The sequence below is a fragment of the Apostichopus japonicus genome, chromosome 11 (genome assembly GCF_037975245.1).
Source record: "Apostichopus japonicus isolate 1M-3 chromosome 11, ASM3797524v1, whole genome shotgun sequence".
Taxonomy (NCBI): Eukaryota; Metazoa; Echinodermata; class Holothuroidea; order Aspidochirotida; family Stichopodidae; genus Apostichopus; species Apostichopus japonicus.
In genome coordinates, this window is record NC_092571.1 from 8,381,294 (window position 1) to 8,453,382 (window position 72,089).

A 72,089-nucleotide genomic window follows, 5' to 3' on the forward strand; every position below is an offset into this window, starting at 1 on the left:
GATCAATCGAATGTTCGGTACCGATCAATCGAATTTGCGGTACCGATCAATCGAATGTTCGTTACCGATCAATCGAATGTTCGGTACCGATCAATCGATTGTGCGGTACCGATCAATCGAATGTGCGGTACCGATCAATCGAATGTGCGGTACCGATCAATCGAATGTTCGGTACCGATCAATCGAATGTTCGGTACCGATCAATCGAATGTTCGGTACCGATCAATCGAATGATCGGTACCGATCAATCGAATGTTCGGTACCGATCAATCGAATGTTCGGTACCGATCAATCGAATGTGCGGTATTGATCAATCGAATGTTCGGTACCGATCAATCGAATGTGCGGTACCGATCAATCGAATGTGCGGTATTGATCAATCGAATGTTCGGTACCGATCAATCGAATGTGCGGTACCGATCAATCGAATGTGCGGTATTGATCAATCGAATGTTCGGTACCGATCCATCGAATGTGCGGTACCGATCAATCGATTGTTCGGTACCGATCAATCGAATGTGCGGTACCGATCAATCGAATGTTCGATACCGATCAATCGAATGTGCGGTACCGAACAATCGAATGTGCGGTACCGAACAATCGAATGTGCGGTACCGATCAATCGAATGTGCGGTATTGATCAATCGAATGTTCGGTACCGATCAATCGAATGTGCGGTACCGATCAATCGAATGTTCGTTACCGATCAATCGAATGTTCGGTACCGATCAATCGATTGTGCGGTACCGAACAATCGAATGTGCGGTACCGAACAATCGAATGTGCGGTACCGATCAATCGAATGTGCGGTACCGATCAATCGAATGTGCGGTACCGATCAATCATATGTGCGGTACCGATGAATCGAATGTGCGGTACCGATCAATCGAATGTTCGGTACCGATCAATCGAATGTGCGGTACCGATCAATCGAATGTTCGGTACCGATCAATCGAATGTGCGGTACTGATCAATCGAATGTTCGGTACCGATCAATCGAATGTTCGGTACCGATCAATCGAATGTTCGGTACCGATCAATCTAATGTTCGATACCGATCAATCGAATGTGCGGTACCGAACAATCGAATGTGCGGTACCGAACAATCGAATGTGCGGTACCGATCAATCGAATGTGCGGTACCGATCAATCGAATGTGCGGTACCGATCAATCGAATGTGCGGTACCGATCAATCGAATGTGCGGTACCGATAAAGTAATGTGCGATACCGAACAATCGAATGTTCGGTACCGTACCGATGAATCGAATGCTCGGTACCGATCAATTGAATGTGCGGTACCGATCAATCGAATGTTCGGTACCGATCAATCGAATGTGCTTTACCGATCAATCGAATGTGCGGTATTGATTAATCGAATGTGCGGTACCGATCAATCGAATGTGCGGTATTGATCAATCGAATGTTCGGTACCGATCAATCGAATGTGCGGTACCGATCAATCGAATGTTCGTTACCGATCAATCGAATGTTCGGTACCGATCAATCGATTGTGCGGTACCGATCAATCGAATGTTCGGTACCGATCAATCGAATGTGCGGTACCGATCAATCGAATGTTCGGTACCGATCAATCGAATGTGCGGTACCGATTAATCGAATGTGCGGTACCGAACAATCGAATGTGCGGTACCGATCAATCGAATGTTCGATACCGATCAATCGAATGTGCGGTACCGAACAATCGAATGTGCGGTACCGAACAATCGAATGTGCGGTTCCGATCAATCGAATGTGCGGTACCGATCAATCGAATGTGCGGTATTGATCAATCGAATGTTCGGTACCGATCAATCGAATGTGCGGTACCGATCAATCGAATGTGCGGTATTGATCAATCGAATGTTCGGTACCGATCAATCGAATGTGCGGTACCGATCAATCGAATGTTCGTTACCGATCAATCGAATGTTCGGTACCGATCAATCGATTGTGCGGTACCGATCAATCGAATGTTCGGTACCGATCAATCGAATGTGCGGTACCGATCAATCGAATGTTCGGTACCGATCAATCGAATGTGCGGTACCGATCAATCGAATGTGCGGTACCGATCAATCGAATGTTCGGTACCGATCAATCGAATGTTCGATACCGATCAATCGAATGTGCGGTACCGAACAATCGAATGTGCGGTACCGAACAATCGAATGTGCGGTACCGATCAATCGAATGTGCGGTACCGATCAATCGAATGTGCGGTACCGATCAATCGAATGTGCGGTACCGATCAATCGAATGTGCGGTACCGATCAATCGAATGTGCGGTATTGATCAATCGAATGTTCGGTACCGATCAATCGAATGGGCGGTACCGATTAATCGAATGTGCGGTACCGAACAATCGAATGTGCGGTACCGATCAATCGAATGTTCGATACCGATCAATCGAATGTGCGGTACCGAACAATCGAATGTTCGGTACCGAACAATCGAATGTGCGGTACCGATCAATCGAATGTGCGGTACCGATCAATCGAATGTGCGGTACCGATCAATCGAATGTGCGGTATTGATCAATCGAATGTTCGGTACCGATCAATCGAATGTGCGGTACCGATCAATCGAATGTTCGTTACCGATCAATCGAATGTTCGGTACCGATCAATCGATTGTGCGGTACCGATCAATCGAATGTGCGGTACCGATCAATCGAATGTGCGGTACCGATCAATCGAATGTTCGGTACCGATCAATCGAATGTTCGGTACCGATCAATCGAATGTTCGGTACCGATCAATCGAATGATCGGTACCGATCAATCGAATGTTCGGTACCGATCAATCGAATGTTCGGTACCGATCAATCGAATGTGCGGTATTGATCAATCGAATGTTCGGTACCGATCAATCGAATGTGCGGTACCGATCAATCGAATGTGCGGTATTGATCAATCGAATGTTCGGTACCGATCAATCGAATGTGCGGTACCGATCAATCGAATGTGCGGTATTGATCAATCGAATGTTCAGTACCGATCCATCGAATGTGCGGTACCGATCAATCGATTGTTCGGTACCGATCAATCGAATGTGCGGTACCGATCAATCGAATGTTCGATACCGATCAATCGAATGTGCGGTACCGAACAATCGAATGTGCGGTACCGAACAATCGAATGTGCGGTACCGATCAATCGAATGTGCGGTATTGATCAATCGAATGTTCGGTACCGATCAATCGAATGTGCGGTACCGATCAATCGAATGTTCGTTACCGATCAATCGAATGTTCGGTACCGATCAATCGATTGTGCGGTACCGAACAATCATATGTGCGGTACCGATTAATCGAATGTGCGGTACCGATCAATCGAATGTTCGGTACCGATCAATCGAATGTGCTATACCGATCAATCGAATGTTCGGTACCGATCAATCGAATGTGCGGTACTGATCAATCGAATGTTCGGTACCGATCAATCGAATGTTCGGTACCGATCAATCGAATGTTCGGTACCGATCAATCTAATGTTCGATACCGATCAATCGAATGTGCGGTACCGAACAATCGAATGTGCGGTACCGAACAATCGAATGTGCGGTACCGATCAATCGAATGTGCGGTACCGATCAATCGAATGTGCGGTACCGATCAATCGAATGTGCGGTACCGATCAATCGAATGTGCGGTACCGATAAAGTAATGTGCGATACCGAACAATCGAATGTTCGGTACCGTACCGATGAATCGAATGCTCGGTACCGATCAATCGAATGTGCGGTACCGATCAATCGAATGTTCGGTACCGATCAATCGAATGTGCGGTACCGATCAATCGAATGTGCGGTATTGATTAATCGAATGTGCGGTACCGATCAATCGAATGTGCGGTATTGATCAATCGAATGTTCGGTACCGATCAATCATATGTGCGGTACCGATTAATCGAATGTGCGGTACCGATCAATCGAATGTTCGGTACCGATCAATCGAATGTGCTATACCGATCAATCGAATGTTCGGTACCGATCAATCGAATGTGCGGTACTGATCAATCGAATGTTCGGTACCGATCAATCGAATGTTCGGTACCGATCAATCGAATGTTCGGTACCGATCAATCTAATGTTCGATACCGATCAATCGAATGTGCGGTACCGAACAATCGAATGTGCGGTACCGAACAATCGAATGTGCGGTACCGATCAATCGAATGTGCGGTACCGATCAATCGAATGTGCGGTACCGATCAATCGAATGTGCGGTACCGATCAATCGAATGTGCGGTACCGATAAAGTAATGTGCGATACCGAACAATCGAATGTTCGGTACCGTACCGATGAATCGAATGCTCGGTACCGATCAATCGAATGTGCGGTACCGATCAATCGAATGTTCGGTACCGATCAATCGAATGTGCGGTACCGATCAATCGAATGTGCGGTATTGATTAATCGAATGTGCGGTACCGATCAATCGAATGTGCGGTATTGATCAATCGAATGTTCGGTACCGATCAATCGAATGTGCGGTACCGATCAATCGAATGTTCGTTACCGATCAATCGAATGTTCGGTACCGATCAATCGATTGTGCGGTACCGATCAATCGAATGTTCGGTACCGATCAATCGAATGTGCGGTACCGATCAATCGAATGTTCGGTACCGATCAATCGAATGTGCGGTACCGATCAATCGAATGTGCGGTACCGAACAATCGAATGTGCGGTACCGATCAATCGAATGTTCGATACCGATCAATCGAATGTGCGGTACCGAACAATCGAATGTGCGGTACCGAACAATCGAATGTGCGGTTCCGATCAATCGAATGTGCGGTACCGATCAATCGAATGTGCGGTACCGATGAATCGAATGTGCGGTACCGATCAATCGAATGTGCGGTACCGATCAATCGAATGTGCGGTATTGATCAATCGAATGTTCGGTACCGATCAATCGAATGTGCGGTACCGATCAATCGAATGTTCGTTACCGATCAATCGAATGTTCGGTACCGATCAATCGATTGTGCTGTACCGATCAATCGAATGTTCGGTACCGATCAATCGAATGTGCGGTACCGATCAATCGAATGTTCGGTACCGATCAATCGAATGTGCGGTACCGATCAATCGAATGTGCGGTACCGAACAATCGAATGTGCGGTACCGATCAATCGAATGTTCGATACCGATCAATCGAATGTGCGGTACCGAACAATCGAATGTGCGGTACCGAACAATCGAATGTGCGGTACCGATCAATCGAATGTGCGGTACCGATAAATCGAATGTGCGGTACCGATGAATCGAATGTGCGGTACCGATCAATCGAATGTGCGGTACCGATCAATCGAATGTTCGGTACCGATCAATCGAATGTGCGGTACCGATCAATCGAATGTGCGGTATTGATCAATCGAATGTTTGGTACCGATCAATGGAATGTGCGGTATTGATCAATCGAATGTTCGGTACCGATCAATCGAATGTGCGGTACCGATTAATCGAATGTGCGGTACCGAACAATCGAATGTGCGGTACCGATCAATCGAATGTTCGATACCGATCAATCGAATGTGCGGTACCGAACAATCGAATGTGCGGTACCGAACAATCGAATGTGCGGTACCGATCAATCGAATGTACGGTACCGATCAATCGAATGTGCGGTACCGATCAATCGAATGTGCGGTACCGATCAATCGAATGTGCGGTACCGATCAATCGAATGTTCGGTACCGATCAATCGAATGTGCGGTACCGATCAATCGAATGTGCGGTATTGATCAATCGAATGTTCGGTACCGATCAATCGAATGTGCGGTACCGATTAATCGAATGTGCGGTACCGAACAATCGAATGTGCGGTACCGATCAATCGAATGTTCGATACCGATCAATCGAATGTGCGGTACCGAACAATCGAATGTGCGGTACCGAACAATCGAATGTGCGGTACCGATCAATCGAATGTGCGGTACCGATCAATCGAATGTGCGGTACCGATCAATCGAATGTGCGGTACCGATCAATCGAATGTGCGGTACCGATCAATCGAATGTTCGGTACCGATCAATCGAATGTGCGGTACCGATCAATCGAATGTGCGGTATTGATCAATCGAATGTTCGGTACCGATCAATCGAATGTGCGGTACCGATCAATCGAATGTTCGTTACCGATCAATCGAATGTGCGGTACCGATCAATCGAATGTGCGGTACCGATCAATCGAATGTGCGGTATTGATCAATCGAATGTTCGGTACCGATCAATCATATGTGCGGTACCGATTAATCGAATGTGCGGTACCGATCAATCGAATGTTCGGTACCGATCAATCGAATGTGCGGTACCGATCAATCGAATGTTCGGTACGGATCAATCGAATGTGCGGTACCGATCAATCGAATGTTCGGTACCGATCAATCGAATGTTCGGTACCGATCAATCGAATGTTCGGTACCGATCAATCGATTGTTCGATACCGATCAATCGAATGTGCGGTCCCGAACAATCGAATGTGCGGTACCGAACAATCGAATGTGCGGTACCGATCAATCGAATGTGCGGTACCGATCAATCGAATGTGCGGTACCGATCAATCGAATGTGCGGTACCGATAAAGTAATGTGCGGTACCGAACAATCGAATGTTCGGTACCGTACCGATGAATCGAATGCTCGGTACCGATCAATCGAATGTGCGGTACCGATCAATCGAATGTTCGGTACCGATCAATCGAATGTTCGGTACCGATCAATCGAATGTTCGGTACCGATCAATCGATTGTTCGATACCGATCAATCGAATGTGCGGTACCGAACAATCGAATGTGCGGTACCGAACAATCGAATGTGCGGTACCGATCAATCGAATGTGCGGTACCGATCAATCGAATGTGCGGTACCGATCAATCGAATGTGCGGTACCGATCAATCGAATGTGCGGTACCGATAAAGTAATGTTCGGTACCGATCAATCGAATGTGCGGTACCGAACAATCGAATGTGCGGTAACGAACAATCGAATGTGCGGTACCGATCAATCGAATGTGCGGTACCGATCAATCGAATGTGCGGTACCGATCAATCGAATGTGCGGTACCGATGAATCGAATGTGCGGTACCGATAAAGTAATGTGCGATACCGAACAATCGAATGTTCGGTACCGTACCGATGAATCGAATGCTCGGTACCGATGAATCGAATGTGCGGTACCGATCAATCGAATGTTCGGTACCGATCAATCGAATGTGCGGTACCGATCAATCGAATGTGCGGTATTGATTAATCGAATGTGCGGTATTGATCAATCGAATGTTCGGTACCGATCAATCGAATGTGCGGTACCGATCAATCGAATGTTCGTTACCGATCAATCGAATGTTCGGTACCGATCAATCGATTGTGCGGTACCGATCAATCGAATGTTCGGTACCGATCAATCGAATGTGCGGTACCGATCAATCGAATGTTCGGTACCGATCAATCGAATGTGCGGTATTGATCAATCGAATGTTCGGTACCGATCAATCGAATGTGCGGTACCGATTAATCGAATGTGCGGTACCGAACAATCGAATGTGCGGTACCGATCAATCGAATGTTCGGTACCGATCAATCGAATGTGCGGTACCGAACAATCGAATGTGCGGTACCGATCAATCGAATGTGCGGTACCGATCAATCGAATGTGCGGTACCGATCAATCGAATGTGCGGTACCGAACAATCGAATGTGCGGTACCGATCAATCGAATGTGCGGTACCGATCAATCGAATGTTCGGTACCGATCAATCGAATGTGCGGTACCGATCAATCGAATGTGCGGTATTGATCAATCGAATGTTCGGTACCGATCAATCGAATGTGCGGTACCGATCAATCGAATGTTCGGTACCGATCAATCGAATGTGCGGTACCGATCAATCGAATGTTCGTTACCGATCAATCGAATGTGCGGTACCGATCAATCGAATGTGCGGTACCGATCAATCGAATGTGCGGTACCGATCAATCGAATGTTCGATACCGATCAATCGAATGTGCGGTACCGATCAATCGAATGTTCGATACCGATCAATCGAATGTGCGGTACCGAACAATCGAATGTGCGGTACCGATCAATCGAATGTTCGTTACCGATCAATCGAATGTGCGGTATTGATCAATCGAATGTGCGGTACCGATCAATCGAATGTTCGGTACCGATCAATCGATTGTGCGGTACCGATCAATCGAATGTTCGGTACCGATCAATCGAATGTTCGGTACCGATCAATCGAATATGCGGTACCGATCAATCGAATGTGCGGTACCGATCAATCGAATGTTCGATACCGATCAATCGAATGTTCGGTACCGATCAATCGAATGTGCGGTACCGAACAATCGAATGTGCGGTACCGATCAATCGAATGTGCGGTATTGATCAATCGAATGTTCGGTACCGATCAATCGAATGTGCGGTACCGATCAATCGAATGTTCGTTACCGATCAATCGAATGTGCGGTACCGATCAATCGAATGTTCGTTTCCGATCAATCGAATGTGCGGTATTGATCAATCGAATGTTCGGTACCGATCAATCGAATGTTCGGTACCGATCAATCGAATGTGCGTTACCGATCAATCGAATGTTCGGTACCGATCAATCGAATATGCGGTACCGATCAATCGAATGTGTTGTACCGATCAATCGAATGTGCGGTACCGATCAATCATATGTGCGATACCGATTAATCGAATGTGCGATACCGATCAATCAAATGTGCGGTACCGATCAATCGAATGTTCGGTACCGATCAATCGAATGTGCGGTACCGAACAATCGAATGTGCGGTACCGAACAATCGAATGTGCGGTACCGATCAATCGAATGTGCGGTACCGAACAATCGAATGTGCGGTACCGAACAATCGAATGTGCGGTACCGATCAATCGAATGTGCGGTACCGATAAAGTAATGTTCGGTACCGATCAATCGAATGTGCGGTACCGAACAATCGAATGTGCGGTACCGAACAATCGAATGTGCGGTACCGATCAATCGAATGTGCGGTACCGATCAATCGAATGTGCGGTACCGATCAATCGAATGTGCGGTACCGATCAATCGAATGTGCGGTACCGATAAAGTAATGTGCGATACCGAACAATCGAATGTTCGGTACCGTACCGATGAATCGAATGCTCGGTACCGATGAATCGAATGTGCGGTACCGATCAATCGAATGTTCGGTACCGATCAATCGAATGTGCGGTACCGATCAATCGAATGTGCGGTATTGATTAATCGAATGTGCGGTATTGATCAATCGAATGTTCGGTACCGATCAATCGAATGTGCGGTACCAATCAATCGAATGTTCGTTACCGATCAATCGAATGTTCGGTACCGATCAATCGATTGTGCGGTACCGATCAATCGAATGTTCGGTACCGATCAATCGAATGTGCGAAACCGATCAATCGAATGTTCGGTACCGATCAATCGAATGTGCGGTATTGATCAATCGAATGTTCGGTACCGATCAATCGAATGTGCGGTACCGATTAATCGAATGTGCGGTACCGAACAATCGAATGTGCGGTACCGATCAATCGAATGTTCGGTACCGATCAATCGAATGTGCGGTACCGAACAATCGAATGTGCGGTACCGATCAATCGAATGTGCGGTACCGATCAATCGAATGTGCGGTACCGATCAATCGAATGTGCGGTACCGAACAATCGAATGTGCGGTACCGATCAATCGAATGTGCGGTACCGATCAATCGAATGTTCGGTACCGATCAATCGAATGTGCGGTACCGATCAATCGAATGTGCGGTATTGATCAATCGAATGTTCGGTACCGATCAATCGAATGTGCGGTACCGATCAATCGAATGTTCGGTACCGATCAATCGAATGTGCGGTACCGATCAATCGAATGTTCGTTACCGATCAATCGAATGTGCGGTACCGATCAATCGAATGTTCGGTACCGATCAATCGAATGTGCGGTACCGATCAATCGAATGTGCGGTACCGATCAATCGAATGTGCGGTACCGATCAATCGAATGTTCGATACCGATCAATCGAATGTGCGGTACCGATCAATCGAATGTTCGATACCGATCAATCGAATGTGCGGTACCGAACAATCGAATGTGCGGTACCGATCAATCGAATGTTCGTTACCGATCAATCGAATGTGCGGTATTGATCAATCGAATGTGCGGTACCGATCAATCGAATGTTCGGTACCGATCAATCGATTGTGCGGTACCGATCAATCGAATGTTCGGTACCGATCAATCGAATGTTCGGTACCGATCAATCGAATGTGCGGTACCGATCAATCGAATGTGCGGTACCGATCAATCGAATGTTCGATACCGATCAATCGAATGTTCGGTACCGATCAATCGAATGTGCGGTACCGAACAATCGAATGTGCGGTACCGATCAATCGAATGTGCGGTATTGATCAATCGAATGTTCGGTACCGATCAATCGAATGTGCGGTACCGATCAATCGAATGTTCGTTACCGATCAATCGAATGTGCGGTACCGATCAATCGAATGTTCGTTTCCGATCAATCGAATGTGCGGTATTGATCAATCGAATGTTCGGTACCGATCAATCGAATGTTCGGTACCGATCAATCGAATGTGCGTTACCGATCAATCGAATGTTCGGTACCGATCAATCGAATATGCGGTACCGATCAATCGAATGTGTTGTACCGATCAATCGAATGTGCGGTACCGATCAATCATATGTGCGATACCGATTAATCGAATGTGCGATACCGATCAATCAAATGTGCGGTACCGATCAATCGAATGTTCGGTACCGATCAATCGAATGTGCGGTACCGATCAATCAAATGTGCGGTACCGATCAATCGAATGTTCGATACCGATCAATCGAATGTGCGGTACCGATCAATCGAATGTGCGGTACCGATCAATCGAATGTTCGATACCGATCAATCGAATGTGCGGTACCGAACAATCGATTGTGCGGTACCGAACAATCGAATGTGCGGTACCGATCAATCGAATGTGCGGTACCGATCAATCGAATGTGCGGTACCGATCAATCGAATGTGCGGTACCGATCAATCGAATGTGCGGTACCGATCAACTAATGTGCGATACCGAACAATCGAATGTTCGGTACCGTACCGATGAATCGAATGTTCGGTACCGATCAATCGAATGTGCGGTACCGATCAATCGAATGTTCGGTACCGATCAATCGAATGTGCGATACCGATCAATCGAATGTGCGGTACCGATCAATCGAATGTGCGGTACCGATCAATCGAATGTGCGGTACCGAACAATCGAATGTGCGGTACCGATCAATCGAATGTGCGGTACCGATCAATCGAATGTGCGGTACCGATCAATCGAATGTGTTGTACCGATCAATCGAATGTGCGGTACCGATCAATCATATGTGCGATACCGATTAATCGAATGTGCGATACCGATCAATCAAATGTGCGGTACCGATCAATCGAATGTTCGGTACCGATCAATCGAATGTGCGGTACCGAACAATCGAATGTGCGGTACCGAACAATCGAATGTGCGGTACCGATCAATCGAATGTGCGGTACCGAACAATCGAATGTGCGGTACCGAACAATCGAATGTGCGGTACCGATCAATCGAATGTGCGGTACCGATAAAGTAATGTTCGGTACCGATCAATCGAATGTGCGGTACCGAACAATCGAATGTGCGGTACCGAACAATCGAATGTGCGGTACCGATCAATCGAATGTGCGGTACCGATCAATCGAATGTGCGGTACCGATCAATCGAATGTGCGGTACCGATCAATCGAATGTGCGGTACCGATAAAGTAATGTGCGATACCGAACAATCGAATGTTCGGTACCGTACCGATGAATCGAATGCTCGGTACCGATGAATCGAATGTGCGGTACCGATCAATCGAATGTTCGGTACCGATCAATCGAATGTGCGGTACCGATCAATCGAATGTGCGGTATTGATTAATCGAATGTGCGGTATTGATCAATCGAATGTTCGGTACCGATCAATCGAATGTGCGGTACCAATCAATCGAATGTTCGTTACCGATCAATCGAATGTTCGGTACCGATCAATCGATTGTGCGGTACCGATCAATCGAATGTTCGGTACCGATCAATCGAATGTGCGAAACCGATCAATCGAATGTTCGGTACCGATCAATCGAATGTGCGGTATTGATCAATCGAATGTTCGGTACCGATCAATCGAATGTGCGGTACCGATTAATCGAATGTGCGGTACCGAACAATCGAATGTGCGGTACCGATCAATCGAATGTTCGGTACCGATCAATCGAATGTGCGGTACCGAACAATCGAATGTGCGGTACCGATCAATCGAATGTGCGGTACCGATCAATCGAATGTGCGGTACCGATCAATCGAATGTGCGGTACCGAACAATCGAATGTGCGGTACCGATCAATCGAATGTGCGGTACCGATCAATCGAATGTTCGGTACCGATCAATCGAATGTGCGGTACCGATCAATCGAATGTGCGGTATTGATCAATCGAATGTTCGGTACCGATCAATCGAATGTGCGGTACCGATCAATCGAATGTTCGGTACCGATCAATCGAATGTGCGGTACCGATCAATCGAATGTTCGTTACCGATCAATCGAATGTGCGGTACCGATCAATCGAATGTTCGGTACCGATCAATCGAATGTGCGGTACCGATCAATCGAATGTGCGGTACCGATCAATCGAATGTGCGGTACCGATCAATCGAATGTTCGATACCGATCAATCGAATGTGCGGTACCGATCAATCGAATGTTCGATACCGATCAATCGAATGTGCGGTACCGAACAATCGAATGTGCGGTACCGATCAATCGAATGTTCGTTACCGATCAATCGAATGTGCGGTATTGATCAATCGAATGTGCGGTACCGATCAATCGAATGTTCGGTACCGATCAATCGATTGTGCGGTACCGATCAATCGAATGTTCGGTACCGATCAATCGAATGTTCGGTACCGATCAATCGAATGTGCGGTACCGATCAATCGAATGTGCGGTACCGATCAATCGAATGTTCGATACCGATCAATCGAATGTTCGGTACCGATCAATCGAATGTGCGGTACCGAACAATCGAATGTGCGGTACCGATCAATCGAATGTGCGGTATTGATCAATCGAATGTTCGGTACCGATCAATCGAATGTGCGGTACCGATCAATCGAATGTTCGTTACCGATCAATCGAATGTGCGGTACCGATCAATCGAATGTTCGTTTCCGATCAATCGAATGTGCGGTATTGATCAATCGAATGTTCGGTACCGATCAATCGAATGTTCGGTACCGATCAATCGAATGTGCGTTACCGATCAATCGAATGTTCGGTACCGATCAATCGAATATGCGGTACCGATCAATCGAATGTGTTGTACCGATCAATCGAATGTGCGGTACCGATCAATCATATGTGCGATACCGATTAATCGAATGTGCGATACCGATCAATCAAATGTGCGGTACCGATCAATCGAATGTTCGGTACCGATCAATCGAATGTGCGGTACCGATCAATCGAATGTGCGGTACCGATCAATCGAATGTTCGATACCGATCAATCGAATGTGCGGTACCGAACAATCGATTGTGCGGTACCGAACAATCGAATGTGCGGTACCGATCAATCGAATGTGCGGTACCGATCAATCGAATGTGCGGTACCGATCAATCGAATGTGCGGTACCGATCAATCGAATGTGCGGTACCGATCAACTAATGTGCGATACCGAACAATCGAATGTTCGGTACCGTACCGATGAATCGAATGTTCGGTACCGATCAATCGAATGTGCGGTACCGATCAATCGAATGTTCGGTACCGATCAATCGAATGTGCGATACCGATCAATCGAATGTGCGGTACCGATCAATCGAATGTGCGGTACCGATCAATCGAATGTGCGGTACCGATCAATCGAATGTGCGGTACCGATCAATCGAATGTGCGGTACCGATCAATCGAATGTGCGGTACCGATAAAGTAATGTTCGGTACCGATCAATCGAATGTGCGGTACCGAACAATCGAATGTGCGGTAACGAACAATCGAATGTGCGGTACCGATCAATCGAATGTGCGGTACCGATCAATCGAATGTGCGGTACCGATCAATCGAATGTGCGGTACCGATGAATCGAATGTGCGGTACCGATAAAGTAATGTGCGATACCGAACAATCGAATGTTCGGTACCGTACCGATGAATCGAATGCTCGGTACCGATGAATCGAATGTGCGGTACCGATCAATCGAATGTTCGGTACCGATCAATCGAATGTGCGGTACCGATCAATCGAATGTGCGGTATTGATTAATCGAATGTGCGGTATTGATCAATCGAATGTTCGGTACCGATCAATCGAATGTGCGGTACCGATCAATCGAATGTTCGTTACCGATCAATCGAATGTTCGGTACCGATCAATCGATTGTGCGGTACCGATCAATCGAATGTTCGGTACCGATCAATCGAATGTGCGGTACCGATCAATCGAATGTTCGGTACCGATCAATCGAATGTGCGGTATTGATCAATCGAATGTTCGGTACCGATCAATCGAATGTGCGGTACCGATTAATCGAATGTGCGGTACCGAACAATCGAATGTGCGGTACCGATCAATCGAATGTTCGGTACCGATCAATCGAATGTGCGGTACCGAACAATCGAATGTGCGGTACCGATCAATCGAATGTGCGGTACCGATCAATCGAATGTGCGGTACCGATCAATCGAATGTGCGGTACCGATCAATCGAATGTGCGGTACCGATCAATCGAATGTGCGGTACCGATCAATCGAATGTTCGGTACCGATCAATCGAATGTGCGGTACCGATCAATCGAATGTGCGGTATTGATCAATCGAATGTTCGGTACCGATCAATCGAATGTGCGGTACCGATCAATCGAATGTTCGGTACCGATCAATCGAATGTGCGGTACCGATCAATCGAATGTTCGTTACCGATCAATCGAATGTGCGGTACCGATCAATCGAATGTGCGGTACCGATCAATCGAATGTGCGGTACCGATCAATCGAATGTTCGATACCGATCAATCGAATGTGCGGTACCGATCAATCGAATGTTCGATACCGATCAATCGAATGTGCGGTACCGAACAATCGAATGTGCGGTACCGATCAATCGAATGTTCGTTACCGATCAATCGAATGTGCGGTATTGATCAATCGAATGTGCGGTACCGATCAATCGAATGTTCGGTACCGATCAATCGATTGTGCGGTACCGATCAATCGAATGTTCGGTACCGATCAATCGAATGTTCGGTACCGATCAATCGAATGTGCGGTACCGATCAATCGAATGTGCGGTACCGATCAATCGAATGTTCGATACCGATCAATCGAATGTTCGGTACCGATCAATCGAATGTGCGGTACCGAACAATCGAATGTGCGGTATTGATCAATCGAATGTTCGGTACCGATCAATCGAATGTGCGGTACCGATCAATCGAATGTTCGTTACCGATCAATCGAATGTGCGGTACCGATCAATCGAATGTTCGTTTCCGATCAATCGAATGTGCGGTATTGATCAATCGAATGTTCGGTACCGATCAATCGAATGTTCGGTACCGATCAATCGAATGTGCGTTACCGATCAATCGAATGTTCGGTACCGATCAATCGAATATGCGGTACCGATCAATCGAATGTGTTGTACCGATCAATCGAATGTGCGGTACCGATCAATCATATGTGCGATACCGATTAATCGAATGTGCGATACCGATCAATCAAATGTGCGGTACCGATCAATCGAATGTTCGGTACCGATCAATCGAATGTGCGGTACCGAACAATCGAATGTGCGGTACCGAACAATCGAATGTGCGGTACCGATCAATCGAATGTGCGGTACCGAACAATCGAATGTGCGGTACCGAACAATCGAATGTGCGGTACCGATCAATCGAATGTGCGGTACCGATAAAGTAATGTTCGGTACCGATCAATCGAATGTGCGGTACCGAACAATCGAATGTGCGGTACCGAACAATCGAATGTGCGGTACCGATCAATCGAATGTGCGGTACCGATCAATCGAATGTGCGGTACCGATCAATCGAATGTGCGGTACCGATCAATCGAATGTGCGGTACCGATAAAGTAATGTGCGATACCGAACAATCGAATGTTCGGTACCGTACCGATGAATCGAATGCTCGGTACCGATGAATCGAATGTGCGGTACCGATCAATCGAATGTTCGGTACCGATCAATCGAATGTGCGGTACCGATCAATCGAATGTGCGGTATTGATTAATCGAATGTGCGGTATTGATCAATCGAATGTTCGGTACCGATCAATCGAATGTGCGGTACCAATCAATCGAATGTTCGTTACCGATCAATCGAATGTTCGGTACCGATCAATCGATTGTGCGGTACCGATCAATCGAATGTTCGGTACCGATCAATCGAATGTGCGGTACCGATCAATCGAATGTTCGGTACCGATCAATCGAATGTGCGGTATTGATCAATCGAATGTTCGGTACCGATCAATCGAATGTGCGGTACCGATTAATCGAATGTGCGGTACCGAACAATCGAATGTGCGGTACCGATCAATCGAATGTTCGGTACCGATCAATCGAATGTGCGGTACCGAACAATCGAATGTGCGGTACCGATCAATCGAATGTGCGGTACCGATCAATCGAATGTGCGGTACCGATCAATCGAATGTGCGGTACCGAACAATCGAATGTGCGGTACCGATCAATCGAATGTGCGGTACCGATCAATCGAATGTTCGGTACCGATCAATCGAATGTGCGGTACCGATCAATCGAATGTGCGGTATTGATCAATCGAATGTTCGGTACCGATCAATCGAATGTGCGGTACCGATCAATCGAATGTTCGGTACCGATCAATCGAATGTGCGGTACCGATCAATCGAATGTTCGTTACCGATCAATCGAATGTGCGGTACCGATCAATCGAATGTTCGGTACCGATCAATCGAATGTGCGGTACCGATCAATCGAATGTGCGGTACCGATCAATCGAATGTGCGGTACCGATCAATCGAATGTTCGATACCGATCAATCGAATGTGCGGTACCGATCAATCGAATGTTCGATACCGATCAATCGAATGTGCGGTACCGAACAATCGAATGTGCGGTACCGATCAATCGAATGTTCGTTACCGATCAATCGAATGTGCGGTATTGATCAATCGAATGTGCGGTACCGATCAATCGAATGTTCGGTACCGATCAATCGATTGTGCGGTACCGATCAATCGAATGTTCGGTACCGATCAATCGAATGTTCGGTACCGATCAATCGAATGTGCGGTACCGATCAATCGAATGTGCGGTACCGATCAATCGAATGTTCGATACCGATCAATCGAATGTTCGGTACCGATCAATCGAATGTGCGGTACCGAACAATCGAATGTGCGGTACCGATCAATCGAATGTGCGGTACCGATCAACTAATGTGCGATACCGATGTACCGATGTACCGTACCGATGAATCGAATGTTCGGTACCGATCAATCGAATGTGCGGTACCGATCAATCGAATGTTCGGTACCGATCAATCGAATGTGCGATACCGATCAATCGAATGTGCGGTACCGATCAATCGAATGTGCGGTACCGATCAATCGAATGTGCGGTACCGATCAATCGAATGTGCGGTACCGATCAACTAATGTGCGATACCGAACAATCGAATGTTCGGTACCGTACCGATGAATCGAATGCTCGGTACCGATCAATCGAATGTTCGGTACCGATCAATCTAATGATCGGTATTGATCAATCGAATGTGCGGTACCGATCAATCGAATGTTCGGTACGGATCAATCGAATGTGCGGTACCGATCAATCGAATGTTCGGTACCGATCAATCGAATGTTCGGTACCGATCAATCGAATGTGCGGTACCGATCAATCGAATGTTCGATACCGATCAATCGAATGTGCGGTACCGAACAATCGAATGTGCGGTACCGAACAATCGAATGTGCGGTACCGATCAATCGAATGTGCGGTACCGATCAATCGAATGTTCGTTACCGATCAATCGAATGTGCGGTATTGATCAATCGAATGTGCGGTACCGATCAATCGAATGTTCGGTACCGATCAATCGATTGTGCGGTACCGATCAATCGAATGTTCGGTACCGATCAATCGAATGTTCGGTACCGATCAATCGAATGTGCGGTACCGATCAATCGAATGTGCGGTACCGATCAATCGAATGTTCGATACCGATCAATCGAATGTTCGGTACCGATCAATCGAATGTGCGGTACCGAACAATCGAATGTGCGGTACCGATCAATCGAATGTGCGGTATTGATCAATCGAATGTTCGGTACCGATCAATCGAATGTGCGGTACCGATCAATCGAATGTTCGTTACCGATCAATCGAATGTGCGGTACCGATCAATCGAATGTTCGTTTCCGATCAATCGAATGTGCGGTATTGATCAATCGAATGTTCGGTACCGATCAATCGAATGTTCGGTACCGATCAATCGAATGTGCGTTACCGATCAATCGAATGTGCGGTACCGATCAATCGAATATGCGGTACCGATCAATCGAATGTGTTGTACCGATCAATCGAATGTGCGGTACCGATCAATCATATGTGCGATACCGATTAATCGAATGTGCGATACCGATCAATCGAATGTGCGGTACCGATCAATCGAATGTTCGGTACCGATCAATCGAATGTGCGGTACCGAACAATCGAATGTGCGGTACCGAACAATCGAATGTGCGGTACCGATCAATCGAATGTGCGGTACCGATCAATCGAATGTGCGGTACCGATCAATCGAATGTGCGGTACCGATCAATCGAATGTGCGGTACCGATAAAGTAATGTTCGGTACCGATCAATCGAATGTGCGGTACCGAACAATCGAATGTGCGGTACCGAACAATCGAATGTGCGGTACCGATCAATCGAATGTGCGGTACCGATCAATCGAATGTGCGGTACCGATCAATCGAATGTGCGGTACCGATGAATCGAATGTGCGGTACCGATAAAGTAATGTGCGATACCGAACAATCGAATGTTCGGTACCGTACCGATGAATCGAATGCTCGGTACCGATGAATCGAATGTGCGGTACCGATCAATCGAATGTTCGGTACCGATCAATCGAATGTGCGGTACCGATCAATCGAATGTGCGGTATTGATTAATCGAATGTGCGGTATTGATCAATCGAATGTTCGGTACCGATCAATCGAATGTGCGGTACCGATCAATCGAATGTTCGTTACCGATCAATCGAATGTTCGGTACCGATCAATCGATTGTGCGGTACCGATCAATCGAATGTTCGGTACCGATCAATCGAATGTGCGGTACCGATCAATCGAATGTTCGGTACCGATCAATCGAATGTGCGGTATTGATCAATCGAATGTTCGGTACCGATCAATCGAATGTGCGGTACCGATTAATCGAATGTGCGGTACCGAACAATCGAATGTGCGGTACCGATCAATCGAATGTTCGGTACCGATCAATCGAATCTGCGGTACCGAACAATCGAATGTGCGGTACCGATCAATCGAATGTGCGGTACCGATCAATCGAATGTGCGGTACCGATCAATCGAATGTGCGGTACCGAACAATCGAATGTGCGGTACCGATCAATCGAATGTGCGGTACCGATCAATCGAATGTTCGGTACCGATCAATCGAATGTGCGGTACCGATCAATCGAATGTGCGGTATTGATCAATCGAATGTTCGGTACCGATCAATCGAATGTGCGGTACCGATCAATCGAATGTTCGGTACCGATCAATCGAATGTGCGGTACCGATCAATCGAATGTTCGTTACCGATCAATCGAATGTGCGGTACCGATCAATCGAATGTGCGGTACCGATCAATCGAGTGTGCGGTACCGATCAATCGAATGTTCGATACCGATCAATCGAATGTGCGGTACCGATCAATCGAATGTTCGATACCGATCAATCGAATGTGCGGTACCGAACAATCGAATATGCGGTACCGATCAATCGAATGTTCGTTACCGATCAATCGAATGTTCGTTACCGATCAATCGAATGTGCGGTACCGATCAATCGAATGTTCGTTACCGATCAATCGAATGTGCGGTATTGATCAATCGAATGTGCGGTACCGATCAATCGAATGTGCGGTACCGATCAATCGATTGTGCGGTACCGATTAATCGAATGTTCGGTACCGATCAATCGAATGTGCGGTACCGATCAATCGAATGTTCGGTACCGATCAATCGAATGTTCGGTACCGATCAATCGAATGTTCGGTACCGATCAATCGAATGTTCGGTACCGAACAATCGAATGTGCGGTACCGAACAATCGAATGTGCGGTACCGATCAATCGAATGTGCGGTACCGATCAATCGAATGTGCGGTACCGATCAATCGAATGTTCGGTACCGATCAATCGAATGTGCGGTACCGATCAATCGAATGTGCGTTACCGATCAATCGAATGTTCGGTACCGATCAATCGAATGTGCGGTACCGATCAATCGAATGTGCGTTACCGATCAATCGAATGTTCGGTACCGATCAATCGAATGTGCGGTGCCGATCAATCGAATGTGTTGTACCGATCAATCGAATGTGCGGTACCGATCAATCATATGTGCGGTACCGATTAATCGAATGTGCGATACCGATCAATCGAATCTGCGGTACCGATCAATCGAATGTGCGGTACCGATCAATCGAATGTTCGATACCGATCAATCGAATGTGCGGTACCGAACAATCGAATGTGCGGTACCGAACAATCGAGTGTGCGGTACCGATCAATCGAAAGTGCGGTACCGATCAATCGAATGTGCGGTACCGATCAATCGAATGTGCGGTACACATCAATCGAATGTGCGGTACCGATCAACTAATGTGCGATACCGAACAATCGAATGTTCGGTACCGTACCGATGAATCGAATGCTCGGTACCGATCAATCGAATGTGCGGTACCGATCAATCGAATGTTCGTTACCGATCAATCGAATGTTCGTTACCGATCAATCGAATGTGCGGTACCGATCAATCGAATGTTCGTTACCGATCAATCGAATGTGCGGTATTGATCAATCGAATGTGCGGTACCGATCAATCGAATGTGCGGTACCGATCAATCGATTGTGCGGTACCGATTAATCGAATGTTCGGTACCGATCAATCGAATGTGCGGTACCGATCAATCGAATGTTCGGTACCGATCAATCGAATGTTCGGTACCGATCAATCGATTGTTCGGTACCGATCAATCGAATGTTCGGTACCGATCAATCGAATGTTCGGTACCGATCAATCGAATGTTCGGTACCGATCAATCGAATGTGCGGTACCGATCAATCGAATGTGCGTTACCGATCAATCGAATGTTCGGTACCGATCAATCGAATGTTCGGTACCGATCAATCGAATGTGCGGTACCGATCAATCGAATGTTCGGTACCGATCAATCGAATGTTCGGTACCGATCAATCGAATGTGTTGTACCGATCAATCGAATGTGCGGTACCTATCAATCGAATGTGTTGTACCGATCAATCGAATGTGCGGTACCGATCAATCGAATGTGCGGTACCGATTAATCGAATGTGCGATACCGATCAATCGAATGTGCGGTACCGATCAATCGAATGTTCGGTACCGATCAATCGAATGTGCGGTACCGATCAATCGAATGTGCGGTACCGATCAATCGAATGTTCGATACCGATCAATCGAATGTGCGGTACCGAACAATCGAATGTGCGGTACCGATCAATCGAATGTGCGGTACCGATCAATCGAATGTGCGGTACCGATCAACTAATGTGCGATACCGAACAATCGAATGTTCGGTAGCGTACCGATGAATCGAATGCTCGGTACCGATGAATCGAATGTGCGGTACCGATCAATCGAATGTTCGTTACCGATCAATCGAATGTGCGGTACCGATCAATCGAATGTACGGTATTGATCAATCGAATGTTCGGTACCGATCAATCGAATGTGCGGTACCGATCAATCGAATGTGCGGTACCGATCAATCGAATGTGCGGTACCGATCAATCGAATGTTCGATACCGATCAATCGAATGTTCGTTACCGATCAATCGAATGTGCGGTACCGATCAATCGAATGTTCGTTACCGATCAATCGAATGTGCGGTATTGATCAATCGAATGTGCGGTACCGATCAATCGAATGTGCGGTACCGATCAATCGATTGTGCGGTACCGATTAATCGAATGTTCGGTACCGATCAATCGAATGTGCGGTACCGATCAATCGAATGTTCGGTACCGATCAATCGAATGTTCGGTACCGATCAATCGAATGTTCGGTACCGATCAATCGAATGTTCGGTACCGATCAATCGAATGTTCGGTACCGATCAATCGAATGTGCGGTACCGATCAATCGAATGTGCGGTACCGATCAATCGAATGTGCGTTACCGATCAATCGAATGTTCGGTACCGATCAATCGAATGTTCGGTATTGATCAATCGAATGTGCGGTACCGATCAATCGAATGTTCGGTACCGATCAATCGAATGTGCGGTACCGATCAATCGAATGTGCGGTACCGATCAATCGAATGTTCGGTACCGATCAATCGAATGTGCGGTACCGATCAATCGAATGTGTTGTACCGATCAATCGAATGTGCGGTACCGATCAATCGAATGTGCGGTACCGATTAATCGAATGTGCGATACCGATCAATCGAATGTGCGGTACCGATCAATCGAATGTTCGGTACCGATCAATCGAATATGCGGTACCGATCAATCGAATGTGCGGTACCGATCAATCGAATGTTCGATACCGATCAATCGAATGTGCGGGTACCGAACAATCGAATGTGCGGTACCGATCAATCGAATGTGCGGTACCGATCAATCGAATGTGCGGTACCGATCAACTAATGTGCGATACCTAACAATCGAATGTTCGGTACCGTACCGATGAATCGAATGCTCGGTACCGATCAATCGAATGTGCGGTACCGATCAATCGAATGTTCGTTACCGATCAATCGAATGTTCGGTACCGATCAATCGAATGTGCGGTACCGATTAATCGAATGTGCGGTATAGATCAATCGAATGTGCGGTACCGATCAATCGAATGTTCGATACCGATCAATCCAATGTGCGGTATAGAACAATCGAATGTGCGGTACCGATCAATCGAATGTGCGGTATTGATCAATCGAATGATCGGTACCGATCAATCGAATGTTCGGTACCGATCAATCGAATGTTCGGTACCGATCAATCGAATGTGCGGTACCGATCAATCGAATGTGCGTTACCGATCAATCGAATGTTCGGTACCGATCAATCGAATGTTCGGTACCGATCAATCGAATGTGCGTTACCGATCAATCGAATGTTCGGTACCGATCAATCGAATGTGCGGTACCGATCAATCGAATGTGCGTTACCGATCAATCGAATGTTCGGTACCGATCAATCGAATGTGCGGTACCGATGAATCGAATGTGTTGTACCGATCAATCGAATGTGCGGTACCGATCAATCATATGTGCGGTACCGATTAATCGAATGTGCGATACCGATCAATCGAATGTTCGGTACCGATCAATCGAATGTGCGGTACCGATCAATCGAATGTTCGATACCGATCAATCGAATGTGCGGTACCGAACAATCGAATGTGCGGTACCGAACAATCGAGTGTGCGGTACCGATCAATCGAAAGTGCGGTACCGATCAATCGAATGTGCGGTACCAATCAATCGAATGTGCGGTACCGATCAATCGAATGTTCGGTACCGATCAATCGAATGTGCGGTACCGATCAATCGAATGTGCGTTACCGATCAATCGAATGTTCGGTACCGATCAATCGAATGTTCGTTACCGATCAATCGAATGTGCGGTACCGATCAATCGAATGTTCGGTACCGATCAATCGAATGTTCGGTACCGATCAATCGAATGTGTTGTACCGATCAATCGAATGTGCAGTACCTATCAATCGAATGTGTTGTACCGATCAATCGAATGTGCGGTACCGATCAATCGAATGTGCGGTACCGATTAATCGAATGTGCGATACCGATCAATCGAATGTGCGGTACCGATCAATCGAATGTTCGGTACCGATCAATCGAATGTGCGGTACCGATCAATCGAATGTGCGGTACCGATCAATCGAATGTTCGATACCGATCAATCGAATGTGCGGTACCGAACAATCGAATGTGCGGTACCGATCAATCGAATGTGCGGTACCGATCAATCGAATGTGCGGTACCGAACAATCGAATGTGCGGTACCGATCAATCGAATGTGCGGTACCGATTAATCGAATGTGCGGTACCGATCAACTAATGTGCGATACCGAACAATCGAATGTTCGCTACCGTACCGATGAATCGAATGCTCGGTACCGATGAATCGAATGTGCGGTACCGATCAATCGAATGTTCGTTACCGATCAATCGAATGTGCGGTACCGATCAATCGAATGTACGGTATTGATCAATCGAATGTTCGGTACCGATCAATCTAATGTGCGGTACCGATCAATCGAATGTGCGGTACCGATCAATCGAATGTGCGGTACCGATCAATCGAATGTTCGATACCGATCAATCGAATGTTCGTTACCGATCAATCGAATGTGCGGTACCGATCAATCGAATGTTCGTTACCGATCAATCGAATGTGCGGTATTGATCAATCGAATGTGCGGTACCGATCAATCGAATGTGCGGTACCGATCAATCGATTGTGCGGTACCGATGAATCGAATGTTCGGTACCGATCAATCGAATGTGCGGTACCGATCAATCGAATGTTCGGTACCGATCAATCGAATGTTCGGTACCGATCAATCGAATGTTCGGTACCGATCAATCGAATGTTCGGTACCGATCAATCGAATGTTCGGTACCGATCAATCGAATGTGCGGTACCGATCAATCGAATGTGCGGTACCGATCAATCGAATGTGCGTTACCGATCAATCGAATGTTCGGTACCGATCAATCGAATGTTCGGTACCGATCAATCGAATGTGCGGTACCGATCAATCGAATGTTCGGTACCGATCAATCGAATGTGCGGTACCGATCAATCGAATGTGCGGTACCGATCAATCGAATGTTCGGTACCGATCAATCGAATGTGCGGTACCGATCAATCGAATGTGTTGTACCGATCAATCGAATGTGCGGTACCGATCAATCGAATGTGCGGTACCGATCAATCGAATGTTCGGTACCGATCAATCGAATGTGCGGTACCGATCAATCGAATGTGCGGTACCGATCAATCGAATGTTCGATACCGATCAATCGAATGTGCGGGTACCGAACAATCGAATGTGCGGTACCGAACAATCGAATGTGCGGTACCGATCAATCGAATGTGCGGTACCGATCAATCGAATGTGCGGTACCGATCAATCGAATGTGCGGTACCGATCAACTAATGTGCGATACCTAACAATCGAATGTTCGGTACCGTACCGATGAATCGAATGCTCGGTACCGATCAATCGAATGTGCGGTACCGATCAATCGAATGTTCGTTACCGATCAATCGAATGTTCGGTACCGATCAATCGAATGTGCGGTACCGATTAATCGAATGTGCGGAACCGATCAATCGAATGTGCGGTACCGATCAATCGAATGTTCGATACCGATCAATCGAATGTGCGGTACCGAACAATCGAATGTGCGGTACCGATCAATCGAATGTGCGGTACCGATCAATCGAATGTGCGGTATTGATCAATCGAATGTTCGCTACCGATCAATCGAATGTGCGGTACCGATCAATCGAATGTTCGTTACCGATCAATCGAATGTGCGGTACCGATCAATCGAATATTCGTTACCGATCAATCGAATGTGCGGTACCGTACCGATGAATCGAATGCTCGGTACCGATCAATCGAATGTGCGGTACCGATCAATCGAATGTTCGGTACCGATCAATCGAATGTGCGGTACCGATGAATCGAATGTGCGGTATTGATCAATCGAATGTTCGGTACCGATCAATCGAATGTGCGGTACCGATTAATCGAATGTGCGGTACCGATCAATCGAATGTGCGGTACCGATCAATCGAATGTTCGATACCGATCAATCGAATGTGCGGTACCGAACAATCGAATGTGCGGTACCGAACAATCGAATATGCGGTACCGATCAATCGAATGTGCGGTACCGATCAATCGAATGTGCGGTACCGATCAATCGAATGTGCGGTATTGATCAATCGAATGTTCGGTACCGATCAATCGAATGTGCCGTACCGATCAATCGAATGTTCGTTACCGATCAATCGAATGTGCGGTACCGATCAATCGAATGTTCGTTACCGATCAATCGAATGTGCGGTATTGATCAATCGAATGTTCGGTACCGATCAATCGAATGTTCGGTATTGATCAATCGAATGTTCGGTACCGATCAATCGAATGATCGGTACCGATCAATCGAATGTTCAGTACCGATCAATCGAATGTTCGGTACCGATCAATCGAATGTGCGGTACCGATCAATCGAATGTGCGGTACCGATTAATCGAATGTGCGGTACCGATCAATCGAATGTGCGGTACCGTTCAACTAATGTGCGATACCGAACAATCGAATGTTCGGTACCGTACCGATGAATCGAATGTGCGGTACCGATCAATCAAATGTGCGGTACCGATCAATCGAATGTGCGGTACCGATCAATCGAATGTGCGGTATCGATCAATCGAATGTTCGGTACCGATCAATCGAATGTGCGGTAAAGATCAATCGAATGTGCGGTACCGAACAATCGAATGTGCGGTACCGAACAATCGAATGTGCGGTACCGAACAATCGAATATGCGGTACCGATCAATCGAATGTGCGGTACCGATCAATCGAATGTGCGGTACCGATCAATCGAATGTGCGGTATTGATCAATCGAATGTTCGGTACCGATCAATCGAATGTGCGGTACCGATCAATCGAATGTGCGGTACCGATCAATCGAATGTGCGGTATTGATCAATCGAATGTTCGGTACCGATCAATCGAATGTGCGGTACCGATCAATCGAATGTTCGTTACCGATCAATCGAATGTGCGGTACCGATCAATCGAATGTTCGTTACCGATCAATCGAATGTGCGGTATTGATCAATCGAATGTTCGGTACCGATCAATCGAATGTTCGGTATTGATCAATCGAATGTTCGGTACCGATCAATCGAATGATCGGTACCGATCAATCGAATGTTCGGTACCGATCAATCGAATGTTCGGTACCGATCAATCGAATGTGCGGTACCGATCAATCGAATGTGCGTTACCGATAAATCGAATGTGCGGTATTGATCAATCGAATGTTTGGTACCGATCAATCGAATGTGCGTTACCGATCAATCGAATGTTCGGTACCGATCAATCGAATGTGCGGTACCGATCAATCGAATGTTCGTTACCGACCAATCGAATGTGCGGTATTGATCAATCGAATGTGCGGTACCGATCAATCGAATGTGCGGTACCGTTCAACTAATGTGCGATACCGAACAATCGAATGTTCGGTACCGTACCGATGAATCGAATGTGCGGTACCGATCAATCAAATGTGCGGTACCGATCAATCGAATGTGCGGTACCGATCAATCGAATGTGCGGTATTGATCAATCGAATGTTCGGTACCGATCAATCGAATGTGCGGTACCGATCAATCGAATGTTCGTTACCGATCAATCGAATGTGCGGTACCGATCAATCGAATGTTCGTTACCGATCAATCGAATGTGCGGTATTGATCAATCGAATGTTCGGTACCGATCAATCGAATGTGCGGTACCGATCAATCGAATGTGCGGTACCGTTCAACTAATGTTCGGTACCGATCAATCGAATGTTCGGTACCGATCAATCGAATGTGCGTTACCGATCAATCGAATGTTCGGTACCGATCAATCGAATATGCGGTACCGATCAATCGAATGTGCGTTACCGATCAATCGAATGTTCGGTACCGATCAATCGAATGTGCGGTACCGATCAATCGAATGTGTTGTACCGATCAATCGAATGTGCGGTACCGATCAATCATATGTGCGGTACCGATCAATCGAATGTGCGATAAAGATCAATCAAATGTGCGGTACCGATCAATCGAATGTTCGGTACCGATCAATCGAATGTGCGGTACCGATCAATCGAATGTGCGGTACCGATCAATCGAATGTTCGATACCGATCAATCGAATGTGCGTTACCGAACAATCGAATGTGCGGTACCAAACAATCGAATGTGCGGTACCGTTCAACTAATGTGCGATACCGAACAATCGAATGTTCGATACCGATCAATCGAATGTGCGGTACCGTTCAACTAATGTGCGATACCGAACATTCGAATGTTCGGTACCGTACCGATGAATCGAATGTGCGGTACCGATCAATCAAATGTGCGGTACCGATCAATCGAATGTGCGGTACCGATCAATCGAATGTGCGGTATTGATCAATCGAATGTTCGGTACCGATCAATCGCATGTGCGGTACCGATCAATCGAATGTTCGTTACCGATCAATCGAATGTGCGGTACCGATCAATCGAATGTTCGTTACCGATCAATCGAATGTGCGGTATTGATCAATCGAATGTTCGGTACCGATCAATCTAATGTTCGGTATTGATCAATCGAATGTTCGGTACCGATCAATCGAATGTGCGGTACCGATCAATCGAATGTTCGTTACCGATCAATCGAATGTGCGGTATTGATCAATCGAATGTTCGGTACCGATCAATCATATGTGCGGTACCGATCAATCGAATGTGCGATACCGATCAATCAAATGTGCGGTACCGATCAATCGAATGTTCGGTACCGATCAATCGAATGTGCGGTACCGATCAATCGAATGTGCGGTACCGAACAATCGAATGTGCGGTACCGAACAATCGAATGTGCGGTACCGTTCAACTAATGTGCGATACCGAACAATCGAATGTTCGATACCGATCAATCGAATGTGCGGTAGTGTTCAACTAATGTGCGATACCGAACAATCGAATGTTCGGTACCGTACCGATGAATCGAATGTGCGGTACCGATCAATCAAATGTGCGGTACCGATCAATCGAATGTGCGGTACCGATCAATCGAATGTGCGGTATTGATCAATCGAATGTTCGGTACCGATCAATCGAATGTGCGGTACCGATCAATCGAATGTTCGTTACCGATCAATCGAATGTGCGGTACCGATCAATCGAATGTTCGTTACCGATCAATCGAATGTGCGGTATTGATCAATCGAATGTTCGGTACCGATCAATCTAATGTTCGGTATTGATCAATCGAATGTTCGATACCGATCAATCGAATGTTCGGTACCGATCAATCGAATGTGCGGTACCGATCAAACGAATGTGCGGTACCGATCAATCGAATGTTCGTTACCGATCAATCGAATGTGCGGTACCGATCAATCGAATGTTCGTTACCGATCAATCGAATGTGCGGTACCGATCAATCGAATGTTCGGTACCGATCAATCGAATGTTCGGTATTGATCAATCGAATGTTCGGTACCGATCAATCGAATGATCGGTACCGATCAATCGAATGTTCGGTACCGATCAATCGAATGTTCGGTACCGATCAATCGAATGTGGGGTACCGATCAATCGAATGTGCGTTACCGATAAATCGAATGTGCGGTATTGATCAATCGAATGTTCGGTACCGATCAATCGAATGTGCGTTACCGAACAATCGAATGTTCGGTACCGATCAATCGAATGTGCGGTACCGATCAATCGAATGTTCGTTACCGATCAATCGAATGTGCGGTATTGATCAATCGAATTTTCGGTACCGATCAATCGAATGTGCGGTACCGATTAATCGAATGTGCGGTACCGATCAATCGAATGTGCGGTACCGTTCAACTAATGTGCGATACCGAACAATCGAATGTTCGGTACCGTACCGATGAATCGAATGTGCGGTACCGATCAATCAAATGTGCGGTACCGATCAATCGAATATGCGGTACCGATCAATCGAATGTGCGGTATTGATCAATCGAATGTTCGGTACCGATCAATCGAATGTGCGGTACCGATCAATCGAATGTTCGTTACCGATCAATCGAATGTGCGGTACCGATCAATCGAATGTTCGTTACCGATCAATCGAATGTTCGGTATTGATCAATCGAATGTTCGGTATCGATCAATCGAATGTTCGGTACCGATCAATCGAATGTTCGGTACCGATCAATCGAATGTTCGGTACCGATCAATCGAATGTGCGGTACCGATCAATCGAATGTGCGTTACCGATAAATCGAATGTGCGGTATTGATCAATCGAATGTTCGGTACCGATCAATCGAATGTGCGTTACCGATCAGTCGAATGTTCGGTACCGATCAATCGAATGTGCGGTACCGATCAATCGAATGTTCGTTACCGATTAATCGAATGTGCGGTATTGATCAATCGAATGTTCGGTACCGATCAATCGAATGTGTGGTACCGATTAATCGAATGTGCGGTACCGATCAATCGAATGTGCGGTACCGTTCAACTAATGTGCGATACCGATCAATCGAATGATCGGTACCGATCAATCGAATGTTCGGTACCGATCAATCGAATGTTCGGTACCGATCAATCGAATGTGCGGTACCGATCAATCGAATGTGCGTTACCGATCAATCGAATGTTCGGTACCGATCAATCGAATGTTCGGTACCGATCAATCGAATGTGCGTTACCGATCAATCGAATGTTCGGTACCGATCAATCGAATGTGCGGTACCGATCAATCGAATGTGCGTTACCGATCAATCGAATGTTCGGTACCGATCAATCGAATGTGCGGTACCGATCAATCGAATGTGTTGTACCGATCAATCGAATGTGCGGTACCGATCAATCATATGTGCGGTACCGATCAATCGAATGTGCGGTACCGATCAATCAAATGTGCGGTACCGATCAATCGAATGTTCGGTACCGATCAATCGAATGTGCGGTACCGATCAATCGAATGTGCGGTACCGATCAATCGAATGTTCAATACCGATCAATCGAATGTGCGGTACCGAACAATCGAATGTGCGGTACCGAACAATCGAATGTGCGGTACCGTTCAACTAATGTGCGATACCGAACAATCGAATGTTCGATACCGATCAATCGAATGTGCGATACCGTTCAACTAATGTGCGATACCGAACAATCGAATGTTCGGTACCGTACCGATGAATCGAATGTTCGGTACCGATCAATCAAATGTGCGGTACCGATGAATCGAATGTTCGGTACCGATCAATCGAATGTGCGGTATTGATCAATCGAATGTTCGGTACCGATCAATATAATGTGCGGTACCGATCAATCGAATGTTCGTTACCGATCAATCGAATGTGCGGTACCGATCAATCGAATGTTCGTTACCGATCAATCGAATGTGCGGTATTGATCAATCGAATGTACGGTACCGATCAATCTAATGTTCGGTATTGATCAATCGAATGTTCGGTACCGATCAATCGAATGTTCGGTACCGATCAATCGAATGTGCGGTACCGATCAAACGAATGTGCGGTACCGATCAATCGAATGTGCGTTACCGATCAATCGAAGTACGGTATTGATCAATCGAATGTTCGGTACCGATCAATCGAATGTGCGTTACCGATCAATCGAATGTTCGTTACCGATCAATCGAATGTGCGGTACCGATCAATCGAATGTTCGTTACCGATCAATCGAATGTGCGGTATTGATCAATCGAATGTTCGGTAGCGATCAATCGAATGTTCGGTACCGATCAATCGATTGTGCGGTACCGATCAATCGAATGTGCGGTACCGATCAATCGAATGTTCGGTACCGATCAATCGAATGTTCGGTACCGATCAATCGAATGTGCGTTACCGATCAATCGAATGTTCGGTACCGATCAATCGAATGTGCGGTACCGATCAATCAAATGTGTTCTACCGATCAATCGAATGTGCGGTACCGATCAATCATATGTGCGGTACCGATTAATCGAATGTGCGATACCGATCAATCGAATATGCGGTACCGATCAATCGAATGTGCGGTACCGATCAATCGAATGTTCGATACCGATCAATCGAATGTGCGGTACAGAACAATCGAATGTGCGGTACCGAACAATCGAGTGTGCGGTACCGATCAATCGAAAGTGCGGTACCGATCAATCGAATGTGCGGTACCGATCAATCGAATGTGCGGTACACATCAATCGAATGTGCGGTACCGATCAACTAATGTGCGATACCGAACAATCGAATGTTCGGTACCGTACCGATGAATCGAATGCTCGGTACCGATCAATCGAATGTGCGGTACCGATCAATCGAATGTTCGTTACCGATCAATCGAATGTTCGTTACCGATCAATCGAATGTGCGGTACCAATCAATCGAATGTTCGTTACCGATCAATCGATTTTGCGGTATTGATCAATCGAATGTGCGGTACCGATCAATCGAACGTGCGGTACCGATCAATCGATTGTGCGGTACCGATTAATCGAATGTTCGGTACCGATCAATCGAATGTTCGGTACCGATCAATCGAATGTGCGGTACCGATCAATCGAATGTTCGGTACCGATCAATCGAATGTTCGGTACCGATCAATCGAATGTTCGGTACCGATCAATCGAATGTTCGGTACCGATCAATCGAATGTTCGGTACCGATCAATCGAATGTTCGGTACCGATCAATCGAATGTGCGGTACCGATCAATCGAATGTGCGTTACCGATCAATCGAATGTTCGGTACCGATCAATCGAATGTTCGGTACCGATCAATCGAATGTGCGGTACCGATCAATCGAATGTTCGGTACCGATCAATCGAATGTGCGGTACCGATCAATCGAATGTGCGGTACCGATAAATCGAATGTGTTGTACCGATCAATCGAATGTGCGGTACCGATCAATCGAATGTGCGGTATTGATCAATCGAATGTGCGGTACCGATCAATCGAATGTGCGGTACCGATTAATCGAATGTGCGATACCGATCAATCAAATGTGCGGTACCGATCAATCGAATGTTCGGTACCGATCAATCGAATGTGCGGTACCGATCAATCGAATATGCGGTACCGATCAATCGAATGTTCGATACCGATCAATCGAATGTGCGGTACCGAACAATCGAATGTGCGGTACCGATCAATCGAATGTGCGGTACCGATCAATCGAATGTGCGGTACCGATCAACTAATTTGCGATACCGAACAATCAAATGTTCGGTACCGTACCGATTAATCGAATGTGCGGTATTGATCAATCGAATGTTCGGTACCAATCAATCGAATGTGCGGTACCGATTAATCGAATGTGCGGTACCGATCAATCGAATGTGCGGTACCGATCAATCGAATGTTCGATACCGATCAATCGAATGTGCGGTACCGAACAATCGAATGTGCGGTACCGATCAATCGAATGTGCGGTACCGATCAATCGAATGTGCGGTATTGATCAATCGAATGTTCGGTACCGATCAATCGAATGTGCGGTACCGATTAATCGAATGTTCGTTACCGATCAATCGAATGTGCGGTACCGATCAATCGAATGTTCGTTACCGATCAATCGAATGTGCGGTACCGATCAATCGAATGTTCGGTACCGATCAATCGAATGTGCGGTACCGATGAATCGAATGTGCGGTATTGATCAATCGAATGTTCGGTACCGATCAATCGAATGTGCGGTACCGATTAATCGAATGTGCGGTACCGATCAATCGAATGTGCGGTACCGATCAATCGAATGTTCGATACCGATCAATCGAATGTGCGGTACCGAACAATCGAATGTGCGGTACCGAACAATCGAATGTGCGGTACCGATCAATCGAATGTGCGGTACCGATCAATCGAATGTGCGGTACCGAACAATCGAATGTTCGGTACTGATCAATCGAATGTTCGGTACCGATCAATCGAATGTTCGGTACCGATCAATCGAATGTGCGGTACCGATCAATCGAATGTGCGTTACCGATCAATCGAATGTTCGGTACCGATCAATCGAATGTTCGGTACCGATCAATCGAATGTGCGTTACCGATCAATCGAATGTTCGTTACCGATTAATCGAATGTGCGGTACCGATCAATCGAATGTTCGTTACCGATCAATCGAATGTGCAATATTGATCAATCGAATGTTCGGTACCGATCAATCGAATGTTCGTTACCGATCAATCGAATGTGCGGTACCGATGAATCGAATGTGCGGTACCGATCATTCGAATGTGCGGTACCGATCAATCGAATGTGCGGTACCGATCAATCGAATGTGCGGTATTGATCAATCGAATGTTCGGTACCGATCAATCGAATGTGCGGTACCGATCAATCGAATGTTCGTTACCGATCAATCGAATGTGCCTTACCGATCAATCGAATGTTCGGTACCGATCAATCGAATGTGCGGTACCGATCAATCGAATGTTCGTTACCGATCAATCGAATGTGCGGTATTGATCAATCGAATTTTCGGTACCGATCAATCGAATGTGCGGTACCGATCAATCGAATGTGCGGTACCGTTCAACTAATGTGCGATACCGAACAATCGAATGTTCGGCACCGTACCGATGAATCGAATGTGCGGTACCGATCAATCAAATGTGCGGTACCGATCAATCGAATGTGCGGTACCGATCAATCGAATGTGCGGTATTGATCAATCGAATGTTCGGTACCGATCAATCGAATGTGCGGTACCGATCAATCGAATGTTCGTTACCGATAAATCGAATGTGCGGTACCGATCAATCGAATGTTCGTTACCGATCAATCGAATGTGCGGTATTGATCAATCGAATGTTCGGTACCGATCAATCTAATATTCGGTATTGATCAATCGAATGTTCGGTACCGATCAATCGAATGTTCGGTACCGATCAATCCAATGTTCGGTACCGATCAATCGAATGTTCGGTACCGATCAATCGAATGATCGATACCGATCAATCGAATGTTCGGTACCGATCAATCGAATGTTCGGTACCGATCAATCGAATGTGCGGTACCGATCAATCGAATGTGCGTTACCGATAAATCGAATGTGCGGTATTGATCAATCGAATGTTCGGTACCGATCAATCGAATGTGCGTTACCGATCAATCGAATGTTCGGTACCGATCAATCGAATGTGCGGTACCGATCAATCGAATGTTCGTTACCGATCAATCGAATGTGCGGTATTGATCAATCGAATGTTCGGTACCGATCAATCGAATGTGCGGTACCGATTAATCGAATGTGCGGTACCGATCAATCGAATGTGCGGTACCGTTCAACTAATGTTCCATACCGATCAATCGAATGTACGGTACCGATCAATCGAATGTGCGTTACCGATCAATCGAATGTTCGGTACCGATCAATCGAATGTGCGGTACCGATCAATCGAATGTGCGTTACCGATCAATCGAATGTTCGGTACCGATCAATCGAATGTGCGGTACCGATCAATCGAATGTGTTGTACCGATCAATCGAATGTGCGGTACCGATCAATCATATGTGCGGTACCGATCAATCGAATGTGCGATACCGATCAATCAAATGTGCGGTACCGATCAATCGAATGTTCGTTACCGATCAATCGAATGTGCGGTACCGATCAATCGAATGTGCGGTACCGATCAATCGAATGTTCGATACCGATCAATCGAATGTGCGGTACCGAACAATCGAATGTGCGGTACCGAACAATCGAATGTGCGGTACCGTTCAACTAATGTGCGATACCGAACAATCGAATGTTCGATACCGATCAATCGAATGTGCGGTAGTGTTCAACTAATGTGCGATACCGAACAATCGAATGTTCGGTACCGTACCGATGAATCGAATGTGCGGTACCGATCAATCAAATGTGCGGTACCGATCAATCGAATGTGCGGTACCGATCAATCGAATGTGCGGTATTGATCAATCGAATGTTCGGTACCGATCAATCGAATGTGCGGTACCGATCAATCGAATGTTCGTTACCGATCAATCGAATGTGCGGTACCGATCAATCGAATGTTCGTTACCGATCAATCGAATGTGCGGTATTGATCAATCGAATGTTCGGTACCGATCAATCTAATGTTCGGTATTGATCAATCGAATGTTCGGTACCGATCAATCGAATGTTCGGTACCGATCAATCGAATGTGCGGTACCGATCAAACGAATGTGCGGTACCGATCAATCGAATGTTCGTTACCGATCAATCGAATGTGCGGTACCGATCAATCGAATGTTCGTTACCGATCAATCGAATGTGCGGTATTGATCAATCGAATGTTCGGTACCGATCAATCGAATGTTCGGTATTGATCAATCGAATGTTCGGTACCGATCAATCGAATGATCGGTACCGATCAATCGAATGTTCGGTACCGATCAATCGAATGTTCGGTACCGATCAATCGAATGTGGGGTACCGATCAATCGAATGTGCGTTACCGATAAATCGAATGTGCGGTATTGATCAATCGAATGTTCGGTACCGATCAATCGAATGTGCGTTACCGAACAATCGAATGTTCGGTACCGATCAATCGAATGTGCGGTACCGATCAATCGAATGTTCGTTACCGATCAATCGAATGTGCGGTATTGATCAATCGAATTTTCGGTACCGATCAATCGAATGTGCGGTACCGATTAATCGAATGTGCGGTACCGATCAATCGAATGTGCGGTACCGTTCAACTAATGTGCGATACCGAACAATCGAATGTTCGGTACCGTACCGATGAATCGAATGTGCGGTACCGATCAATCAAATGTGCGGTACCGATCAATCGAATATGCGGTACCGATCAATCGAATGTGCGGTATTGATCAATCGAATGTTCGGTACCGATCAATCGAATGTGCGGTACCGATCAATGGAATGTTCGTTACCGATCAATCGAATGTGCGGTACCGATCAATCGAATGTTCGTTACCGATCAATCGAATGTTCGGTATTGATCAATCGAATGTTCGGTACCGATCAATCGAATGTTCGGTACCGATCAATCCAATGTTCGGTACCGATCAATCGAATGTTCGGTACCGATCAATCGAATGATCGGTACCGATCAATCGAATGTTCGGTACCGATCAATCGAATGTTCGGTACCGATCAATCGAATGTGCGGTACCGATCAATCGAATGTGCGTTACCGATAAATCGAATGTGCGGTATTGATCAATCGAATGTTCGGTACCGATCAATCGAATGTGCGTTACCGATCAGTCGAATGTTCGGTACCGATCAATCGAATGTGCGGTACCGAACAATCGAATGTTCGTTACCGATTAATCGAATGTGCGGTATTGATCAATCGAATGTTCGGTACCGATCAATCGAATGTGCGGTACCGATTAATCGAATGTGCGTTACCGATCAATCGAATGTGCGGTACCGTTCAACTAATGTGCGATACCGATCAATCGAATGATCGGTACCGATCAATCGAATGTTCGGTACCGATCAATCGAATATTCGGTACCGATCAATCGAATGTGCGGTACCGATCAATCGAATGTGCGTTACCGATCAATCGAATGTTCGGTACCGATCAATCGAATGTTCGGTACCGATCAATCGAATGTGCGTTACCGATCAATCGAATGTTCGGTACCGATCAATCGAATGTGCGGTACCGATCAATCGAATGTGCGTTACCGATCAATCGAATGTTCGGTACCGATCAATCGAATGTGCGGTACCGATCAATCGAATGTGTTGTACCGATCAATCGAATGTGCGGTACCGATCAATCATATGTGCGGTACCGATCAATCGAATGTGCGGTACCGATCAATCAAATGTGCGGTACCGAACAATCGAATGTGCGATACCGATCAATCGAATGTGCGGTACCGATCAATCGAATGTGCGGTACCGATCAATCGAATGTTCAATACCGATCAATCGAATGTGCGGTACCGTTCAACTAATGTGCGATACCGAACAATCGAATGTTCGATACCGATCAATCGAATGTGCGGTACCGTTCAACTAATGTGCGATACCGAACAATCGAATGTTCGGTACCGTACCGATCAATCGAATGTGCGGTACCGATCAATCGAATGTGCGGTACCGATCAATCGAATGTGCGGTATTGATCAATCGAATGTTCGGTACCGATCAATATAATGTGCGGTACCGATCAATCGAATGTTCGTTACCGATCAATCGAATGTGCGGTACCGATCAATCGAATGTTCGTTACCGATCAATCGAATGTGCGGTATTGATCAATCGAATGTACGGTACCGATCAATCTAATGTTCGGTATTGATCAATCGAATGTTCGGTACCGATCAATCGAATGTTCGGTACCGATCAATCGAATGTGCGGTACCGATCAATCGAATGTTCGATACCGATCAATCGAATGTGCGTTACCGATCAATCGAATGTACGGTATTGATCAATCGAATGTTCGGTACCGATCAATCGAATGTGCGTTACCGATCAATCGAATGTTCATTACCGATCAATCGTATGTGCGGTACCGATCAACTAATGTGCGATACCGAACAATCGAATGTTCGGTACTGATCAATCGAATGTTCGGTAGCGATCAATCGAATGTTCGGTACCGAACAATCGATTGTGCGGTACCGATCAATCGAATGTGCGGTACCGATCAATCGAATGTTCGGTACCGATCAATCGAATGTTCGGTACCGATCAATCGAATGTTCGGTACCGATCAATCGAATGTTCGGTACCGATCAATCGAATGTGCGGTACCGATCAATCGAATGTTCGTTACCGATCAATCGAATGTGCGGTATTGATCAATCGAATGTTCGGTACCGATCAATCGAATGTGCGGTACCGATCAATCGAATGTTCGGTACCGATCAATCGAATGTGCGATACCGATCAATCGAATGTGCGTTACCGATCAATCGAATGTTCGGTACCGATCAATCGAATGTTCGATACCGATCAATCGAATGTGCGGTACCGAACAATCGAATGTTCGTTACCGATCAATCGAATGTGCGGTACCGATCAATCGAATGTGCGGTACCGATCAACTAATGTGCGATACCGAACAATCGAATGTTCGGTACCGATCAATCGAATGTTCGTTACCGATCAATCGAATGTGCGTTACCGATCAATCGAATGTTCGGTACACATCAATCGAATGTTCGGTACCGATCAATCGAATGTGCGGTACCGATGAATCGAATGTGCGGTATTGATCAATCGAATGTTCGGTACCGATCAATCGAATGTGCGGTACCGATTAATCGAATGTGCGGTACCGATCAATCGAATGTGCGGTACCGATCAATCGAATGTTCGATACCGACCAATCGAATGTGCGGTACCGAACAATCGAATGTGCGGTACCGAACAATCGAATGTGCGGTACCGATCAATCGAATGTGCGGTACCGATCAACTAATGTGCGATACCGAACAATCGAATGTTCGGTACTGATCAATCGAATGTTCGGTACCGATCAATCGAATGTTCGGTACCGATCAATCGAATGTGCGGTACCGATCAATCGAATGTGCGTTACCGATCAATCGAATGTGCGGTATTGATCAATCGAATGTGCGGTACCGATCAATCGAATGTGCGGTACCGATCAATCGAATGTTCGTTACCGATCAATCGAATGTGCGGTACCGATCAATCGAATGTTCGTTACCGATCAATCGAATGTGCGGTATTGATCAATCGAATGTTCGGTACCGATCAATCGAATGTGCGGTACCGATCAATCGAATGTTCGGTACCGGTCAACCGAATGTGCGGTACCGATCAATCGAATGTGCGGTACCGATCAATCGAATGTGCGTTACCGATCAATCGAATGTGCGGTACCGATCAATCGAATGTGCGGTACCGATCAATCGAATGTGTTGTACCGATCAATCGAATGTGCGGTACCGATCAATCATATGTGCGGTACCGATCAATCGAATGTGCGGTACCGATCAATCGAATGTGCGGTACCGATCAATCGAATGTTCGGTACCGATCAATCGAATGTGCGGTACCGATCAATCGAATGTGCGGTACCGATCAATCGAATGTTCAATACCGATCAATCGAATGTGCGGTACCGTTCAACTAATGTGGGATACCGAACAATCGAATGTTCGATACCGATCAATCGAATATGCGGTACCGTTCAACTAATGTGCGATACCGAACAATCGAATGTTCGGTACCGTACCGATGAATCGAATGTGCGGTACCGATCAATCGAATGTGCGGTACCGATCAATCGAATGTGCGGTATTGATCAATCGAATGTTCGGTACCGATCAATATAATGTGCGGTACCGATCAATCGAATGTTCGTTACCGATCAATCGAATGTGCGGTACCGATCAATCGATTGATCGGTACCGATCAATCGAATGTGCGGTACCGATCAATCGAATGTTCGGTACCGATCAATCGAATGTGCGATACCGATCAATCGAATGTGCGGTACCGATCAATCGAATGTTCGGTACCGATCAATCGAATGTGCGGTACCGATCAATCGAATGTGCGTTACCGATCAATCGAATGTTGGGTACCGAACAATCGAATGTGCGGTACCGAACAATCGAATGTGCGGTACCGAAAAATCGAATGTCCGGTACCGATCAATCGAATGTGCGGTACCGATCAACTAATGTGCGATACCGAACAATCGAATGTTCGGTATTGATCAATCGAATGTGCGGTACCGATCAATCGAATGTTCGTTACCGATCAATCGAATGTGCGGTACCGATCAATCGAATGTTCGTTACCGATCAATCGAATATGCGGTATTGATCAATCGAATGTTCGGTACCGATCAATCGAATGTGCGGTACCGATCAATCGAATGTTCGGTACCGGTCAATCGAATGTGCGGTACCGATCAATCGAATGTGCGGTACCGATCAATCGAATGTTCGATACCAATCAATCGAATGTGCGGTACCGAACAATCGAATGTGCGGTACCGAACAATCGAATGTGCGGTACCGATCAATCGAATGTGCGGTACCGAACAATCGAATGTGCGGTACGGATCAATCGAATGTGCGGTACCGATCAACTAATGTGCGATACCGAACAATCGAATGTTCGGTACTGATCAATCGAATGTTCGGTACCGATCAATCGAATGTTCGGTACCGATCAATCGAATGTGCGGTACCGATCAATCGAATGTGCGTTACCGATCAATCGAATGTGCGGTATTGATCAATCGAATGTTCGGTACCAATCAATCGAATGTTCGTTACCGATCAATCGAATGTTCGGTATTGATCAATCGAATGTTCGGTACCGATCAATCGAATGTTCGGTACCGATCAATCCAATGTTCGGTACCGATCAATCGAATGTTCGGTACCGATCAATCGAATGATCGGTACCGATCAATCGAATGTTCGGTACCGATCAATCGAATGTTCGGTACCGATCAATCGAATGTGCGGTACCGATCAATCGAATGTGCGGTACCGATCAATCGAATGTGCGGTATTGATCAATCGAATGTTCGGTACCGATCAATATAATGTGCGGTACCGATCAATCGAATGTTCGTTACCGATCAATCGAATGTGCGGTACCGATCAATCGAATGTTCGTTACCGATCAATCGAATGTGCGGTATTGATCAATCGAATGTACGGTACCGATCAATCTAATGTTCGGTATTGATCAATCGAATGTTCGGTACCGATCAATCGAATGTTCGGTACCGATCAATCGAATGTGCGGTACCGATCAATCGAATGTTCGATACCGATCAATCGAATGTGCGTTACCGATCAATCGAATGTACGGTATTGATCAATCGAATGTTCGGTACCGATCAATCGAATGTGCGTTACCGATCAATCGAATGTTCATTACCGATCAATCGTATGTGCGGTACCGATCAACTAATGTGCGATACCGAACAATCGAATGTTCGGTACTGATCAATCGAATGTTCGGTAGCGATCAATCGAATGTTCGGTACCGAACAATCGATTGTGCGGTACCGATCAATCGAATGTGCGGTACCGATCAATCGAATGTTCGGTACCGATCAATCGAATGTTCGGTACCGATCAATCGAATGTTCGGTACCGATCAATCGAATGTGCGGTACCGATCAATCGAATGTTCGTTACCGATCAATCGAATGTGCGGTATTGATCAATCGAATGTTCGGTACCGATCAATCGAATGTGCGGTACCGATCAATCGAATGTTCGGTACCGATCAATCGAATGTGCGATACCGATCAATCGAATGTGCGTTACCGATCAATAGAATGTTCGGTACCGATCAATCGAATGTTCGATACCGATCAATCGAATGTGCGGTACCGAACAATCGAATGTTCGTTACCGATCAATCGAATGTGCGGTACCGATCAATCGAATGTGCGGTACCGATCAACTAATGTGCGATACCGAACAATCGAATGTTCGGTACCGATCAATCGAATGTTCGTTACCGATCAATCGAATGTGCGTTACCGATCAATCGAATGTTCGGTACACATCAATCGAATGTTCGGTACCGATCAATCGAATGTGCGGTACCGATGAATCGAATGTGCGGTATTGATCAATCGAATGTTCGGTACCGATCAATCGAATGTGCGGTACCGATTAATCGAATGTGCGGTACCGATCAATCGAATGTTCGATACCGATCAATCGAATGTGCGGTACCGAACAATCGAATGTGCGGTACCGAACAATCGAATGTGCGGTACCGATCAATCGAATGTGCGGTACCGATCAACTAATGTGCGATACCGAACAATCGAATGTTCGGTACTGATCAATCGAATGTTCGGTACCGATCAATCGAATGTTCGGTACCGATCAATCGAATGTGCGGTACCGATCAATCGAATGTGCGTTACCGATCAATCGAATGTGCGGTATTGATCAATCGAATGTGCGGTACCGATCAATCGAATGTGCGGTACCGATCAATCGAATGTTCGTTACCGATCAATCGAATGTGCGGTACCGATCAATCGAATGTTCGTTACCGATCAATCGAATGTGCGGTATTGATCAATCGAATGTTCGGTACCGATCAATCGAATGTGCGGTACCGATCAATCGAATGTTCGGTACCGGTCAATCGAATGTGCGGTACCGATCAATCGAATGTGCGGTACCGATCAATCGAATGTGCGTTACCGATCAATCGAATGTTCGGTACCGATCAATCCAATGTGCGGTACCGATCAATCGAATGTGTTGTACCGATCAATCGAATGTGCGGTACCGATCAATCATATGTGCGGTACCGATCAATCGAATGTGCGGTACCGATCAATCAAATGTGCGGTACCGATCAATCGAATGTTCGGTACCGATCAATCGAATGTGCGGTACCGATCAATCGAATGTGCGGTACCGATCAATCGAATGTTCAATACCGATCAATCGAATGTGCGGTACCGTTCAACTAATGTGCGATACCGAACAATCGAATGTTCGATACCGATCAATCGAATATGCGGTACCGTTCAACTAATGTGCGATACCGAACAATCGAATGTTCGGTACCGTACCGATGAATCGAATGCTCGGTACCGATCAATCGAATGTTCGGTACCGATCAATCGAATGTTCGGTACCGATCAATCGAATGTGCGGTACCGATGAATCGAATGTGCGGTATTGATCAATCGAATGTTCGGTACCGATCAATCGAATGTGCGGTACCGATTAATCGAATGTGCGGTACCGATCAATCGAATGTGCGGTATTGATCAATCGAATGTTGGGTACCGAACAATCGAATGTGCGGTACCGAACAATCAAAAGTGCGGTACCGAAAAATCGAATGTGCGGTACCGATCAATCGAATGTGCGGTACCGATCAACTAATGTGCGATACCGAACAATCGAATGTTCGGTACTGATCAATCGAATGTTCGGTACCGATCAATCGAATGTTCGGTACCGATCAATCGAATGTGCGGTACCGATCAATCGAATGTGCGTTACCGATCAATCGAATGTGCGGTATTGATCAATCGAATGTTCGGTACCGATCAATCGAATGTGCGGTACCGATCAATCGAATGTTCGTTACCGATCAATCGAATGTGCGGTACCGATCAATCGAATGTTCGTTACCGATCAATCGAATATGCGGTATTGATCAATCGAATGTTCGGTACCGATCAATCGAATGTTCGGTACCGATCAATCGAATGTTCGGTACCGGTCAATCGAATGTGCGGTACCGATCAATCGAATGTGCGGTACCGATCAATCGAATGTTCGATACCAATCAATCGAATGTGCGGTACCGAACAATCGAATGTGCGGTACCGAACAATCGAATGTGCGGTACCGATCAATCGAATGTGCGGTACCGAACAATCGAATGTGCGGTACGGATCAATCGAATGTGCGGTACCGATCAACTAATGTGCGATACCGAACAATCGAATGTTCGGTACTGATCAATCGAATGTTCGGTACCGATCAATCGAATGTTCGGTACCTATCAATCGAATGTGCGGTACCGATCAATCGAATGTGCGTTACCGATCAATCGAATGTGCGGTATTGATCAATCGAATGTTCGGTACCAATCAATCGAATGTGCGTTACCGATCAATCGAATGTTCGTTACCGATCAATCGAATGTGCGGTACCGATCAATCGAATGTTCGTTACCGATCAATCGAATGTGCGGTATTGATCAATCGAATGTTCGGTACCGATCAATCGAATGTGCGGTACCGATCAATCATATGTGCGGTACCGATTAATCGAATGTGCGATACCGATCAATCGAATGTGCGGTACCGATCAATCGAATGTTCGGTACCGATCAATCGAATGTGCGGTACCGATTAATCGAATGTGCGGTACCGATCAATCGAATGTGCGGTACCGATCAATCGAATGTTCGATACCGATCAATCGAATGTGCGGTACCGAACAATCGAATGTGCGGTACCGAACAATCGAATGTGCGGTACCGATCAATCGAATGTGCGGTACCGATCAACTAATGTGCGATACCGAACAATCGAATGTTCGTTACCGATCAATCGAATGTTCGTTACCGATCAATCGAATGTGCGGTACCGATCAATCGAATGTTCGTTACCGATCAATCGAATGTGCGGTATTGATCAATCGAATGTTCGGTACCGATCAATCGAATGTGCGGTACCGATCAATCGAATGTTCGGTACCGGTCAATCGAATGTGCGGTACCGATCAATCGAATGTGCGGTACCGATCAATCGAATGTTCGATACCGATCAATCGAATGTGCGGTACCGAACAATCGAATGTGCGGTACCGATCAACTAATTTGCGATACCGAACAATCAAATGTTCGGTACCGTACCGATGAATCGAATGTGCGGTATTGATCAATCGAATGTGCGGTACCGATCAATCGAATGTGCGGTACCGATTAATCGAATGTGCGGTACCGATCAATCGAATGTGCGGTACCGATCAATCGAATGTTCGATACCGATCAATCGAATGTGCGGTACCGAACAATCGAATGTGCGGTACCGATCAATCGAATGTGCGGTAACGATCAATCGAATGTGCGGTATTGATCAATCGAATGTTCGGTACCGATCAATCGAAAGTGCGGTACCGATCAATCGAATGTTCGTTACCGATCAATCGAATGTGCGGTACCGATCAATCGAATGTTCGTTACCGATCAATCGAATGTGCGGTACCGTACCGATGAATCGAATGCTCGGTACCGATCAATCGAATGTGCGGTACCGATCAATCGAATGTTCGGTACCGATCAATCGAATGTGCGGTACCGATGAATCGAATGTGCGGTATTGATCAATCGAATGTTCGTTACCGATCAATCGAATGTGCGGTACCGTACCGATGAATCGAATGCTCGGTACCGATCAATCGAATGTGCGGTACCGATCAATCGAATGTTCGGTACCGATCAATCGAATGTGCGGTACCGATGAATCGAATGTGCGGTATTGATCAATCGAATGTTCGGTACCGATCAATCGAATGTGCGGTACCGATTAATCGAATGTGCGGTACCGATCAATCGAATGTGCGGTACCGATCAATCGAATGTTCGATACCGATCAATCGAATGTGCGGTACCGAACAATCGAATGTGCGGTACCGAACAATCGAATGTGCGGTACCGATCAATCGAATGTGCGGTACCGAACAATCGAATGTGCGATACCGAACAATCGAATGTTCGGTACTGATCAATCGAATGTTCGGTACCGATCAATCGAATGTTCGGTACCGATCAATCGAATGTGCGGTACCGATCAATCGAATGTGCGTTACCGATCAATCGAATGTGCGGTATTGATCAATCGAATGTTCGGTACCGATCAATCGAATGTGCGTTACCGATCAATCGAATGTTCGTTACCGATCAATCGAATGTGCGGTACCGATCAATCGAATGTTCGTTACCGATCAATCGAATGTGCGGTATTGATCAATCGAATGTTCGGTACCGATCAATCGAATGTGCGGTACCGATCAATCGAATGTTCGGTACCGGTCAATCGAATGTGCGGTACCGATCAATCGAATGTTCGTTACCGATCAATCGAATGTTCGTTACCGATCAATCGAATGTGCGGTACCGATCAATCGAATGTTCGTTACCGATGAATCGAATGCTCGGTACCGATCAATCGAATGTTCGGTACCGATCAATCGAATGTTCGGTACCGATCAATCGAATGTGCGGTACTGATCAATCGAATGTTCGGTACCGATCAATCGAATGTTCGGTACCGATCAATCGAATGTGCGGTACCGATCAATCGAATGTGCGGTACCGATCAACTAATGTGCGATACCGAACAATCGAATGTTCGGTACTGATCAATCGAATGTTCGGTACCGATCAATCGAATGTTCGGTACCGATCAATCGAATGTGCGGTACCGATCAATCGAATGTGCGTTACCGATCAATCGAATGTGCGGTATTGATCAATCGAATGTTCGGTACCGATCAATCGAATGTGCGTTACCGATCAATCGAATGTTCGTTACCGATCAATCGAATGTGCGGTATTGATCAATCGAATGTTCGGTACCGATCAATCGCATGTGCGGTACCGATCAATCGAATGTTCGGTACCGGTCAATCGAATGTGCGGTACCGATCAATCGAATGTTCGTTACCGATCAATCGAATGTTCGATACCGATCAATCGAATGTGCGGTACCGAACAATCGAATGTGCGGTACCGAACAATCGAATGTGCGGTACCGATCAATCGAATGTGCGGTACCGAACAATCGAATGTGCGGTACGGATCAATCGAATGTGCGGTACCGATCAACTAATGTGCGATACCGAACAATCGAATGTTCGGTACTGATCAATCGAATGTTCGGTACCGATCAATCGAATGTTCGGTACCGATCAATCGAATGTGCGGTACCGATCAATCGAATGTGCGTTACCGATCAATCGAATGTGCGGTATTGATCAATCGAATGTTCGGTACCAATCAATCGAATGTGCGGTACCGATCAATCGAATGTTCGTTACCGATCAATCGAATGTTCGGTACCGATCAATCGAATGTGCGGTACCGATCAATCGAATGTACGGTACCGATCAATCGAATGTCCGGTACCGATCAATCGAATGTGCGGTACGGAGCAGTCGAATGTTCGATACCGATCAATCGAATGTTCGGTACCGATTAATCGAACGAGCGGTACCGATCAATCGAATGTGCGGTAGCGATCAATAGAATGTGCGGAAACGATCAATCGAATGTTCGATTACGATCAATCGAATGTTCGGTACCGATCAATCGAATGTGCGGTACCGATCAATCGAATGTGCGGTACCGATCAATCGATTGTGCGTTACCGATCAATCGAATGTTCGGTACCGATCAATCGAATGTGCGGTACCGATCAAACGAATGTGCGGTATTGATCAATCTAATGTTCGATACCGATCAATCGAATGTTCGGTACCGATCAATCGAATGTTCGGTACCGATCAATCGAATGTGCGGTACCGATCAATCGAATGTGCGGTACCGATCAATCGAATGTTCGATACCGATCAATCGAATGTTCGGTACCGATCAATCGAATGTGCGGTACCGATCAATCGAATGTTCGGTACCGATCAATCGAATGTGCGGTACCGATCAATAGAATGTGCGGTACCGATCAACTAATGTGCGATACCGAACAATCGAATGTTCGGTACCGTACCGATGAATCGAATGTGCGGTACCGATGAATCGAATGTGCGTTACCGATCAATCGAATGTGCGGTACCGATCAATCGATTGTTCGTTACCGATCAATCGAATGTGCGGTACCGATCAATCGAATGTTCGTTACCGATCAATCGAATGTGCGGTATTGATCAATCGAATGTTCAGTACCGATCAATCGAATGTTCGGTACCGATCAATCGATTGTGCGGTACCGATCAATCGAATGTTCGGTACCGATCAATCGAATGTGCGGTACCGATCAATCGAATGTGTTGTACCGATCAATCGAATGTTCGGTACCGATCAATCGAATGTGTTGTACCGATCAATCGAATGTTCGGTACCGATCAATCGAATGTGTTGTACCGATCAATCGAATGTTCGGTACCGATCAATCGAATGTTCGGTACCGATCAATCGAATGTGCGGTACCGATCAATCGAATGTTCGTTACCGATCAATCGAATGTGCGGTATTGATCAATCGAATGTTCAGTACCGATCAATCGAATGTTCGGTACCGATCAATCGATTGTGCGGTACCGATCAATCGAATGTTCGGTACCGATCAATCGAATGTGCGGTACCGATCAATCGAATGTGTTGTACCGATCAATCGAATGTTCGGTACCGATCAATCGAATGTTCAGTACCGATCTATCGAATGTTCGGTACCGATCAATCGAATGTTCGGTACCGATCAATCGAATGTGCGGTACCGATCAATCGATTGTGCGTTACCGATCAATCGAATGTGTTGTACCGATCAATCGAATGTTCGGTACCGATCAATCGAAAGTTCGGTACCGATCAATCGAATGTTCGGTACCGATCAATCGAATGTTCGGTACCGATCAATCGAATGTGCGGTACCGATCAATCGATTGTGCGTTACCGATCAATCGAATGTTCGGTACCGATCAATCGAATGTGCGGTACCGATCAAACGAATGTGCGGTATTGATCAATCTAATGTTCGATACCGATCAATCGAATGTTCGGTACCGATCAATCGAATGTTCGATACCGATCAATCGAATGTTCGGTACCGATCAATCGAATGTGCGGTACCGATCAATCGAATGTGTTGTACCGATCAATCGAATGTTCGGTACCGATCAATCGAATGTTCAGTACCGATCAATCGAATGTTCGGTACCGATCAATCGAATGTTCGGTACCGATCAATCGAATGATCGGTACCGATCAATCGAATGTTCGGTACCGATCAATCGAATGTTCGGTACCGATCAATCGATTGTGCGGTACCGATCAATCGAATGTGCGTTACCGATCAATCGAATGTTCGGTACCGATCAATCGAATGTTCGATACCGATCAATCCAATGTGCGTTACCGATCAATCGAATGTTCGGTACCGATCAATCGAATGTGCGGTACCGATCAATCGAATGTTCGGTACCGATCAATCGAATGTGCGGTACCGATCAATCGAATGTGCGGTATTGATCAATCCAATGTTCGGTACCGATCAATCGAATGTGCGGTACCGATCAATCGAATGTTCGTTACCGATCAATCGAATGTGCGTTACCGATCAATCGAATGTTCGGTACCGATTAATCGAATGTGCGGTACCGATCAATCGAATGTGCTGTACCGATCAATCGAATGTGCAGTACCGATCAATCATATGTGCTGTAACGATCAATCGAATGTGCGATACCGATCAATCAAATGTGCGGTACCGATCAATCGAATGTTCGGTACCGATCAATCGAATGTGCGGTACCGATCAATCGAATGTGCGGTACCGATCAATCGAATGTTCGACACCGATCAATCGAATGTGCGGTACCGAACAATCGAATGTGCGGTACCGAACAATCGAATGTGCGGTACCGATCAATCGAATGTGCGGTACCGATCAATCGAATGTGCGGTACCGATCAATCGAATGTTCGGTACCGATCAATCGAATGTGCGGTACCGATCAATCGATTGTGCGGTACCGATCAATCGAATGTTCGGTACCGATCAATCGAATGTGCGGTACCGATCAATCGAATGTTCGGTACCGATCAATCGAATGTTCGGAACCGATCAATCGAATGTTCGATACCGATCAATCGAATTTTCGGTACCGAACAATCGAATATGCGGTATCGATCAATCGAATGTGCGATACCGATCAATCGAATGTACGGTACCGATCAATCGAACGAGCGGTACCGATCAATCGAATGTGCGGTAGCGATCAATCGAATGTGCGGTAACGATCAATCGAATGTTCGATACCGATCAATCGAATGTTCGGTACCGATCAATCGAATGTGCGGTACCGATCAATCGAATGTGCGGTACCGATCAATCGATTGTGCGTTACCGATCAATCGAATGTTCGGTACCGATCAATCGAAAGTGCGGTACCGATCAAACGAATGTGCGATATTGATCAATCTAATGTTCGATACCGATCATTCGAATGTTCGCTACCGATCAATCGATTGTGCGGTACCGATCAATCGAATGATCGGTACCGATCAATCGAATGTGCGGTACCGATCAATCGAATGTTCGGTCCGATCAATCGAATGTGCGGTAACGATCAATCGAATGTTCGATACCGATCAATCGAATGTTCGGTACCGATCAATCGAATGTGCGGTACCGATCAATCGAATGTGCGGTACCGATCAATCGATTGTGCGTTACCGATCAATCGAATGTTCGGTACCGATCAATCGAATGTGCGGTACCGATCAAACGAATGTGCGGTATTGATCAATCTAATGTTCGATACCGATCAATCGAATGTTCGGTACCGATCAATCGAATGTTCGGTACCGATCAATCGAATGTGCGGTACCGATTGATCGAATGTGCGGTACCGATCAATCGAATGTTCGATACCGATCAATCGAATGTGCGGTACCGAACAATCGAATGTGCGGTACCGATCAATCGAATGTGCGGTATTGATCAATCGAATGTTCGGTACCGATCAATCGAATGTTCGGTACCGATTAATCGAATGTGCGGTACCGATCAATCGAATGTGCGGTACCGATCAATCGAATGTTCGATACCGATCAATCGAATGTGCGGTACCGAACAATCGAATGTGCGGTACCGAACAATCGAATATGCGGTACCGATCAATTGAGTGTGCGGTACCGATCAATCGAATGTGCGGTACCGATCAACTAATGTGCGATACCGAACAATCGAATGTTCGGTACCGTACCGATCAATCGAATGTGCGGTACCGATGAATCGAATGTTCGGTACCGATCAATCGAATGTGCGGTACCGATCAATCGAATGTGCGGTACCGATCAATCGAATGTGCGGTACCGATCAATCGAATGTTCGGTACCGATCAATCGAATGTGCGGTACCGATCAATCGAATGTGCGGTACCGATGAATCGAATGTGCGGTACCGATCAATCGAATGTGCGGTACCGATCAATCGAATGTTCGGTACCGATCAATCGAATGTGCGGTACCGATCAATCGAATGTGCGGTACCGATCAATCGAATGTGCGGTACCGATCAATCGAATGTTCGGTACCGATCAATCGAATGTGCGGTACCGATCAATCGAATGTGCGGTACCGATCAATCGAATGTGCGGTACCGAACAATCGAATTTGCGGTACCGAACAATCGAATGTGCGGTACCGATCAATCGAATGTGCGGTATTGATCAATCGAATGTTCGGTACCGATCAATCGAATGTTCGACACCGATCAATCGAATGTGCGGTACCGAACAATCGAATGTGCGGTACCGAACAATCGAATGTGCGGTACCGATCAATCGATTGTGCGGTACCGATCAATCGAATGTGCGGTACCGATCAATCGAATGTTCGGTACCGATCAATCGAATGTGCGGTACCGATCAATCGATTGTGCGTTACCGATCAATCGAATGTTCGGTACCGATCAATCGAATGTGCGGTACCGATCAATCGAATGTTCGGTACCGATCAATCGAATGTTCGGAACCGATCAATCGAATGTTCGATACCGATCAATCGAATGTTCGTTACCGAACAATCGAATATGCGGTATCGATCAATCGAATGTGCGGTACCGATCAATCGAATGTACGGTACCGATCAATCGAACGAGCGGTACCGATCAATCGAATGTGCGGTAGCGATCAATCGAATGTGCGGTAACGATCAATCGAATGTTCGATACCGATCAATCGAATGTTCGGTACCGATCAATCGAATAAGCGGTACCGATCAATCGAATGTGCGGTACCGATCAATCGATTGTGCGTTACCGATCAATCGAATGTTCGGTACCGATCAATCGAATGTGCGGTACCGATCAAACGAATGTGCGGTATTGATCAATCGAATGTGCGGTACCGATTGATCGAATGTGCGGTACCGATCAATCGAATGTTCGATACCGATCAATCGAATGTGCGGTACCGAACAATCGAATGTGCGTTACCGATCAATCGAATGTGCGGTACCGATCATTCGAATGTGCGGTACCGATCAATCGAATGTGCGGTACCGATCAATCGAATGTTCGATACCGATCAATCGAATGTGCGGTACCGAACAATCGAATGTGCGGTACCGAACAATCGAATATGCGGTACCGATCAATTGAGTGTGCGGTACCGATCAATAAAATGTGCGGTACCGATCAACTAATGTGCGATACCGAACAATCGAATGTTCGGTACCGTACCGATCAATCGAAAATGCGGTACCGATGAATCGAATGTTCGGTACCGATCAATCGAATGTGCGGTACCGATCAATCGAATGTGCGGTACCGATCAATCGAATGTGCGGTACCGATCAATCGAATGTTCGGTACCGATCAATCGAATGTGCGGTACCGATCAATCGAATGTGCGGTACCGATGAATCGAATGTGCGGTACCGATCAATCGAATGTGCGGTACCGATCAATCGAATGTTCGGTACCGATCAATCGAATGTGCGGTACCGATCAATCGAATGTGCGGTACCGATCAATCGAATGTGTGGTACCGATCAATCGAATGTTCGGTACCGATCAATCGAATGTGCGGTACCGATCAATCGAATGTGCGGTACCGATCAATCGATTGTGCGTTACCGATCAATCGAATGTTCGGTACCGATCAATCGAATGTGCGGTACCGATCAATCGAATGTGCGGTACCGATCAATCGAATGTGCGGTATTGATCAATCGAATGTTCGGTACCGATCAATATAATGTGCGGTACCGATCAATCGAATGTTCGTTACCGATCAATCGAATGTGCGGTACCGATCAATCGATTGATCGGTACCGATCAATCGAATGTGCGGTACCGATCAATCGAATGTTCGGTACCGATCAATCGAATGTGCGATACCGATCAATCGAATGTGCGGTACCGATCAATCGAATGTTCGGTACCGATCAATCGAATGTGCGGTACCGATCAATCGAATGTGCGTTACCGATCAATCGAATGTTGGGTACCGAACAATCGAATGTGCGGTACCGAACAATCGAATGTGCGGTACCGAAAAATCGAATGTCCGGTACCGATCAATCGAATGTGCGGTACCGATCAACTAATGTGCGATACCGAACAATCGAATGTTCGGTATTGATCAATCGAATGTGCGGTACCGATCAATCGAATGTTCGTTACCGATCAATCGAATGTGCGGTACCGATCAATCGAATGTTCGTTACCGATCAATCGAATATGCGGTATTGATCAATCGAATGTTCGGTACCGATCAATCGAATGTGCGGTACCGATCAATCGAATGTTCGGTACCGGTCAATCGAATGTGCGGTACCGATCAATCGAATGTGCGGTACCGATCAATCGAATGTTCGATACCAATCAATCGAATGTGCGGTACCGAACAATCGAATGTGCGGTACCGAACAATCGAATGTGCGGTACCGATCAATCGAATGTGCGGTACCGAACAATCGAATGTGCGGTACGGATCAATCGAATGTGCGGTACCGATCAACTAATGTGCGATACCGAACAATCGAATGTTCGGTACTGATCAATCGAATGTTCGGTACCGATCAATCGAATGTTCGGTACCGATCAATCGAATGTGCGGTACCGATCAATCGAATGTGCGTTACCGATCAATCGAATGTGCGGTATTGATCAATCGAATGTTCGGTACCAATCAATCGAATGTTCGTTACCGATCAATCGAATGTTCGGTATTGATCAATCGAATGTTCGGTACCGATCAATCGAATGTTCGGTACCGATCAATCCAATGTTCGGTACCGATCAATCGAATGTTCGGTACCGATCAATCGAATGATCGGTACCGATCAATCGAATGTTCGGTACCGATCAATCGAATGTTCGGTACCGATCAATCGAATGTGCGGTACCGATCAATCGAATGTGCGGTACCGATCAATCGAATGTGCGGTATTGATCAATCGAATGTTCGGTACCGATCAATATAATGTGCGGTACCGATCAATCGAATGTTCGTTACCGATCAATCGAATGTGCGGTACCGATCAATCGAATGTTCGTTACCGATCAATCGAATGTGCGGTATTGATCAATCGAATGTACGGTACCGATCAATCTAATGTTCGGTATTGATCAATCGAATGTTCGGTACCGATCAATCGAATGTTCGGTACCGATCAATCGAATGTGCGGTACCGATCAATCGAATGTTCGATACCGATCAATCGAATGTGCGTTACCGATCAATCGAATGTACGGTATTGATCAATCGAATGTTCGGTACCGATCAATCGAATGTGCGTTACCGATCAATCGAATGTTCATTACCGATCAATCGTATGTGCGGTACCGATCAACTAATGTGCGATACCGAACAATCGAATGTTCGGTACTGATCAATCGAATGTTCGGTAGCGATCAATCGAATGTTCGGTACCGAACAATCGATTGTGCGGTACCGATCAATCGAATGTGCGGTACCGATCAATCGAATGTTCGGTACCGATCAATCGAATGTTCGGTACCGATCAATCGAATGTTCGGTACCGATCAATCGAATGTGCGGTACCGATCAATCGAATGTTCGTTACCGATCAATCGAATGTGCGGTATTGATCAATCGAATGTTCGGTACCGATCAATCGAATGTGCGGTACCGATCAATCGAATGTTCGGTACCGATCAATCGAATGTGCGATACCGATCAATCGAATGTGCGTTACCGATCAATCGAATGTTCGGTACCGATCAATCGAATGTTCGATACCGATCAATCGAATGTGCGGTACCGAACAATCGAATGTTCGTTACCGATCAATCGAATGTGCGGTACCGATCAATCGAATGTGCGGTACCGATCAACTAATGTGCGATACCGAACAATCGAATGTTCGGTACCGATCAATCGAATGTTCGTTACCGATCAATCGAATGTGCGTTACCGATCAATCGAATGTTCGGTACACATCAATCGAATGTTCGGTACCGATCAATCGAATGTGCGGTACCGATGAATCGAATGTGCGGTATTGATCAATCGAATGTTCGGTACCGATCAATCGAATGTGCGGTACCGATTAATCGAATGTGCGGTACCGATCAATCGAATGTTCGATACCGATCAATCGAATGTGCGGTACCGAACAATCGAATGTGCGGTACCGAACAATCGAATGTGCGGTACCGATCAATCGAATGTGCGGTACCGATCAACTAATGTGCGATACCGAACAATCGAATGTTCGGTACTGATCAATCGAATGTTCGGTACCGATCAATCGAATGTTCGGTACCGATCAATCGAATGTGCGGTACCGATCAATCGAATGTGCGTTACCGATCAATCGAATGTGCGGTATTGATCAATCGAATGTGCGGTACCGATCAATCGAATGTGCGGTACCGATCAATCGAATGTTCGTTACCGATCAATCGAATGTGCGGTACCGATCAATCGAATGTTCGTTACCGATCAATCGAATGTGCGGTATTGATCAATCGAATGTTCGGTACCGATCAATCGAATGTGCGGTACCGATCAATCGAATGTTCGGTACCGGTCAATCGAATGTGCGGTACCGATCAATCGAATGTGCGGTACCGATCAATCGAATGTGCGTTACCGATCAATCGAATGTTCGGTACCGATCAATCCAATGTGCGGTACCGATCAATCGAATGTGTTGTACCGATCAATCGAATGTGCGGTACCGATCAATCATATGTGCGGTACCGATCAATCGAATGTGCGGTACCGATCAATCAAATGTGCGGTACCGATCAATCGAATGTTCGGTACCGATCAATCGAATGTGCGGTACCGATCAATCGAATGTGCGGTACCGATCAATCGAATGTTCAATACCGATCAATCGAATGTGCGGTACCGTTCAACTAATGTGCGATACCGAACAATCGAATGTTCGATACCGATCAATCGAATATGCGGTACCGTTCAACTAATGTGCGATACCGAACAATCGAATGTTCGGTACCGTACCGATGAATCGAATGCTCGGTACCGATCAATCGAATGTTCGGTACCGATCAATCGAATGTTCGGTACCGATCAATCGAATGTGCGGTACCGATGAATCGAATGTGCGGTATTGATCAATCGAATGTTCGGTACCGATCAATCGAATGTGCGGTACCGATTAATCGAATGTGCGGTACCGATCAATCGAATGTGCGGTATTGATCAATCGAATGTTGGGTACCGAACAATCGAATGTGCGGTACCGAACAATCGAATGTGCGGTACCGAAAAATCGAATGTGCGGTACCGATCAATCGAATGTGCGGTACCGATCAACTAATGTGCGATACCGAACAATCGAATGTTCGGTACTGATCAATCGAATGTTCGGTACCGATCAATCGAATGTTCGGTACCGATCAATCGAATGTGCGGTACCGATCAATCGAATGTGCGTTACCGATCAATCGAATGTGCGGTATTGATCAATCGAATGTTCGGTACCGATCAATCGAATGTGCGGTACCGATCAATCGAATGTTCGTTACCGATCAATCGAATGTGCGGTACCGATCAATCGAATGTTCGTTACCGATCAATCGAATATGCGGTATTGATCAATCGAATGTTCGGTACCGATCAATCGAATGTTCGGTACCGATCAATCGAATGTTCGGTACCGGTCAATCGAATGTGCGGTACCGATCAATCGAATGTGCGGTACCGATCAATCGAATGTTCGATACCAATCAATCGAATGTGCGGTACCGAACAATCGAATGTGCGGTACCGAACAATCGAATGTGCGGTACCGATCAATCGAATGTGCGGTACCGAACAATCGAATGTGCGGTACGGATCAATCGAATGTGCGGTACCGATCAACTAATGTGCGATACCGAACAATCGAATGTTCGGTACTGATCAATCGAATGTTCGGTACCGATCAATCGAATGTTCGGTACCTATCAATCGAATGTGCGGTACCGATCAATCGAATGTGCGTTACCGATCAATCGAATGTGCGGTATTGATCAATCGAATGTTCGGTACCAATCAATCGAATGTGCGTTACCGATCAATCGAATGTTCGTTACCGATCAATCGAATGTGCGGTACCGATCAATCGAATGTTCGTTACCGATCAATCGAATGTGCGGTATTGATCAATCGAATGTTCGGTACCGATCAATCGAATGTGCGGTACCGATCAATCATATGTGCGGTACCGATTAATCGAATGTGCGATACCGATCAATCGAATGTGCGGTACCGATCAATCGAATGTTCGGTACCGATCAATCGAATGTGCGGTACCGATTAATCGAATGTGCGGTACCGATCAATCGAATGTGCGGTACCGATCAATCGAATGTTCGATACCGATCAATCGAATGTGCGGTACCGAACAATCGAATGTGCGGTACCGAACAATCGAATGTGCGGTACCGATCAATCGAATGTGCGGTACCGATCAACTAATGTGCGATACCGAACAATCGAATGTTCGTTACCGATCAATCGAATGTTCGTTACCGATCAATCGAATGTGCGGTACCGATCAATCGAATGTTCGTTACCGATCAATCGAATGTGCGGTATTGATCAATCGAATGTTCGGTACCGATCAATCGAATGTGCGGTACCGATCAATCGAATGTTCGGTACCGGTCAATCGAATGTGCGGTACCGATCAATCGAATGTGCGGTACCGATCAATCGAATGTTCGATACCGATCAATCGAATGTGCGGTACCGAACAATCGAATGTGCGGTACCGATCAACTAATTTGCGATACCGAACAATCAAATGTTCGGTACCGTACCGATGAATCGAATGTGCGGTATTGATCAATCGAATGTGCGGTACCGATCAATCGAATGTGCGGTACCGATTAATCGAATGTGCGGTACCGATCAATCGAATGTGCGGTACCGATCAATCGAATGTTCGATACCGATCAATCGAATGTGCGGTACCGAACAATCGAATGTGCGGTACCGATCAATCGAATGTGCGGTAACGATCAATCGAATGTGCGGTATTGATCAATCGAATGTTCGGTACCGATCAATCGAAAGTGCGGTACCGATCAATCGAATGTTCGTTACCGATCAATCGAATGTGCGGTACCGATCAATCGAATGTTCGTTACCGATCAATCGAATGTGCGGTACCGTACCGATGAATCGAATGCTCGGTACCGATCAATCGAATGTGCGGTACCGATCAATCGAATGTTCGGTACCGATCAATCGAATGTGCGGTACCGATGAATCGAATGTGCGGTATTGATCAATCGAATGTTCGTTACCGATCAATCGAATGTGCGGTACCGTACCGATGAATCGAATGCTCGGTACCGATCAATCGAATGTGCGGTACCGATCAATCGAATGTTCGGTACCGATCAATCGAATGTGCGGTACCGATGAATCGAATGTGCGGTATTGATCAATCGAATGTTCGGTACCGATCAATCGAATGTGCGGTACCGATTAATCGAATGTGCGGTACCGATCAATCGAATGTGCGGTACCGATCAATCGAATGTTCGATACCGATCAATCGAATGTGCGGTACCGAACAATCGAATGTGCGGTACCGAACAATCGAATGTGCGGTACCGATCAATCGAATGTGCGGTACCGAACAATCGAATGTGCGATACCGAACAATCGAATGTTCGGTACTGATCAATCGAATGTTCGGTACCGATCAATCGAATGTTCGGTACCGATCAATCGAATGTGCGGTACCGATCAATCGAATGTGCGTTACCGATCAATCGAATGTGCGGTATTGATCAATCGAATGTTCGGTACCGATCAATCGAATGTGCGTTACCGATCAATCGAATGTTCGTTACCGATCAATCGAATGTGCGGTACCGATCAATCGAATGTTCGTTACCGATCAATCGAATGTGCGGTATTGATCAATCGAATGTTCGGTACCGATCAATCGAATGTGCGGTACCGATCAATCGAATGTTCGGTACCGGTCAATCGAATGTGCGGTACCGATCAATCGAATGTTCGTTACCGATCAATCGAATGTTCGTTACCGATCAATCGAATGTGCGGTACCGATCAATCGAATGTTCGTTACCGATGAATCGAATGCTCGGTACCGATCAATCGAATGTTCGGTACCGATCAATCGAATGTTCGGTACCGATCAATCGAATGTGCGGTACTGATCAATCGAATGTTCGGTACCGATCAATCGAATGTTCGGTACCGATCAATCGAATGTGCGGTACCGATCAATCGAATGTGCGGTACCGATCAACTAATGTGCGATACCGAACAATCGAATGTTCGGTACTGATCAATCGAATGTTCGGTACCGATCAATCGAATGTTCGGTACCGATCAATCGAATGTGCGGTACCGATCAATCGAATGTGCGTTACCGATCAATCGAATGTGCGGTATTGATCAATCGAATGTTCGGTACCGATCAATCGAATGTGCGTTACCGATCAATCGAATGTTCGTTACCGATCAATCGAATGTGCGGTATTGATCAATCGAATGTTCGGTACCGATCAATCGCATGTGCGGTACCGATCAATCGAATGTTCGGTACCGGTCAATCGAATGTGCGGTACCGATCAATCGAATGTTCGTTACCGATCAATCGAATGTTCGATACCGATCAATCGAATGTGCGGTACCGAACAATCGAATGTGCGGTACCGAACAATCGAATGTGCGGTACCGATCAATCGAATGTGCGGTACCGAACAATCGAATGTGCGGTACGGATCAATCGAATGTGCGGTACCGATCAACTAATGTGCGATACCGAACAATCGAATGTTCGGTACTGATCAATCGAATGTTCGGTACCGATCAATCGAATGTTCGGTACCGATCAATCGAATGTGCGGTACCGATCAATCGAATGTGCGTTACCGATCAATCGAATGTGCGGTATTGATCAATCGAATGTTCGGTACCAATCAATCGAATGTGCGGTACCGATCAATCGAATGTTCGTTACCGATCAATCGAATGTTCGGTACCGATCAATCGAATGTGCGGTACCGATCAATCGAATGTACGGTACCGATCAATCGAATGTCCGGTACCGATCAATCGAATGTGCGGTACGGAGCAGTCGAATGTTCGATACCGATCAATCGAATGTTCGGTACCGATTAATCGAACGAGCGGTACCGATCAATCGAATGTGCGGTAGCGATCAATAGAATGTGCGGAAACGATCAATCGAATGTTCGATTACGATCAATCGAATGTTCGGTACCGATCAATCGAATGTGCGGTACCGATCAATCGAATGTGCGGTACCGATCAATCGATTGTGCGTTACCGATCAATCGAATGTTCGGTACCGATCAATCGAATGTGCGGTACCGATCAAACGAATGTGCGGTATTGATCAATCTAATGTTCGATACCGATCAATCGAATGTTCGGTACCGATCAATCGAATGTTCGGTACCGATCAATCGAATGTGCGGTACCGATCAATCGAATGTGCGGTACCGATCAATCGAATGTTCGATACCGATCAATCGAATGTTCGGTACCGATCAATCGAATGTGCGGTACCGATCAATCGAATGTTCGGTACCGATCAATCGAATGTGCGGTACCGATCAATAGAATGTGCGGTACCGATCAACTAATGTGCGATACCGAACAATCGAATGTTCGGTACCGTACCGATGAATCGAATGTGCGGTACCGATGAATCGAATGTGCGTTACCGATCAATCGAATGTGCGGTACCGATCAATCGATTGTTCGTTACCGATCAATCGAATGTGCGGTACCGATCAATCGAATGTTCGTTACCGATCAATCGAATGTGCGGTATTGATCAATCGAATGTTCAGTACCGATCAATCGAATGTTCTGTACCGATCAATCGATTGTGCGGTACCGATCAATCGAATGTTCGGTACCGATCAATCGAATGTGCGGTACCGATCAATCGAATGTGTTGTACCGATCAATCGAATGTTCGGTACCGATCAATCGAATGTGTTGTACCGATCAATCGAATGTTCGGTACCGATCAATCGAATGTGTTGTACCGATCAATCGAATGTTCGGTACCGATCAATCGAATGTTCGGTACCGATCAATCGAATGTGCGGTACCGATCAATCGAATGTTCGTTACCGATCAATCGAATGTGCGGTATTGATCAATCGAATGTTCAGTACCGATCAATCGAATGTTCGGTACCGATCAATCGATTGTGCGGTACCGATCAATCGAATGTTCGGTACCGATCAATCGAATGTGCGGTACCGATCAATCGAATGTGTTGTACCGATCAATCGAATGTTCGGTACCGATCAATCGAATGTTCAGTACCGATCTATCGAATGTTCGGTACCGATCAATCGAATGTTCGGTACCGATCAATCGAATGTGCGGTACCGATCAATCGATTGTGCGTTACCGATCAATCGAATGTGTTGTACCGATCAATCGAATGTTCGGTACCGATCAATCGAAAGTTCGGTACCGATCAATCGAATGTTCGGTACCGATCAATCGAATGTTCGGTACCGATCAATCGAATGTGCGGTACCGATCAATCGATTGTGCGTTACCGATCAATCGAATGTTCGGTACCGATCAATCGAATGTGCGGTACCGATCAAACGAATGTGCGGTATTGATCAATCTAATGTTCGATACCGATCAATCGAATGTTCGGTACCGATCAATCGAATGTTCGATACCGATCAATCGAATGTTCGGTACCGATCAATCGAATGTGCGGTACCGATCAATCGAATGTGTTGTACCGATCAATCGAATGTTCGGTACCGATCAATCGAATGTTCAGTACCGATCAATCGAATGTTCGGTACCGATCAATCGAATGTTCGGTACCGATCAATCGAATGATCGGTACCGATCAATCGAATGTTCGGTACCGATCAATCGAATGTTCGGTACCGATCAATCGAATGTGCGGTACCGATCAATCGAATGTGCGTTACCGATCAATCGAATGTTCGGTACCGATCAATCGAATGTTCGATACCGATCAATCCAATGTGCGTTACCGATCAATCGAATGTTCGGTACCGATCAATCGAATGTGCGGTACCGATCAATCGAATGTTCGGTACCGATCAATCGAATGTGCGGTACCGATCAATCGAATGTGCGGTATTGATCAATCCAATGTTCGGTACCGATCAATCGAATGTGCGGTACCGATCAATCGAATGTTCGTTACCGATCAATCGAATGTGCGTTACCGATCAATCGAATGTTCGGTACCGATTAATCGAATGTGCGGTACCGATCAATCGAATGTGCTGTACCGATCAATCGAATGTGCAGTACCGATCAATCATATGTGCTGTAACGATCAATCGAATGTGCGATACCGATCAATCAAATGTGCGGTACCGATCAATCGAATGTTCGGTACCGATCAATCGAATGTGCGGTACCGATCAATCGAATGTGCGGTACCGATCAATCGAATGTTCGACACCGATCAATCGAATGTGCGGTACCGAACAATCGAATGTGCGGTACCGAACAATCGAATGTGCGGTACCGATCAATCGAATGTGCGGTACCGATCAATCGAATGTGCGGTACCGATCAATCGAATGTTCGGTACCGATCAATCGAATGTGCGGTACCGATCAATCGATTGTGCGGTACCGATCAATCGAATGTTCGGTACCGATCAATCGAATGTGCGGTACCGATCAATCGAATGTTCGGTACCGATCAATCGAATGTTCGGAACCGATCAATCGAATGTTCGATACCGATCAATCGAATTTTCGGTACCGAACAATCGAATATGCGGTATCGATCAATCGAATGTGCGGTACCGATCAATCGAATGTACGGTACCGATCAATCGAACGAGCGGTACCGATCAATCGAATGTGCGGTAGCGATCAATCGAATGTGCGGTAACGATCAATCGAATGTTCGATACCGATCAATCGAATGTTCGGTACCGATCAATCGAATGTGCGGTACCGATCAATCGAATGTGCGGTACCGATCAATCGATTGTGCGTTACCGATCAATCGAATGTTCGGTACCGATCAATCGAATGTGCGGTACCGATCAAACGAATGTGCGATATTGATCAATCTAATGTTCGATACCGATCATTCGAATGTTCGCTACCGATCAATCGATTGTGCGGTACCGATCAATCGAATGATCGGTACCGATCAATCGAATGTGCGGTACCGATCAATCGAATGTTCGGTCCGATCAATCGAATGTGCGGTAACGATCAATCGAATGTTCGATACCGATCAATCGAATGTTCGGTACCGATCAATCGAATGTGCGGTACCGATCAATCGAATGTGCGGTACCGATCAATCGATTGTGCGTTACCGATCAATCGAATGTTCGGTACCGATCAATCGAATGTGCGGTACCGATCAAACGAATGTGCGGTATTGATCAATCTAATGTTCGATACCGATCAATCGAATGTTCGGTACCGATCAATCGAATGTTCGGTACCGATCAATCGAATGTGCGGTACCGATTGATCGAATGTGCGGTACCGATCAATCGAATGTTCGATACCGATCAATCGAATGTGCGGTACCGAACAATCGAATGTGCGGTACCGATCAATCGAATGTGCGGTATTGATCAATCGAATGTTCGGTACCGATCAATCGAATGTTCGGTACCGATTAATCGAATGTGCGGTACCGATCAATCGAATGTGCGGTACCGATCAATCGAATGTTCGATACCGATCAATCGAATGTGCGGTACCGAACAATCGAATGTGCGGTACCGAACAATCGAATATGCGGTACCGATCAATTGAGTGTGCGGTACCGATCAATCGAATGTGCGGTACCGATCAACTAATGTGCGATACCGAACAATCGAATGTTCGGTACCGTACCGATCAATCGAATGTGCGGTACCGATGAATCGAATGTTCGGTACCGATCAATCGAATGTGCGGTACCGATCAATCGAATGTGCGGTACCGATCAATCGAATGTGCGGTACCGATCAATCGAATGTTCGGTACCGATCAATCGAATGTGCGGTACCGATCAATCGAATGTGCGGTACCGATGAATCGAATGTGCGGTACCGATCAATCGAATGTGCGGTACCGATCAATCGAATGTTCGGTACCGATCAATCGAATGTGCGGTACCGATCAATCGAATGTGCGGTACCGATCAATCGAATGTGCGGTACCGATCAATCGAATGTTCGGTACCGATCAATCGAATGTGCGGTACCGATCAATCGAATGTGCGGTACCGATCAATCGAATGTGCGGTACCGAACAATCGAATTTGCGGTACCGAACAATCGAATGTGCGGTACCGATCAATCGAATGTGCGGTATTGATCAATCGAATGTTCGGTACCGATCAATCGAATGTTCGACACCGATCAATCGAATGTGCGGTACCGAACAATCGAATGTGCGGTACCGAACAATCGAATGTGCGGTACCGATCAATCGATTGTGCGGTACCGATCAATCGAATGTGCGGTACCGATCAATCGAATGTTCGGTACCGATCAATCGAATGTGCGGTACCGATCAATCGATTGTGCGTTACCGATCAATCGAATGTTCGGTACCGATCAATCGAATGTGCGGTACCGATCAATCGAATGTTCGGTACCGATCAATCGAATGTTCGGAACCGATCAATCGAATGTTCGATACCGATCAATCGAATTTTCGGTACCGAACAATCGAATATGCGGTATCGATCAATCGAATGTGCGGTACCGATCAATCGAATGTACGGTACCGATCAATCGAACGAGCGGTACCGATCAATCGAATGTGCGGTAGCGATCAATCGAATGTGCGGTAACGATCAATCGAATGTTCGATACCGATCAATCGAATGTTCGGTACCGATCAATCGAATAAGCGGTACCGATCAATCGAATGTGCGGTACCGATCAATCGATTGTGCGTTACCGATCAATCGAATGTTCGGTACCGATCAATCGAATGTGCGGTACCGATCAAACGAATGTGCGGTATTGATCAATCGAATGTGCGGTACCGATTGATCGAATGTGCGGTACCGATCAATCGAATGTTCGATACCGATCAATCGAATGTGCGGTACCGAACAATCGAATGTGCGTTACCGATCAATCGAATGTGCGGTACCGATCATTCGAATGTGCGGTACCGATCAATCGAATGTGCGGTACCGATCAATCGAATGTTCGATACCGATCAATCGAATGTGCGGTACCGAACAATCGAATGTGCGGTACCGAACAATCGAATATGCGGTACCGATCAATTGAGTGTGCGGTACCGATCAATAAAATGTGCGGTACCGATCAACTAATGTGCGATACCGAACAATCGAATGTTCGGTACCGTACCGATCAATCGAAAATGCGGTACCGATGAATCGAATGTTCGGTACCGATCAATCGAATGTGCGGTACCGATCAATCGAATGTGCGGTACCGATCAATCGAATGTGCGGTACCGATCAATCGAATGTTCGGTACCGATCAATCGAATGTGCGGTACCGATCAATCGAATGTGCGGTACCGATGAATCGAATGTGCGGTACCGATCAATCGAATGTGCGGTACCGATCAATCGAATGTTCGGTACCGATCAATCGAATGTGCGGTACCGATCAATCGAATGTGCGGTACCGATCAATCGAATGTGTGGTACCGATCAATCGAATGTTCGGTACCGATCAATCGAATGTGCGGTACCGATCAATCGAATGTGCGGTACCGATCAATCGAATGTGCGGTACCGAACAATCGAATTTGCGGTACCGAACAATCGAATGTGCGGTACCGATCAATCGAATGTGCGGTATTGATCAATCGAATGTTCGGTACCGATCAATCGAATGTTCGACACCGATCAATCGAATGTGCGGTACCGAACAATCGAATGTGCGGTACCGATCAATCGAATGTGCGGTATTGATCAATCGAATGTTCGGTACCGATCAATCGAATGTTCGACACCGATCAATCGAATGTGCGGTACCGAACAATCGAATGTGCGGTACCGAACAATCGAATGTTCGGTACCGATCAATCGAATGTGCGGTACCGATCAATCGAATGTGCGGTACCGATCAATCGAATGTTCGGTACCGATCAATCGAATGTGCGGTACCGATCAATCGATTGTGCGGTACCGATCAATCGAATGTTCGGTACCGATCAATCGAATGTGCGGTACCGATCAATCGAATGTTCGGTACCGATCAATCGAATGTTCGGAACCGATCAATCGAATGTTCGATACCGATCAATCGAATTTTCGGTACCGAACAATCGAATATGCGGTATCGATCAATCGAATGTGCGGTACCGATCAATCGAATGTACGGTACCGATCAATCGAACGAGCGGTACCGATCAATCGAATGTGCGGTAGCGATCAATCGAATGTGCGGTAACGATCAATCGAATGTTCGATACCGATCAATCGAATGTTCGGTACCGATCAATCGAATGTGCGGTACCGATCAATCGAATGTGCGGTACCGATCAATCGATTATGCGTTACCGATTAATCGAATGTTCGGTACCGATCAATCGAATGTGCGGTACCGATCAAACGAATGTGCGGTATTGATCAATCTAATGTTCGATACCGATCAATCGAATGTTCGGTACCGATCAATCGAATGTTCGGTACCGATCAATCGAATGTGCGGTACCGATTGATCGAATGTGCGGTACCGATCAATCGAATGTTCGATACCGATCAATCGAATGTGCGGTACCGAACAATCGAATGTGCGGTACCGATCAATCGAATGTGCGGTACCGATCATTCGAATGTTCGCTACCGATCAATCGATTGTGCGGTACCGATTAATCGAATGTTCGGTACCGATCAATCGAATGTGCGGTACCGATCAATCGAATGTTCGGTACCGATCAATCGAATGTTCGGTACCGATCAATCGAATGTTCGGTACCGATCAATCGAATGATCGGTACCGATCAATCGAATGTGCGGTACCGATCAATCGAATGTTCGTTACCGATCAATCGAATGTGCGGTAACGATCAATCGAATGTTCGATACCGATCAATCGAATGTTCGGTACCGATCAATCGAATGTTCGTTACCGATCAATCGAATGTGCGGTACCGATCAATCGATTGTGCGTTACCGATCAATCGAATGTTCGGTACCGATCAATCGAATGTGCGGTACCGATCAAACGAATGTGCGGTATTGATCAATCTAATGTTCGATACCGATCAATCGAATGTTCGGTACCGATCAATCAAATGTTCGGTACCGATCAATCGAATGTGCGGTACCGATTGATCGAATGTGCGGTACCGATCAACCGAATGTTCGATACCGATCAATCGAATGTGCGGTACCGAACAATCGAATGTGCGGTACCGATCAATCGAATGTTCGTTACCGATCAATCGAATGTTCGGTACCGATCAATCGAATGTTCGGTACCGATAAATGGAATGTGCGTTACCGATCAATCGAATGTTCGGTACCGATCAATCGAATGTGCGGTACCGATCAATCGAATGTTCGGTACCGATCAATCGAATGTGCGGTACCGATCAATCGAATGTGCTGTACCGATCAATCGAATGTGCGGTACCGATCAATCATATGTGCGGTACCGATCAATCGAATGTGCGATACCGATCAATCGAATGTGCGGTACCGATCAATCGAATGTTCGGTACCGATCAATCGAATGTGCGGTACCGATCAATCGAATGTGCAGTACCGATCAATCGAATGTGCGGTATTGATCAATCGAATGTTCGGTACCGATCAATCGAATGTGCGGTACCGATTAATCGAATGTGCGGTACCGATGAATCGAATGTGCGGTACCGATCAATCGAATGTTCGATACCGATCAATCGAATGTGCGGTACCGAACAATCGAATGTGCGGTACCGAACAATCGAATATGCGGTACCGATCAATTGAGTGTGCGGTACCGATCAATCGAATGTGCGGTACCGATCAACTAATGTGCGATACCGAACAATCGAATGTTCGGTACCGTACCGATTAATCGAATGTGCGGTACCGATGAATCGAATGTTCGGTACCGATCAATCGAATGTGCGGTACCGATCAATCGAATGTGCGGTACCGATCAATCGAATGTGCGGTACCGATCAATCGAATGTTCGGTACCGATCAATCGAATGTGCGGTACCGATCAATCGAATGTGCGGTACCGATGAATCGAATGTGCGGTACCGATCAATCGAATGTGCGGTACCGATCAATCGAATGTTCGGTACCGATCAATCGAATGTGCGGTACCGATCAATCGAATGTGCGGTACCGATCAATCGAATGTGCGGTACCGATCAATCGAATGTTCGGTACCGATCAATCGAATGTGCGGTACCGATCAATCGAATGTGCGGTACCGATCAATCGAATGTGCGGTACCGAACAATCGAATGTGCGGTACCGAACAATCGAATGTGCGGTACCGATCAATCGAATGTGCGGTATTGATCAATCGAATGTTCGGTACCGATCAATCGAATGTGCGGTACCGATCAATCGAATGTTCGGTACCGATCAATCGAATGTTCGCTACCGATCAATCGATTGTGCGGTACCGATCAATCGAATGTTCGGTACCGATCAATAGAATGTACGATACCGATCAATCGAATGTTCGGTACCGATCAATCGAATGATCGGTACCGATCAATCGAATGTGCGGTACCGATCAATCGAATGTGCGTTACCGATCAATCGAATTTGCGGTACCGATCAATCGAGTGTGCGGTACCGATCAATCGAATGTGCGGTACCGATCAACTAATGTGCGATACCGATCAATCGAATGTGCGGTACCGATCAATCGAATGTGCGTTACCGATCAATCGAATGTTCGGTACCGATCAATCGAATGTTCGGTACCGATAAATGGAATGTGCGTTACCGATCAATCGAATGTTCGGTACCGATCAATCGAATGTGCGGTACCGATCAATCGAATGTGTTGTACCGATCAATCGAATGTGCGGTACCGATCAATCATATGTGCGGTACCGATCAATCGAATGTGCGATACCGATCAATCAAATGTGCGGTACCGATCAATCGAATGTTCGGTACCGATCAATCGAATGTGCGGTACCGATCAATCGAATGTGCGGTACCGATCAATCGAATGTTCGATACCGATCAATCGAATGTGCGGTACCGAACAATCGAATGTTCGGTACCGATCAATCGAATGTGCGGTACCGATCAATCGAATGTGCGGTACCGATCAATCGAATGTTCGATACCGATCAATCGAATGTGCGGTACCGAACAATCGAATGTGCGGTACCGAACAATCGAATGTGCGGTACCGATCAATCGAATGAGCGGGACCGATCAATCATATGTGCGGTACCGATCAATCGAATTTGCGATACCGATCAATCGAATATGCGGTACCGATCAATCGAATGTTCGGTATCGATCAATCGAATGTTCGGTACCGATCAATCGAAAATGCGGTACCGATCAATCGAATGTTCGATACCGATCAATCGAATGTGCGGTACCGAACAATCGAATGTGCGGTACCGAACAATCGAATGTGCGGTACCGATCAATCGAATGTGCGGTACCGATCAATCGAATGTGCGGTACCGATCAATCGAATGTGCGGTACCGATCAATCGAATGTGCGGTACCGATCAACTAATGTGCGATACCGAACAATCGAATGTTCGGTACCGTACCGATGAATCGAATGTGCGGTACCGATCAATCGAATGTGCGGTACCGATCAATCGAATGTTCGGTACCGATCAATCGAATGTGCGGTACCGATCAATCGAATGTGCGGTATTCATCAATCGAATGTTCGGTACCGATCAATCGAATGTGCGGTACCGATTAATCGAATGTGCGGTACCGATCAATCGAATGTGCGGTACCGATCAATCGAATGTTCGATACCGATCAATCGAATGTGCGGTACCGAACAATCGAATGTGCGGTACCGAACAATCGAATATGCGGTACCGATCAATCGAGTGTGCGGTACCGATCAATCGAATGTGCGGTACCGATCAACTAATGTGCGATACCGAACAATCGAATGTTCGGTACCGTACCGATGAATCGAATGTGCGGTACCGATGAATCGAATGTTCGGTACCGATCAATCGAATGTGCGATACCGATCAATCAAATGTGCGGTACCGATCAATCGAATGTTCGGTACCGATCAATCGAATGTGCGGTACCGATCAATCGAATGTGCGGTACCGATCAATCGTATGTTCGATACCGATCAATCGAATGTGCGGTACCGAACAATCGAATGTGCGGTACCGATCAATCGAATGTGCGGTACCGATCAATCGAATGTGCGGTACCGATCAATCGAATGTGCGGTACCGATCAATCGAATGTGCGGTACCGATCAATCGAATGTGCGGTACCGATTAATCGAATGTGCGGTACCGATCAACTAATGTGCGATACCGAACAATCGAATGTTCGGTACCGTACCGATGAATCGAATGTGCGGTACCGATCAATCGAATGTGCGGTACCGATCAATCGAATGTTCGGTACCGATCAATCGAATGTGCGGTACCGATCAATCGAATGTGCGGTATTGATCAATCGAATGTTCGGTACCGATTAATCGAATGTGCGGTACCGATTAATCGAATGTGCGGTACCGATCAATCGAATGTGCGGTACCGATCAATCGAATGTTCGATACCGATCAATCGAATGTGCGGTACCGAACAATCGAATGTGCGGTACCGAACAATCGAATGTGCGGTACCGATCAATCGAGTGTGCGGTACCGATCAATCGAATGTGCGGTACCGATCAACTAATGTGCGATACCGAACAATCGAATGTTCGGTACCGTACCGATGAATCGAATGTGCGGTACCGATGAATCGAATGTTCGGTACCGATCAATCGAATATGCGGTACCGATCAATCGAATGTGCGGTACCGATCAATCGAATGTGCGGTATTGATCAATCGAATGTTCGGTACCGATCAATCGAATGTGCGGTACCGATCAATCGAATGTGCGGTATTGATCAATCGAATGTGCGGTACCGATCAACTAATGTGCGATACCGAACAATCGAATGTTCGGTACCGTACCGATGAATCGAATGTGCGGTACCGATGAATCGAATGTTCGGTACCGATCAATCGAATGTGCGGTACCGAT